Source organism: Schistocerca serialis, chromosome 2 (assembly GCF_023864345.2).
Source record: "Schistocerca serialis cubense isolate TAMUIC-IGC-003099 chromosome 2, iqSchSeri2.2, whole genome shotgun sequence".
NCBI lineage: Eukaryota > Metazoa > Arthropoda > Insecta > Orthoptera > Acrididae > Schistocerca > Schistocerca serialis.
In genome coordinates this window covers 872,200,266-872,272,354 of record NC_064639.1, presented here as the reverse complement: position 1 = coordinate 872,272,354, position 72,089 = coordinate 872,200,266, and the positions used below count along the sequence as shown (strand labels likewise).

Sequence of the window (72,089 nt, the reverse complement as noted above, 5' to 3'; positions counted from 1 at the left end):
TTGAAACGTCCCCTTTGAACAATTTATACAAGACTGTGCTTAACCTGACACACAATATTTTGTTAGCGCAACGCAATCTGACTTTCAAAATTCCCTACAAAAGAATGGCCCTGACTAACATTAAACTATACCTTTCACAAATCACTTACCTCACAAAAATCTTCGCTGCTCAAGCTACTGGAATACAGCGAGCGCCACTACTGCCAGCTAAATAAAAGATTCAAACTATGGAAGGCACTAACTACTGATAGGGATAGTTAGCAAATGAAAGATATTAATTGAGAACAAACAATGTATTTACCTTGATATCATCATATATAAATATAGCAGTTCATGACAAATTTCAAAACTCCGCCATCTCTCTCCCCACATCCACCACTGCTGGCGGCTCACCTCCAACTGCGCAACGCTACGCGCTGTTCACAGCCAGCTGCCGCTGCCCAACACTACAATGGCGAGTATTACAACAATGCAAAGCAGCCACAGACTGCACACAGCACAGCCAGTGATTTTCATACAGAGTTGGCGTTACCAATAAAAAAACCTAAACAGCCTACTTACATAGCCCCCATGCTCCCCACAAAAAATTTTACAAATTGATTTGGGCAGTGGCCAATACAGATTTGAAAAAATTTTTCATAATTACAATAACAAAGAAATCAAATGCAGACACTTATTGATACAATGTTGGTCAAAAGCTCAAATTTTCTCACAGTCCATAAAGACAGTCCTGATCGTTCATTACGGTAAAATAGTAGTGTTTTTCTCAAAGTCTGAGCAGTAAAAGAAAATGCACACGGAAGTAGTGGATTTCCATGCAGTCTTGAAGAAGTACTGTTGTCCTTCCAACTGAAAGACAGTGCTGACTCTTGACATGCTGACAGGTAATGCGCCACAACGGAGCAAACCCACAGCAGAGTCAGTCGAAGTTTTGAAGAATATTGGTGGGTAGGTCATCACAGAGCAGACCCACTGTAGTCCTGGTAGAGATTACAGTATTGGTGGGCCACCAGAGGTGCAGACCCACTGCTGTCCTTGTAGAAATAATGGTATTGATGGATCATCAAAGATGTAGACCCACTGTAGTCCTTGTAGAGATAATGGTACTGGTGGGTCATCAAAGATGCAGACCCACTGTAGTCCTTGTAGGGATAGCCAGCAGCCATCTGTTGTGACTGTGCAGGTGCACAATCACCATTGAAGAGTCTTGCGGATAATATAGCACGTCCATAAACCACCACTTGTGCACTCACAAAGTTTTTGAAATTGTCCTTAGAACCAGCAATGCTGTTATCCAGTCCCTTGCTGAATTATTAACACATGTGCAAACACTAACAGTCCCTACTTCTCACATATTGTCCATATACTATGACCAACAGAAACGTGTGCAGTGTAATGTAACTAACAAGTTAATAATATCATGAACTGGTGACAATTACAATTTTATAACATAAGAATACAATTACAAAGGTACAAAATACATCATTAAAAACATAATAATACAGATAACATTTGTAGTAATATGGGCTTTACAAAAGAATCGAAATAACATATACATCAGTGTTACAGGAATTATGACATAAGTACATACATAAAAGATCAGAGTAACTTTCGAAACATCAACTTCACACATGAGCATTAACACAAAACAGAATAAATAATGTCTAAACATCTTTACAAAGTAAATAACACATTATTAATGCCAATTGTATTTGAGGATAACAGTATTCCTCATCATAGTGAATGTAACTTAGTATTAGAAGAGAAAAAAGTTCTATGAAACAGTACACAGAGACAGGAAGAAAAAAAATACACAAGGGTACACAAACATATAGTGGGATAACACAAAAGGGAAAGGACAGGGTTTGTTTACTGCAGTATTTTGCGTGGAGATCTCCCTTTGTTCATCATTATTCCCAAAAAGTCCTATCTAAGCCTGCTTTCTGTATTCTGTTCATATTTCTTTCAAAATAATTATTTCTGATTGTACAATACTCATCTGGGCCCAAATCTTTTTTATATAACTTCGCAATGCATTCTTTACCTATTCTCCATAGTCAGTTTCTCATATAGTCTACCCCCTCTTAAGCTAACTTAAATCTACTGAGCTCAGATGCTAAACTAAGGGACGAGGCAATGCAGCAGCACATAAAACAATTAATATAAACAGCAATGAAAAAAAATGGAAAATCGCAAAGCAAGCTACAGTAAATCTAAATTACCAAGCAATTCAACATTACAACTAATATGAGGCAATGCGCAGCAAACAAAAAAATAAATCTGGCTTAGCAGAGTAACACAAATTAAAGTTCAGTAGCACTATGCCTGGCAAACAGCAGCTTATATCTAAACATGACATAGCTCAAGCAGAAAAAATAGTACACTAAAGATAACAATGCAGATAAGGGAAATGTATAATCACATCTTAATGTCTAAGTAATTAAAGTGGTGCACCACAACAACTTATTGTAAAAGAAATATTACCATGTACTTGAAAAGAATATTATGTATGCAGTTACTCTTACTAGTCCCTTCTTATTGTTCTTTCCTTTCCGAGTGCTCCTTTTTTGAAGAATGTGGATCACAAAATTATTATTTAATAGATCTGTTGACAGAAAGTGTTCACATTAGCAAATGCATTTAATTTTATTTTATGAAACCAATGCTGCAACACAGCTGGAAAACAGATGTCAAATGAAATAAGCAATTACGCAAACCAAAGCATAAAAACATCATTCAATAGCTATGTGGCATTTCGTAAGTCAGTAGCTCTCAACTCTCGTAGAAAGACACTTGTCCTAATCAGGTGTGCAGATGTAAAAATATTTCTTGTCATTTTATTAGGCATTTCAGTAAATATCATAAATTACGAGCTCCACGGTATGCTTTCAACAAGGAAATGTCAGTAGCGCTGACAATGGCCTCCCCTTTTTTTTTCTACCTGTGCCGCTGAAAGGCTAATGGCCTTTTTTTTTTTTTTTTTTCGGGCGGCTGTCGCCCAGGTGGGTGCCCGCGACGCATTACGTGCAGGTGGTCACTTAACTTTCTTATGGAAATATTTACAACAGCAGTTTCCGCTACAGTGACAGTCTCACATAAAAATATTTCACAGGTCAAGAATTAGCGTTGCAAATCTGTAGAAACAAAATCCTATAAATATAAGTGTCCAAAAAAATTTTCGCCGGCATTGTGATACATTCACGCATTTACACACATTTCATAACTCTTAAAGTACGATTCTTGGTTTCCAACATCCTGTTTCACAAGTCAAGAGTCCCTACCCACTATTCATTACTCCTTACCTTATTACACATATACGTATCCATCGACACTCGTCAATATTTCGACATTATAAATATGAAGCATAATCAAATAACTCATATAGCCTCAGCCTATTAATCATAAACATACCTCAGCAGCATAATATACATCGTCGTCGTAAAAATAGCATCATAACACCTCAGTCAAATCTCAAAATCGTCGTAGCTTCCTCCAATAATTAAAAAAATTCTCTGCTCATGTCAAAAGTGTCATCTGCCTCAAACGTACTTTAAAATCATGCTCCCTTACCAAATACATCATTCAAAGCTCTCATAGTATCACAATGGTTCCGAAAAAATATGAGCATTTCACAAAGTACAGACAAAATACAATTTCATAAGTGTGAAGTTATCCAACTGTGTAATTGCGTAAACATTTGTCACTGATGTAATAAAAAAAGTTTATCTCTCAGTTACATGATCAGATAGCTGTGTAATTTGTGTGCTAGAGAAATATGGTACCGATGTGTAAAGTTGTATAAGCAAATACCATATTAGCTAGGGTTCCTTGTGGTTGCCACACACATGGTACACAAAGTAAGCGTGTACCCCCCTGAGGATTAATGTAATTATACCCTCAGGTGTTACAGATTACAGCAATGGAATGAAATGTATCACGGAAAACTTTCTTTGTAATTCAAAAATCTTTAAAAATAAATGTTTTAAGTACAAAATTAATCACCGAAATGCGTGTCCTGTAGCGCTATATGTGCATCTTGTTGTAAGATAATCTCTGTGGAAGTGTCGTAGTTATTTTCCTCCGAAAGCTAAGTTCTGCAGAAGCCAATGTACTTACCTCATGATAAACAAAAGTGAAATGCTTTGCGTAGAGATATCTTAGTTATTATGCTTATTGTTGTGATGATGAAAGTACTGTGCTGTAACGTATTGTTGTGCTATGGAAAAGGCTGTCTCCTTGTAGCTATACCACAAAAGTTACTAATAAAACATGTTTTGATTTCCAGAAGAATTCAGAAAAACTGTGCAGATATAAAACAGATACACCGCAAAAGCAACATTGTAAATTGTCACTCATTAGTAGCGTCGTGATAACACCGTGTAGTTGTCACTTAAACTAACCACTGTGTCGTCTGTTCACTATAACAATGCATTCGTAATTTCTGTTTAAAAATGTTCCCTAGGTTCTAGACTGGATATTTAACTTCAAACATTGTTGCATGTTAACAGTTTCTTAAGTCTGACAAAGCATACTAGAAATGTGAAGTGAAAAGTTTTATGGCAAAGACAAAGTTAAAAAGCAGATTATCTTTCAATAAACGGTTTTACATGTGAAATGTGGTGTAAACCTTTACTCTTCCTAGTACGCAGAGTTTCAACTTCAACGCAATTATCATGTGGTATACGTCGGATTCTGTAAGGTCCATTGTAAACTAGAAAGAATTTGTGACTCAAGTGTTTCTTCTTATGTGACAATGAATGAGCCTTAATGAGAACTTTCTGACCAATATACAATTTCTTTGCATTTGCTTTACCGTGTAGTTTTCTCCTTTTGTCTGCTGCAGATTTTATATTTTTAAGAGCCAAATCAATTATGTCTTTGTGTCGAAGTTTACGTGTATTCGGGAAAGGTACAAGCTCTCTGATTCTGTTCGGTGGTTCTTCATTCTTCAGTACAAGAATAGGTGGTAAAGCAGTGGAATCATGAGGCATTTCATTCAGCACATTTTGGAATAAGTGTAAATATCTGTCCCAATGCTGATGCTTTCTGTGACAATAAAGTCTGCAAAGCTTATTGATTTCTTTCATAATCCTTTCAGACGGGTTGCAATGTGGTGAGTATAATGAAATAAAAACAGGTTTGATTTTATGATTCCGAAGCGTGCGTGACCAAACAGCAGATCTAAATTGCGGTCTGTTATCTGAAATGACTTTAGCAACGTGGCCAACTTCACGTAAGAAATTTTTAACAAAGGCGTTGGATACAGATCGTCCAGTGGCTTTACGTAAAGGAGTGAAAGAAACAAATTTTTAAGTAAGTTCAACAGCCACTAGAACGTACGAAAATCCATTGGATGTTCTGACATGGGGTCCCAAGAGATCAACAGCAGCAAATTCTTTTAATTTAGAAGGAATAATAGGAAACAACAGAGCACGATGTGAGACAGTAGATGGTTTCGCCTTTTGACAAAGTTTACAAATAGACAAGACTCTTCGAATTCGCTTTTCCATATTGTTAAAATAACAAGTCGTTCGAAGAATATGATAACATTTTCGTGGACCAAAATGTGCGTAGCTGAAATGAATGTACCAAATGAGCTTATTAACAAAATCGTCTGGAATGCAAAGTACCCATCGCTTGTCATCAACAGTGCAGCGTTTGAAGAGTATGTTGTTTCTAACCAGATAATAATGCCGAATCTGAGTGTGTGTCTTTTCATGCCATTTGCTCTTGATGTCTTTCCAAATCGGATCTTTATCTTGTTCATGAGCAATGTCCTTTAAAGATGTGGTGATGAAGTTTTCAAAGGCGACTTTCTGAATGTAAAGAATACTGAAATTTTTCTCGAGGTTGCCTTCTGTGGTACTTTTCTCAAGCCCAGCTGGTGCACGTGACAGTGCGTCCGCAACAATGTTCTCCTTACCGGGAATGTAGACTATTGTGAAGCGGAATTCTTGCAGAAACAACGTTTTAACCTGTCATGATTTAATTTTGAAGACATAAGAAATTGTAATGCACGATGATCACTGTATACTTTTACGTGCTTACCAGAAAGAAAGAAACGGAATTTGTTAAATGCCCAAACGATAGCTAAAGCTTCTAATTCAGTAACGGAATAATTTTTTTCAGATTTTGTTAGCACTCGGCTAGCAAAAGCAATGGTTTTCTGAATGGTAGTGTCATTTTCTATGGCTTCTTGAAATAAATGGGCACCAAGACCGACTTTAGAAGAATCCGTGCTAAGGCAGAAATCTTGTGACAGATCTGGATGAGCTAATATTGGAGCGTTAAGTAGCGATTCTTTCAAAGAATTGAATTCCAACTGTGCTTGTTCGTCCCAGTTCCAAATAGTATTTTTTCCAGTGAGAGAACAAAGTTTTGGTGTAACAAGAATTTGCATGTTCAGAAAACGACGGTAAAAATTTACGAGACCTAGAAATCTGCGGACTTGTCTTTTTGTGGATGGAACTGGAATGGCTCTGATTGCTTCTAACTTTTCAGGATCCGGCTGAATGCCTTCAGAAGAAATAATATGTCCCAAAAACTTCACCTTTGTCCTACAGAATTCAGACTTTTCCAAGTTAACTGTAATTCCAGATTCTGCAAAAATACGTAACAAACTGTTGAGAATGCGATTATGTTGTTCCCATGAAGCTTCTGCTATCAGAATATCGTCCACATATAAGGTGATGTGACGTTTTAAGAACTCAGGTAATATGGAATTTAACCCACGAATGAATGCTGCCGAAGAAATGTTCAAACCAAAAGGAAGTTTCCGAAACTGGTAACAAACGCCGAAACAAAGGAAAGCTGTGTATTTTCTACATTCTGGATGAAGTTCGATCTGATAAAAGCTGGATCTGAGATCAATGGAAGACAACACTTTTACACCATTAAAATTTTGAAGAAGTTCTTCCATCGTCTGCGGCCTGTCTGTTTCAGGAATGATGATAGTATTGATTTGTCTCGAATCTAAAACAAGCCTGATCGATCCATTTTTCTTCTCAACAACATGTACTGGATTGTTGTATGAGCTTACTGCAGGCTCAATAATGCCCTCATTAAGCATAGATTGTATTTCTGTTCTAACACGGTCCCTATAATGCGCCGGAATTACATATGGTCTAACACAAAATTTAGTATGCTCACGAACACGAAATTGGTATTGAAATCCCTTGATTGTTCCTGTTTTATGAGTAAAAACTGTGGAATGTGCTTGTAAAATCTCAAAAAGATCCTGCCTATCAGTGTCATTACAATTCTCAATTGTTTGAATTTTATTCTGAATTAACTTATTAGTGTCAAATGCGCCGTCGATATCATCCCTGTCAGTACTTGCAGAGTGATTGTTAGTGTCTAGTTCCGTAGAAAATTCCGAACTGTTGTCTAACAGAAGGTAAATCCGATTAATTTCCTCATCATGGTTTGAGAGCCAGTCTTCAAATTTCAAAGCTATTGACTTACCTTCTTTCTCTAAACTTATTTCAGCATCGTGAAAGTTTAAGATTGCTTTGAATTCATTCAAAAAGTCTACTCCCAATATAATTTCCGTCGACAATAATGGAACAATAAGAAAGTTCGTAGAGAAGCTGTGGCTTTGACAAAAGAATTCTAAGTTGGTTTGTTGGCGTACATCTACATTTTTTCCAAAGATTGCACCTTGTAATTTAATCTTACGTAACGGAAGTGTGGGGCAATCGTTCGATTTGTTGCATTTGCTAAAGGCTGTTTCACTAATTACTGAGATGGGACTGCCAGAGTCAAGTACTGCCGTAAATTTTACGTCATTTACAGTAATGTGAATCACAGGATATGCAATGTTGTTAAGTTTTACGTCGTGTTCCTGGAGTAAGATGTCCCTAATGTCTTCCATTTTTACGTAATTACTAGCTACGGCAGCTGCGTCATCAGTTTCATAAGTACGTTTTGTTGCTGCCAGCGGTGTGAGTCATTGCCTATTGTCTCTTTGTTGGCGCGCGTCGTTATTGGGATTTGGAGACCAAACTTCTACAAATTCACCGTGACGAGAGGGCCCTGCTCTGTTTGAATCCCGCCAGTTCTGATGCAATTCAGGTCTGTCGTTACGATCATATCGTCTGTCGTCATGTCGGTAGATTCCATAGTTTCTTTCTTGTCGGTCACATGGTGGAGAATTTCTCCCTGAATCGTAACTGCGCGCTGGTCCGTTGCGTCTAAAGTTATTCTGTCTCCCTCGATAGTATTTATTTTGGTTCCCATATTGTCTGTTTATCTTATAGTCTCTGTGATAGTCATTACCACGGAGAGGTGATCTTTCCCTGTAGTTATTACTACTCTGCCAACGGTTGTCATATGGGTGGTGTCTGTTTTGGTCACGATTTGTGTTGTGAGAATAGCCTTGTCGTGTCAAGTTATTACTTCTTTCATCGCAGAATTGCGACGGATGTGACCTGTGATTGTTGTGTTCCTGGTTTCGCATTCCGCGATTGTCAGTGTCAATTTCTAATTCTTGTAAGAGTCCCTGAAATGCTTCAATGTCGTCTTTACAACGTCCTGCCAAAATAATATGTCGTAAATGTTCAGGCAGTTTGATTAAGCAAATGCGGATGAGTTCTGACGGGCTGTATGGGTTTGAAAGATTCTGATTCTTATGCAACATATCTTCAAAATATTTCATAAGACTGGAAAATTCAGATTGTTCGAAATGTTTCATCATTATGATGCTATGTTTTACTCGGTCTTGTGTGGCTTGAGACCAATATGCTGAGAGGAAGGCATGGTAAAACTCTCCTTCACTGTGGCAATCGTGAATTACCGATCGCATTCTTACAGCTGGTTCATTCTCCAAGTAGCCACACACAAATTCTAATCTGTGTTCTAACGACCAGTTGGGAGGAAAACAATGCGAGAATTGATGGAGCCATGCTTGTGGATGAATGTCGTTGCCAGAATTCTTAAATGTTTTGAATTTACGTGTAGTAATGAACAGCTTATAGTCAAAATCATCATGTCGGCGAGTCGCATATCGGTCATTGTTAGGTCGTGTCGGCCGTTCCATCTCAAAATTCGGTGCACATTGCCAATTTCTTTCATAACTTCCGAAATGCCCTGTGTTATTATTTTGTGGCTGTTCCGTATTTCTGTGTCCCTCTTCCCGTATTGGGGCTCGAGTATCCTCTGAAATACGTAATTCTTGTATTACCTGTGTCAGCTGATCTTGTACTTCCCGGATTTCTCTTTTGTACTGTGTATTGATTTGATTTTGATTCTGTTTGAATTTTCTAATTTGTTCATACTCTTCTGTGTCAGTGAAGGCTACAGGTCTTGTGTCATTCAGATCATCATCTACCTTTGTAGATAAGTTAGTGACCTGATCCGAAAGTTCGGCTACTTTCTCCGATAGTGAACACATTTCCTCAGTGTGTTTCTCTGAACCAAGTTTCAGAGTGTTCATTTGTGTTGAAATCGAATCTACTGTGTCCTTTAAGTTTTCCTGAGTTTTTGCAAGTTGCGTAACCGAATCGGTAGATGCAACTGAGTCAATTTTAGCCCACAAGGTCTCATGATTTTCATGAACAATGGTTTGCAGTTCTTTTATGGCTGCTTCGTGATTCTGTAATGCATTTTCATGCCGCGAAAAAATAGGTTGAAAATGCTCACAAATTTGTGTTTTTACGTCATTAAAGACTTTTTGACATTTCGATTCAATGTTATGTAACTCAGTAGTTAAATCTTCACGTGTTTGTTCAAGTGTTTGTTCCAATGAGTCTAACTTTTTAAGATTTTGTTCCACTGTGTCTAACTTTTGAAGCTTTTGCTGTGTTTGTCTCTGATTTTGTTCCATTGTGTCTAACTTTTGAAGCTTTTGCTGTGTTTGTCTCTGATTTTGTTCCATTTGTTGCATTAATTGCAATAATAATGTATTCGTGTCTGGAATCTGTTTCTCTACGCTTTTCGGCAGTGCATTTGCACCGGCAACATTCACATTTTGACAAGCAGAAAATGTGTCTTGACTTATTTGAGAAAACGGTGATGACCCAAAACCTGAATCTACAGTATTTGCGAAATTGTGTCCTGTCATTTCGGATTCCTGAGGCGAGCTGTTGCCGACCGATTGATCGATAATGCTTCCATGTTCACTACCTGTTTCACTGCCTACGCCATTGTTTGCAGCCCGCTCCATTTCCCTATGCACAATTACCAAATTACTACTTTGAACATCAGTTAATTCATTACTCGGTGGCGCTAGCACACTGCTTTCATTTTCACTGTCATTTCTCAGTTTACTTTGGAGCCTAGTATTACGTTTTTCACACGCCATTATTGTCACAGTATTTCACACGACAACACAGAAAAACACAATTTGAAGATCAAAAATAAGAGAACACATTAACATAGCACTGAAATTAATATATAGTTAATTGCAGCTGCGAAATACTTGGTGCAAATCTACATGCATGCCACAACTGTTTTACTGTACAACAATGAAAGACTGCAACTACAAAGGAGATTTTCTCTACAATTACGCGCTAGCAATAAACAAAATCTACACTAATTACACAAACTACAACAAAAAATCAGAAGATTCCAGTGAGGTATCCTCGGCTAAGGGTCGACATATGAAACGTCCCCTTTGAACAATTTGTACAAGACTGTGCTTAACCTGACACACAATATTTTGTTAGCGCAACGCAATCTGACTTTCAAAATTCCCTACAAAAGAATGGCCCTGACTAACATTAAACTATACCTTTCACAAATCACTTACCTCACAAAAATCTTCGCTGCTCAAGCAACTGCAATACATCGAGCGCCACTACTGCCAGCTAAATAAAAGATTCAAACTACGGAAGGCACTAACTACTGATAGGGATAGTTAGCAAATGAAAGATATTAATAGAGAACAAACAGTGTATTTACCTTGACATCATCATATATAAATATAGCAGTTCATGACAAATTTCAAAACTCCACCATCTCTCTCCCCACATCCACCACTGCTGGCGGCCCACCTCCAACTGCGCAACGCTACGCGCTGTTCACAGCCAGCTGCCGCTGCCCAACACTACAATGGCGAGTATTACAACAATGCAAAGCAGCCACAGACTGCACACAGCACAGCCAGTGATTTTCGTACAGAGTTGGCGTTACCAATAAAAAAACCTAATCAGCCTACTTACAACGTGTACTTGAGGTTCGTGCAAACAGCTCTACCTGAGTTGTTGGAGAACGTAGCCTTGGCTGTTCGTGAGAGGGTGTGGATGCAACATGACGGTGCACCGCCTCACATCAGTGTGGATGTCAGCAATCGTCTCAGTGCTGTATTTCCTGGTTGCTGGATTGGAAGGGAAGGTGCTGTTTCGTGGCCTGCGAGGTCACCTGATCTGAATCCCCCTGATTATTTCCTTTGGGGATATCTAAAGTCACTTATGTACTAAACTCCAGTGGATATGGAGATGGAACTAGTGCCAGAGTTTTAGCTGCCTGGGAGGTGATGCGAAGCACACCAGGGATGTTTGTCAGGCTTCGCCAGAATCTTGTTCGCCGATGTCATACTTGCATTGAGGTTGATAGCCGTCAGTTTCAACACATTTTCTTAGATAAAGTACAAATCGTGCGTCATTGTGTCAGTAATTGTATTTGCAATTAACTGTAAGTAATGTAATAAAAAGTACGCAGTAACGTGATTTTATTCCTGTTATCTCCTTAAGCTAGCTTCTCTGGCCCCAGTTTTCCCACCTCAAATTGTTCAGCGGAGCACCCTCTATCTCCTGTTAAATTTTTGCACGCTTTTACGGAAACGAACACATATTTATGGCTAATACGCATTCTGTTCTTACATTATTCGATTTTATACATAGCTACAAATTGGTTTATTTAAACATTGCACACTACAAAACGAAACAGCAAGAGCCTAGTCAAGCTGGTGATTAGATTGGTTGTTTGACTGATTCGGGGGAGGGGACCAAACAGTGAGGTCATCGGTCCCATCGGATTAGGGAGGGATGGGGAGGGAAGTCGGCCGTGCCCTTTCACAGGAACCCTCCCGACATTTGCCTGGAGTGATTTAGGGAAACCACGGAAAACCTAAATCAGGATGGATGCGCGCGTTTTTGAACCGTCGTCCTCCCGAATCCGAGTCCAGTATGTTAACTACTGCGCCACCTCGCTCGGTGGTGACTTTATTCACCATGGCCCTGCATCGCTACGCTACTCAAATGACCATCTTACAAACATTATATTCCAGAATGAATTTTCGCTCTTCAGCGGACTGCGTGATGATGTGAAACTCCCTGGCAGATTAAAACTGTGCGACGCTAGGACTCGAACCTGCGACCTTCACCTTTTGGGTGCAAGTGTGCTAATGACTGAATTGCCCAAGCACGACTCACGACCCCTCCGCTCCTCTTTACTGCCACTAGTACCTCATCTCCTACTGTCCAAACTGCTGGAGAGTTTAACATCAGCGTACTCTCCGCTGCAGAGTAAGAATTCATTCTGGAAACAATACTCCAGGTTATCTCTAAGCCATGCCTCCGCTATGTCCTTTCTTCCAGAAGTGTTAGTCCCGCAAGTTGCGGAGGAGAACTTCTGTGAAGCTCAGAAGGTAGGAGTTGGTTGGCCGTGCTGGGGTGCCTCAGTCGGTAGACCACGTACCCGCGAAAGGCAGAGGTCCCAGCTCCTAGTCGCAGTACGGTGAACACTGTTGATCTGTCACGAAGTTTCAGACATTATATTACCATAATTCTTATTAAAAAACATTGGGATAATAGGTTAAATGACTCACGCTCATGATAAGCTTTAGTGTACACGTGGAGTAAGGTTTCTTTTGGCGCAACTGTAGGAAATGTCCAGAAAAATATTTATAAGGAAATTTGTGGTAAGTTCCTATGGGACCAAACTGCTGAGGTCATCGGTCCATAGGCTTACACACTATTTATTCTAACTTACGCTAAGGACAACACACACACCCATGCACGAGGTGGACTCGAACCTCCGATGAGGGGTGTGGGGGGTGGAGGGGGGGGGGGGGGGGGGAGCCGCGCGCCGCGCGAACCGTGAGAAGGCACCTCAAACCGCGCAGCTACCCTGCGTGGCATATTTAGAAGTATTTGTACACTCATGCTCATAAATTAAGGATAATGTTGATACATGGTGAAACAACGCTCTGGTGGGCGGTTTGCGGGTTTAAATCACCCCGGGGTATGACCATACGATGCATTTGACCTGCGGTGGTCGCACGGTGGCGCTGGCAGCAGTCCACATACGCAGAGGTGTGTTGGTGCATGTCAGAGTACGGTACAGGGAGTAAGTGTGCAGACGTTTTCAGACGTGCTAATGGTGACTGTGTGTTGAAAGTAGCTTAAAGAACACATATTGATGGTGTCATGAGGGGTAGAATACTAGGGCGACTGGAGGCTGGTCAAACACAGCAGGTCGTAGCACGGGCCATCCGTGTGCCACAAAGAGTGATCTCAAGATTATGGCAACGATTCCACCAGACAGGAAACGTATCCAGGCGACGGGACGTCCACAGTGTACAACACCACAACAAGACCTATATCTCACGATAAGTGCCCGCAGACGGCCACGGAGTACTGCAGGTAGCCTTGCTCGGGATCTAACCGGAGCCACTGGAACAGTTGTCTCCAGGCACACAGTCTAAAGACGACTGATCAGATATAGTTTATTCGCCCAGAGACCTGCAAGGTGCATTCCATTGACCGCTGGTTACAGGAGAGCCCGTAAAGCCTGGTGTCAAGCACACAGTACAATGTCATTGGAACAGTGGTCCCTGATTATGTTCACGGACGAGTCCAGGTATAGTCTGAACAGTGATCCTCGCCGTGTTTTCATCTGGCGTGAACTAGGAACCAGATACCAACCTCTTAAACTCCTTGAAAGCGACCTGTATGGAGGTCGTGGTTTGATGGTGTGGGGTGGGATTAGGATTGGTGAACGTACACCCCTGCACGTCTTTGACAGAGGAACTGTAACAGGTCAGGTGTATCGGGACGTCATTTTGCACCAGTATGACCGCCTTTTCTGGGGTGCAGTGGGTCGCACCTTCCTCCTGATGGATGATAACGCACCGCCCCACCGAGCTGCCATCGTGGAGGAGTACCTTGAAACAGAAGATTTCAGGCGAATGGAGTGGCCTGCCTGTTCTCCAGACCTAAACCCCATGGAGCACGTCTGGGATTCTCTCGGTCGACGTATCGCTGCACATTTTCACACCCCTACGACACTTCAGGAGCTCCGACAGGTAATGGTGCAAGAATGGGAGGCTATACCCCAGCAGCTGCTCGACCACCTGATCCAAAGAAGGCCAATCCGTTGTGCGGCCTGTGTACGTGTGCATGGTGATCATATCCCATACTGATGTCGGGGTACATACGCAGGAAGCAGTGGCGTTTTGTAGCACATGTGTTTCGGGACGGTTTTCTCAACTTATCACCAATATCGTGGACTTACAGATCTGTGCCGTGTGTTCCCTATGTGCCTATGCTATTAGCGCCAGTTTTGTGTAGTGCCACGTTGTGTGGCACCACATTCTGCAATTATCCTTAATTTATGAGCATGAGTGTATATTTGTTCAACAACATTATAAACACAGTCATTCTGTAGCTGGCTTCAAGACCTATCCAAACGTGTGACGCAAGCACATACAGGCGGTCAGAAACAGTCTAAAATGTTTGTCAATGTGCTGCAGGGTAGGTTGTTCTGAGAAGTAATTGTCATGAAAAAAATTCGATACGTTGCGCTGTTCCACAGTTAATTAGCGTTGGAGTTAGGCAATCAGGCCGTTGTGTGGGCTAATTCAAACGACCCATCATATACAAATAGTATCAGTTGTGCCAGTGTAGATAACAGCGCACGAAACTGTTCATCGTTTGGCTCGGATTCGATGCTTACTACTGTCCGTCGACCAATTTTTGTATCGCTCTCTTGTCCAGTTTCAGAAAACGAAATGAAACATCCATTTGGCGACACTGTTTCTGGCGGGCCGCTTGAATTTGCAAGCGCAACGGTCTGATTGGCTATCTTCAATGCTAATTAACTAGGAAATGGGGCGACGTATCCAGTTTTTGTCTTACCAATTATTTCTCAGCACAGACTACCATGCAACAACCTTGCAACCTTTTCAGACCATAATTGCCACTATTAATGAAGTTCTCCAACAGCTGTGTGGCTAAGATAGTATTTTATTTTATTTTGACGACAAGCAGTTTCGGCATTCCACTATGCCATCTTCAGGCCCCATATGCATCTCTCAAATTAAACTATAATGCCATACAGTGCCACAAGTGCTTCACACGAAGACTTGATAGCAACTGAAGTCTTCGAGTGAAGCACTTACGTAACGGTTTGAAATCACGAAACCCAGGAATACATTGTCGTTTAGTTTCAGAGATGTATATGGATCTGAAGAATGCCGAAGCTGGTTGTCGTCAAAATAAAGTAAAATAATATCTTAGCTACACGGCTTTTGGAGTATTTCATTAATACTGACAATTACTTAACCGCCGGCCGGAGTGGCCGAGCGATTCTAGGCGCTACAGTCCGGAACCGCGCTGCTGCTACGGTCGCAGGTTCGAATCCTGCCTCGGGCATGGATGTGTGTGATGTCCTTAAGTTGGTTAAGTTTAAGTAGTTCTAAGTCTAGAGGACTGATGACCTCAGATGTTAAGTCCCATAGTGCTTAGAGTCATTTGAACCATTGGAACAAATAATCGAGTACGTGGTAGTATGTTCCGTCTATGCAACTAACTGAAGGCAGTTTGTTTATTGCCATACGTGTTTCGCTTCTTTTATTTGGAAAGCATCTTCAGTGGCCTGTAATACATGTTTCTTTTTATACATAAAATAAACATATTATATGGTGGATACAATATTACTGCTATGTAAAATTTGACGTGTTTTGCTCTTGTTTCTTAGGTTAGAATCAACTTTTGTAGCGCAAATTTCGGATGTGAAATTATCGTTCGGTGCTACTTACGATTTCCAGCGCTGTTAACTCATGCGTGGGGTCCTGGAGATGTATTCCTTAGTTTCCATACTCCAGTTGGCCGATTTCTGGCGTTCTTTCACCCACATTTGTCACATTGCGTATCTCACGAAGTGATACACTGTGGAAACTAACGAATACATCAGCATGAGTTAAAAAGTGCAAGTGATGCATGCGATGGGAGAAATGTGGGTGAAAGAACTCCAGAAATCGGCCAACTGGAGTATGGAAACTAACGAATACATCTCCAGGACCACACGCACGAGTTAAAAATATGTACAAATGTGTGTGAAATCTTATGGGACTTAACTGCTAAGGTCATCAGTCCGTAAGCTTACACACTACTTAACCTAAATTATCCTAAGGACAAACACACACACCCGTGCCCGAGGGAGGACTCGAACCTCCGCCGGGACCAGCCGCACGAGTTAACAGTGTTGCAAATCGTAACACGGAACGATAATTTCATATCCGATATTTGTGCTACAAAAATTGATTCTAACTTGAAAAGCAAGAGCAAAACACGACGAAATGAAACATAACAACATTTTATACCCACCACATAACACATTTATTGTATGCATAAAAAGAATCCAGTATTACAGGCCACTGAAGATGCTTCCCAAAATGATGATGATGATGATGATGAAGTCCCATACTCCGTGATGGTGCGTAGGGGAACGATTCGGGAGACCCGTACCGCCGTACTAGGCAGGGTCCTAGTGGAGGTGGTTTGCCATTGCCTTCCTCCGACCGTAATGGGGATGAATGATGATGATGAAAAGGACACAACACCCAGTCATCTCGAGGCAGGTGAAAACCCTTGACTCCGCCGGGAATCGAATGCGGGAACCCGTGCTCGGGAAGCGAGAACGCTACCGCGAGACCACGAGCTGCGGGCCTTCTCGAAATAAAAGAAAGAAGCAAACGCGTATGGTAATAAACAAACTGCCTACAATTAGTTGCATAGACGGAACATACCTCCACGAATTTAAAGCAACTACGGAAAGATGGGAAACAGAAAAAGTGACAGTAATCGAGCAGTCTGGCACAGTAGGAGAAAGTGTGGCTGGCAGCGACTAACCAGTCAGCATACTGACGATTTTAGCTTAGTTCTGAACACTACGAAATAGGTCAGAGAGATCTGGAGAGGAGGCGTGCAGTGTACGTTGTGACGTTTGCCGCTAGGCTTCGGTATACTTGCTCTCTGAGTGCACCTGGGCGGGGTTGGTTGGCAGGTGGGCGTGCTGGCCTGTGAATTGCGCTGGGCCGCGCTATCGAGATAACTGTGTGCTGACCTTGCGGCGGTAAAAGTGCCCCGCGTCCTTGGCTGGCAATGAGGCAGCGACCTCGTCGCCCTGCCGCGAGACTTCCCGCCGTCAGTGGGTTGACGCTGGTCGCAGACTCAAAGGGAAGCATCGGAAAACAGTGCTCATGTCTCTCGGCTGAGGATGATGCTTTTTCAAATGCATGATGCAGCGGCTTTTGACACCGTGCACCCGCCGTTATAAAACTAAGACAACAGCTTATTCGTGATGAAACAGCAGTGCAAGTAGAAGGTGCCCAGGAAATAGACGAATGTTAAATTGCTATAGAACGTATAGAATATATTGAAAGCGTAATTTTTTTTACAAACACGTTAAGTAACTTCTCCCATTTATGAATGAAAAATTATATCCTCCGTATGGCTACCCAAGGCCGCGCGGCCACGAGCAATGCATTCACTGAAGTTCTCGATGACACATTCATGCTGTTAATAACCCTTTTAATTTCATCCTTTAATTGATGTATTGTTTGTGGTTTCTAATTGCGTTGGCTTCCGCGGCCAGAGTCAGTCGACATAAAAGTTTTCTGGGTATGGTACCACGTCATAATATAAAAAACTAGACCCAGAAGAAGGCCGATGCAACCGTGGCCGAAACGTTGCTTTTTCTCCAGCAGCAGTAGTTTTTTGCATTATGACGCAGTACCATACCCAGAAAACTTTTATGTCGACTGTTTGTGGTTTGTTCACGTACACTTTCCATTTCACAAAATCCCCACACAAATATTCACAGGACGTAAAATCGCATTATCTGGCAGGCCATTCCTGGTTGGCACGCATTGAGCTATTTTTTTGAGGAGACTTATCATTCAGCAGAGCAATCGTTTCACGTGATGTGTGACATGTCGCACCATCTTGTTGAAACCAAAACTCGTCATTTTCATCGATAAGAGGGAAAAGCCAATCGGAAAGCATGTTTCGGTACCGATCGCCGTTCATATTTTCGAAAAAGTACGGGCCCATAACCCACACCATACAGTCGTGCGTTGTGGATGCATCTGATTCCCCACAGTCACTCGCAGACTTCCTTTACCCCAAATTCTGCAGTACTGCTTATTGACATATCGACTGAGGAGGAAGTGCGCCTCAACGGAGAAAATTATTCTTTTTGTGAAGTTTTCTCGGTCTCCGCTTGTCGAGCCAAGATCCATTAAGCAAATCGATGTCTATTTTCACGATCTTCAAGCTTCAATTCTAGCGTAAGTTTAATCTTGTACGCATGCATTTTCAGATCCTTTGATACGATTTCATGCAGTGAACTTGATAAATTCAATTCCTCAGCTCGTCGGCGAACCGATTTTCTGGGGCTTATGGTCACATTCTCACGCACGACAGAAATGTTTTCTTGTGTTCGAACAGAACGTGGTCGTCCTGTTTTCTTAACGTTTGAAACAGAACCCGTGGTCTCAAACTTCCGGATCAACTTCCGAACTGATGATTCCGTTGTAGCAGCATTACGTCCGAGTGTCACTTGCAATTCACGAACGGTTGCCGTAGGACTTTCATTGTTTTTGTAATAACTTTTTATCACTTGGATACGTTGCTCAGTTGTGATCTGCCCCCATGACGGAAATAGACATCAAACAACAATGCTCACCACACAAAAGCTGTCAGGCTACTAATGGGAAGGATCGCAGATGACAAACATGGAAAAACCACGGCTGCCAACCGTCATATGACAAAATGGCGCAAAATTCGATTTCGTCCTTACTTCCTGGACACCCGTTACATGTTGTTACATGTTGTAATTCGGCTTACGGCAGGCTATTGTATGTCGCATCGCCTGTAGGGAGACGGAGGGCAATTTTTATCCCTATTGTGTCTGTGCCAATCTTTACCAAAAAAATCATTTTTTTACACATTAGTGATCATCCTGAGTACAAATTGCTCAAATTTTATACTTTAAGCTGTTTAGTTCAGAAAATGATGTTACCTGAAAATCATAAAATATAGTTTTGAGAAAAATCAATTTGAAGTTTAATATTGCAATTTTTTAAAGTTAATTATGGGGATTTCCTGCAATTAACAGTTTCCTGCACCTTACTGAGCATCGTGTGAACCATACTGATCACCTTCTCTGCTCTTGGTCCCTCTTCTTTCCTGTCTTGTTGCTTTTGTGCATTTTAAAATAAACAACTTCTGCTTTGCAGATTCTCTCTTTATCTATTTACAACAATGATTCTGGCGTATTTCCACTAGATTTTATGTCCAGTGCCTCCAAAATATCCTATTTCGTTTGTTATACCGTCAATGAAGCATAAAATTTCATCATAAACATCAAATTTGAGGGTTATAACCTGAACAAATGCAATTTTTGATAACAAGGTCCACTTGGCAGAATTTACACATTCATTTAAATTTTGTGTTTTCCCACGAAGACATTTCTTCAACAAAGAATCCTTATGAAAGTCTCTAAATATAGGTTTAATTTCATCCATTACTGTAGCGGGTAAAGAATGTTTGTGATTATGTGTTACACTTCTCATGTACTTGTACCAAGTGTCAGAACCATTCGGGCAAAGAAAGTGTTGAGGATTTTCATTTGTGGAAAAACATAACCCATACAGGTTTCTTCAAGTGTTCTAAATTCCAAATATTTCTTCTTATTGCCAAGCAATAATAACTCTGTAATCTATTTCAACATTTGTCAGGCGACTTCAGCCTGGACCCCATTCTCTTCTGTATATGCCCAATGCATTCAAATTTGGAAATCGTGATACTAGAACTATATGGCTCTTCTGCACACATCCGATCATAAGCCTAGCTGTCATCGTCCCCTAAACACCGTGTGCATCTAACATTTCTATTTACCACTGAACGATTAAGAATCCTGCAAGCTGCTGCTGCTTCCATTCTATCACTTGGAGTAGCCTATTTCTTCTGACACACCGAGCGAGGTGGCACCGTGGTTAGCACATCATGATTTAGGTTTCCCGTGATTTCCCTAAAGCGCTTCGGGCAAATGTCTGGATAGCTCCTTTGATAAAGGGCACGGCCGAATTCCTTCCCCATCCTTTCCTAATCCGAACTTGTGCTACGTTTCTAATGACCTCGTCGTCGACGGGAAGTTAAACGTTAATATCCTCCTCCTCAGTTCTTCTGACAGTTGTATTTATCGTCTTTCTCCGTTTCATTCCCTCAAGTTATATAGTAATTGCTTAGAATCTCTACATCAGTTACCATGCCAGTATCAAAGGACGCAACCGTCACAACAAAATTTAGTGAAGGGCTGCTGCTATCAAAACAAGCATTTAGCCTGAGTACTTCTGCTGCTTCTTTCACTGAAAGGTTACAGACTTCAGCGACAGCAGTTCCAGTAATTTCATCATAAGTCATAAATTTTGCAAGTAGATTTGGAATGTCAAGCATTCCACAGAAACGCTGGCCTGCCTCCATCCTTTACCAATGGATCTGAGACCACGAACTAATCTTATGTTATTATCATACAAGTAATTATTTGTGACGTCGTTGTAGTATCAATTGCTTCACACTGAGCACAATTCAGTGCCAGTTTTGACACAATCCTTTTGCGAAGACACTGATTCCCTCTCAAAGATATTTCACCACCACACATTCTGCACACAGTATTTTTGGAAATAAAATCACAGAGCACAATATTTTCTAATGAGTGTTCATCTCCGCAAGCTGACTGCGAGGAAAAGCCTTGAAGATACTACAGTTTCTTCCTTGAGGTACTGATTTTCTTTACATCTGACATTCTTCGTTACTTTGACCCACTAACCTCATTTACCTTTACGTATTTATTTCGTCTCAATTTTACTTTAGTCCACAATTTCCTTTTCGCCGCATTTTTATAAAAAGGTGTGAAACCAGAGAAAATGTAAATCAACGCTTACTTCACTCGCAACAAACTTCATGAAGAACAAACAATAGCGCTCGAAAACAATAACAAACACGATCGGAACGAAGGGTATCGATAGTAAACACAGTGTATGAATCCTTGACACGACATAGCAATAGAAGCAGCAAACGGCGAACAAAGAATATCGAAATCGATGTAATTTTCTCTGCACGATGCAAAAAAGAAGGCTTGGCATTTAAATGCGATATCGCACAGAGCATCAGGAAAACAATCGTAATTCACGAACAAATTGTGGTACTTATATGAAACAAAAACGGTTTTGCGCATGGAATAGTGGGCTTTTCATACAAACAAAAATCTAAAAACCGATTTTTCGAGCCCGCTTGCCTTCCGTGTCCCCTTAGACATGCGCAGATCAGTACCTCAACTGAGCAGAAAATATTGGCGCTGTATGCAAGAACACTTGACGCTGTCGCTGATACTTCCAGGTCTACTCCTAGACATGATCCAGTGCAGCTGAAGCAGTTAAGTGCTATTCCAGCAAATCTTCTCGGTGTGGCGAGTTGTGACCTCACTTGGTGGATTGGCCTCTGGTGATCTGTAAAGATGAATCTCCTGTTTTGCTAGGCAGAGCTAGCGGGTTATTAGAATCATGCTAGATTTGGCTAGCGGGATGATGAATTGATGGATGGGTAATATGATACGGCATCGTGCCGATGCCTGGGCGGGTTAGGATTGGTGTTGCAATGACGGAATTTTAGGACTGTCAGTGCTGGTCTAGTCGTCTGGCTTCGTATACTGAGCACCGTGGACGCGTACTGGCACCATTCTTCCTCTGTTGGCTAGGACGACGTGCTGGCTGGCTGCTGTGGATGGACGTTGTCTGTGAAGCGGACGATGTAACCTAGCGCTTTGAGCAACTTGATGCCGTAGAGGCAGAATTCGTCTGTCCATTGTCGCGTAGACAGGAGTTGAAGCCTGTGGCTGCGCCTGTCCCTTGGGAGGAACACTTCCAGTTGTCTGTATACTCTCAATAAGTTTCGCAATACATTTACGCAAAATATGGAACGCAAAGTTTCGCAACCACTCGTTCCCTCGAACCTCCACTACCGCGATGTAATCCAACATGGGATAGTGGAAACTCTCTAGATGGTTTAAATCAAATCTGTGTCAGTGCTCGATACGTCCAGTTAGGGAGGTTCAAATGGTTCAAATGGCTCTGAGCACTATGGGACTCAACTGCTGAGGTCATTAGTCCCCTAGAACTTAGAACTAGTTAAACCTAACTAACCTACGGACATCACAAACATCCATGCCCGAGGCAGGATTCGAACCTGCGACCGTAGCGAGTTAGGGAGGTCGCGGCCGACAAGTCACGTTACTTCCAAACTCTGTGCCTACATCATCGGCTCCTCAATTTACGTGAGCACAAGTACATTGCATCACCGATCAAGTTTCTATGACCTCACCTTAACAGCAACAAAATCCCATCCATAAAACAAAACAAAAAAAAATATTACCCAATCCTTATCCACTGCTGCAATCCGCCTCTGCAACAAGCTACCCTATACTCTAAGAATGATTCAAAGAGTCGGGGGAAGAAACTGCTAACCGTCAATTTAGTAACAGTTAGCCTGATCACGCTATCCGCTTTGGTTTCAATTGCAGTATATGCTGATAAGAAGTGTCTGTTGACTGGATACGTTGTTTTGTGTTACGATATTTATGTCCTTGTCTTTGAATGAAGAAGTGCCATACCACAGTATCAATGCGCAGGTGTCATTGAAATTTTGTAATCGAGTACATAGACAGATCTCGATTACACGCCTGGGAATATATAAGATGCTGAAGATACTGGATGTGTGGCTTAGCGGTATACTGCCACAAGTCTAACCTCAAAAATTTTAGGCACAGCATTTGACAAAATTGTGAGGAAATTTTTTAATGTCAGAAACATGTAAATGGAATGAAATGTTTATCAATAACTGTCTCGATAGTTACAGTCACTGCTTCGCTTTACATCGCAACAATCGAAAACGGCCGGCCGCAGTGGCCGAGCGGTTCTAGGCGCTACAGTCTGGAACCGCGCGACCGCTACGGTCGCAGGTTCGAATCCCGTCTCGGGCATGGATGTGTGTGGTGTCCTTAGGTTAGTTAGGTTTAAGTAGTTCTAAGTTCTAGGGAACTGATGACCTCAGCAGTTAAGTCCCATAGTGCTCAGAGCCATTTGAACCAATCGAAAACGTGTGAAAAAAAGAAACAAGGTGATGATGGCCTAGACATCAACTTCAAACAGGATATTTGCCTTAAATGGGAACATACAAATCGCGCGTCGATGAAATCAAGAAAAAAGAAGTGATATAAAATAGCTACCGTTTCTACACCATTATTGTTTTGAAAGCGCTCAAGTTGTATTAGGAAAATGAAGATTCATATTTCTTTATTAATGTTGTGTACACTTAACAAAAACTCACGTAGTTTCTCGCTTGAGTCCTTTACGAATATTGAGTTATAGTAAGTCTGGGGGAAGATTTGATTCTTTGTTTTCTAAAGCATAGGAAAATTAACATGGAAGTTACTTTCAGGTGAAAAAGTGTTGATTTGAAAGGAGAACAGTACCTGTCATTTTATTTCGTTTATGCCTTCGCAAGTAACACATCTCCGAAAAATGCCTACATCTGACGATGGTCGTGTTAATAACCACTTTCAAACTGAAGTGTGCCACTGTTGCATGCTTTCCCAAATTAATATTCCACGCAGTGACGTCTATGGTAGTGTTTATAACTGCTCAAGTAATAATAAGAACCGCCAACGGATGCTGTTGACTAAGAATGGCGATACTGATTTGTCCACTGTATTGCGAGTGTAATTTTGCACTCTCCACGAACAATAGCGTTCGGGCATTGTTGAACGGAAAAAGCCGCACAACGCCCCTGCTGGAACAGGCGCGCCCTGCTTGTAAAGTTACAGGAAGTAGCGCTACATAAGGGGTACGATATTTACTAAGTCATACCACTGTCGACAGTAGATTGTAGTACCCCTTACAGCTCCCATGGCGTCTAGCAAAGTCAACCGTGCGGCAGTAGCCAGCGCTGAGCGGTGCGAAAGACGAATTATGCTACGTACTGCTCCAGAGATCAAATCGAAAACATTGGCGAACTCGAGGTAATCATTCGCGCTGCCACACGATTTAATCAGTCTAAATAAGCATCGCCATCTTCGTTTTGACCTGTGAGACACGAATTTCTCACTACTCCAAAGTTGATAAAGCCCTGTAGCTATCTGACTACTCTCCAAAAGATTCAGATATCCGAGAACTGAACTGCAACATGTACACCACTAACAGTTCATAGGCCGCCTGCAGCTGGTGTCTAGCAGCTCCCGCCGATAATCTCCACAACAACCCCAAGCAGAAATATTGTTCAAGATCAACAGGGAAAAAGTCACACAAAAGCACCACACTTCATGTTTCTACGGAAATAATTGTAGACCTCCCTAAAGGAATGCTATATATCACATTTTTGACAATATTTAGTTTTCACTGGAATAAAGAGGTACATCGTATGAGACATATTACCATAACAACGGACCATTTTTTTACTGCTTACAAGTTGAACTATTTGTAGTTGTAAAGTTGACCATCTTGGCAGAACATTGTATACCAATGAAAACGGCGGATGTGGCTGATGTAAGTTTCACTCCAGGTGGTATTCTGTTAATAAATAAAAGCATAGAAAGGGAAATACGTGATCCCTCAAACTGGAAGCAAAACGTCAAGAAGCATAGGAGGAACAGTGAAAAATCTTATATTTCTACAGTTGGTAAGGACGTGTATGAACAAAACTACATCCGACGTGGTACGTACATGAACACTGTATGTCTTATAACCAAAAAACTGTAGACTAGAACAATTTTTATGTTTGGGTAAAACAACAAAGGGGCAACGATACTTTTGTACATCTACCTGATTTTGACAGGATATTTTACAACAGTAGAGCAAAAGTTTATTCTTTCGGAACATAGATTTCTGCTCTGGGGCCGTACTTTTGCATTGATCAGGAAAACCGAAGAATAATGGGTGCCACGATACCTGTGAATGTAAGTACAGTTTATCTGAAGCTAGTTTACGTAAACCTTTCATTATAAAGGAGACGGGCCATATCGATTTAGTTGCTGTCAATGTTCTTGAAGGACTTATAAAATGTCCCCCCAAACATGAAAATTACTAGTCACGAGATTGAGTGTCTATGAAGATGATAAAAATTCATTGTATCTGCGTCTTAGTCGTAATGATATTCATGTCATCCTCTGCTAAAAACAAAACAGAAAATCAACCTCAAATTAACATCCATATACCTGTTATGAGGTTTCCTTCGTTATACAAAGAGCTTCTTCCTCTATCGGCAGGGAAAATGAGGGACTTGTTATATATCTGTATATACATCGATATATAACAGAGAAAATTTTATGTGAACTTGCCTTCTGAGGGGACAGTTCAAGATTTTGCCCAGTCTGATTTTATTCTTTCTTCTCGTTTCTTGTCCTACGTAGAACTACTTCTTTTTTAGTTTATAGGTTAATTAAATAAATACGTTGCATTATTTCAATACGTGAGACAAGACGTTCTGTTAATATGTTCCATTACTTTTGCCATGGTAGGAGAAAAATAATATGTTTTGATGTACAACATTAATCCACAACGTACGTTTACAGAATATGCAGCGTTCTTGTACAGAAAGCTACATAAAAGTTAAGATAACTTTCCAATTATGGTAAGATATGCAAAATACATGTAGCTATTCTATATTGAAGAGTCAAACAAACTGGTACACCTGCCTGATATAATGTAGGGCCCCCGCGAGCACGCAGAAGAGCCGCAACACGACGTGGCATGGACTCGACCAATGTCTGAAGTACTGCTGCGGGGGCCTGATACAATGAATTCTGCAGGGCTGTCTATAAATCTGCAATAGTACGAGGGGTGGAGATCCCTTGTGAACAGCACGTTGCACGGAATCCCAGATATACTCAATAATGTTCATATCTGGGAAGCTTGGAGGACAGCAGTAGTGTTTAAAATCAGAAGAGTACTCCTGGAGCCGCTCTGTAGCAATCCTGGACGTGTAGGGTGTCGCGTTGTCCAGCTGGAATTGCCCAAGTCCGTCTAAATTCACAATAAACATAAATAGATGCAGGTGATCAGGCATGATGCTTACGTACGTGTCACCTGCCAGAGTCGTATTTAGACATATCAGGGGCCCCATATCACTCCAACTGCACATGCCCCACACCATTACAGAGCCTCCACCAGCTTGATCAGTGCCCTGCTGACATGTAGAGTCCATGGATTCATGAGGTTATCTCCACACCCGTACAGTTCCATCCGCTCGATACAATTTGAAAAAGAGACTCGTCCGACCAGGCAACATGTTTCCGGTCATCAACAGTCCAATGTCGATGTTGACGAGCCCAGGCGAGGTGTCAAACAATATGTTGTGCAGTCATCAATAATACACGAGAGGGCCTTCTGCTCCGAAAGCCAATATCGATGATGTTTCCTTGAATGGTTTGCATGCTGACACTTGTTGGTGGCCAGCATTGAAATCTGCACCAATTTGCGGAAGGGTTGCACTTGTGTCACGTTGAACGATTCTCTTCAGTCGTCGTTGGTCCAGTTTTTGCAGAAACTTTTTCCGGCCGCAGCGAGATTTGATGCTTTACCATATTCCAGATATTCACTGTACACTCTTGAAATGTTTGTACGGGAAAATCCCAATTTCATCGCTACCGCGGAGATGCTGTGTCCCATCGCTCGTGCGCCAACTATAGCACCACGTTCAAGCTCACTTGAATCTGATAACCTGCCATTGTAGCAGCAATAACCGATCTAGCAACTGTGGCAGACACTTGTTCTCTCATATAGGCGTTGCCGAACGCAGCGCCGTATTCTGCCTGTTTACATGTCTCTGTATTTGAATTCGCATGCCTATATCAGTTTCTTTGGCGCTTCAGTATATAATAAATATGATCATGCATAATAAAACATATTAATAAATAGTACCAAAGGAATACAACAATTATTTTTACTTCGTGAAAAATTATGAAATTGTGATATACAACCTTTCTTTACAGAGGTCTCCAATTGTAATTTACTGGCTTCTGTCACTTTTGTCCGCAATCACCTCACTCCAGCTGAGACGTCTTTCTACTGTACATATACATGCCCACAAATCCGCAACAATTGTCGAACAAAATGGAAAATTACCTGATTACAATTCGTCGCTCGCACACGGTAACGCACTGTAAGAAGCTTTGTTGGTTTTCCGTACAGGAACATCATTGATCACAGTGGACATAAACTCCCGACTTCGGAGATGATAACCGCTTCAGAACCCCAACTCTGCCCCAGAGGGCTCACAACTCGCCACCTCAACCCCACGAAGATGGCCGGCCGACTCCCTGATGTCGCCAGCTCCAGACCGATCCACGAAACTACACGGAGGTGACAAAAGCCGTGTCATACCTCCGAATATCGACGTCGTGCAGCAGTTCGACGTGGCATGGACTCTACAAGGGTTGGAAGTCCTCTGCATAAATACTGAGCCATACTTTCTCGACAGCCATCCTTAATGGCGAAAGTGTTACTAGTCCAGGAGTTTGTGCACGAACTGACCTCTCGATTATGTTCCATAAATATTCGATGAGACTCATGTCGGGCGATCTCGGTAGTCAAATCATTTGATAAAACTGTCCAGCTTGTTCTTCAAACCAGTCGCTAATAACTGTGACCTGCTGACATTGCGCATTGTCATCCATAAAAATTCCATCGGTGAATTGCTGAAAATGGTCTCCATGTAGTGGAACATAACCGTTTCCGGTCAATACTCGGTCCATTTGGACCAGAAGACCCAACCCATTCTGTGTAAACACTGCCCACATCATTATACAGCCACCCCCATCTTGCACATTGCCCTGTTGACAACCTGTGTGCGTCGTTAGAGGGGTCTATGCCACACTAAAACCCTACCATCAGCTCTTACCAACTGAAAACGGGACTCATCTGACCAGGCCATGGTTTTCCATCCGTCTAGGGTCCTACCGATATGGTCACGAGCACATGAGGGTCGCTGCAGGCGACACCATACTGTTAGCAAAAGCACTTGGCTCTGTCATCTGCTGCCATAGCCCATTAACCCATTAACGTCACATTTCACCGCACTTTCCTAATGGATACATTCGTAGTACGTCCCACATTGATTTTGGAGGTTATTTCATGCAGTGTTGCTTGTCTGTTAGCACTGACAATTCTACGCAAACGTTGCTGCTCTCGGTCGTTAAGTGAAGGTCGTAGGCCATTGCTTTGTCTGTACTGTACGAGTTCCGTCCGTTGACTTTACAACTAGTGACATCAACGAGGTGTTTTCGACCACGAATATTTTAGCTGTGGTCTTTCCAACTGCAAAAGGGGACCTCAACAGCTGGGCAGGCTCTGCCGACCGTTTTGTATCAACAGCAGCTCTTTGAGCTCTAACAAGCCTGGGAAGCGAGGATTCATGGAAGAGTTAGACCCCAGGTTATGACATCATTCATTATTTGCCAAGTGATCCACATTTATTAAACATTTTCATAATAAAGGGACAATAGAAAAACACAATGATAGTAAACTGATACCAGGCTAACAACAGTTTTGAATTAAAGACTCAACTTTTCATACAGTTCTTTAAGAGGCCCGAAAAATTTAAAGGAAAACATTTTTGAAGGTCCAATGGAGCAACAACTAGCGTAATTTTAGTAACACATAAAGTTTTAAACACTTTATATGTTCCAAGATAACAGAAACGTTTTAAATCACGACCAAAATCTTTGAAACTCAAATGTAACAACGAGTAGCACAAATTTAGTAACACATAAAACTTTTAAACAATTTTAAATGTCCAAGCTAACAGAATGATTCAAGTTACAAATCAAAATTAAGACGGTCCTTTGATAAAGCTAACAAATTTAGGCGATACAAGGGTCAGCAAATGGTCCGGCTGACTAAGGAAAACTCGACACAGAAAGGTCACGGCACCAAAAGGAATCCAGGGCAAAAGCCAAAAATATGTGAACTCTGAAAAGACTTAGGCCCGTGCGAACCAGAGGAGAAAAACTTAAGCAGCAGTCACTGTGGTGTAGAGCAGCTTCACACAAGTTAACGGCAGAGGTGAGTGCCAAATGCCGTAAACTAATATCGTGCCGTTTGTGTGCTTACACTTGTAAGACCGGGCCATTTGCATACATAGACTGCATAAACATTAGCTGGCCTATCAGGCAACAGCGGGGCACTCGTGAAATAAGTGTCATGCGACAAGAAGATGCCTAGAAATACTAATGGGTCAATTAGTACGCTAACACACTTTCTGCCAATAGCTGCCTGAACAAGCAATCCAGAATAAGTTACACCAGGCAAGCACCTATTAACAGTACAATTTAAACAGTGTCGAGAATCAAGAATAAGTATACTAACATAACCAAGCTACAAGCATAGTTTAAGTGGTTTTCAAAGGACGATGTTGAATCCCAATTATATTAATAAAATAAAGGTCAGATACCAATAAAAGATGGCTGGGAGACCCAGTCAGACTCCAATCCAAACACAGAACATTTCACACCTCTTCGGCAGTGTACCCAGTATACTAATAGCTCTGGCCAGATCAGAATCTAAAACACAGCTAAAAGAGCACATTAATCATAAATAAGAGTGACAGCACCAGTAACACCTGCGATTGCTGTCACTCTCTCACCGCTTCATACATTCACAACTCAGTGAAGGATCACTTAGGGTAGGGCATTAACAACAGAGCTCGCTAATGCCGTCAAACTAGATCAACAATACGGTCCAACAACATGAAAGAAATGCCATTTCAGCACCCCGAAATCAGTTGATCATAAAGTCGTTCCCATTGCAACGGTTCCCTCAGAACGAATCGGACAAGACACCGACTACCAGCGCGTGACAACAAGTTTTTCCAACCGACTTCATTCCTCCCCATTCCCCGGTGACTGTCTGTTCAACTCACCGCCCGCCTCGCAAACATTTCAAACCGGAAGACACTGTGCAAGAGCGGCGCCCAGCGACCAGAGAGAAAACGAACCAGAGATACAATCTACAGGTCGCAATCGATACGAGCCGACATGGCTCACCCTTCACATTGTATCCAGTCTTTGTGCTGACCATGCACGTAATACAAAGGAATGTTTAAATGTTTTCTTTACTTTTAGCGTTTTATTTTTTATTTTTTTATTCACCTTATTTTCTTTTTCAACATTACTGCAGCGTTTGATTAAACTTGTTGCCTCATTTTATGAATTTTAATTTTTCAACCAATTTTTTTTTTTTTTTTTACAAGAAAGTCAGGGATTTTAAATATCTCCCAAGTCGTTGTGTGTATTTTTACGCCGTCTTTCAATCTTTTGTGAAGAACTGTGTACCTTTTATTGAAGGGACAGGCCAATGGATTGATTTTTTTACTGGTTCTTCCTTCAGCTTGTGTGTGTGTATTGTTTATTGACCCGGGGACCTAGAAACGACGGAGAGGCTACGTCTCTGCCTTAGCCCTCAGCGGTTCACATCCCCACACCGAACCCAGGGTGATTATTGTGCAGTTCGATCCCCAGTGGACACCCCCCCTCCCGCCCCCCCCCCTCCCCCGAGAACGTCTGTACCCATACGTGGAGACAGTGTTTGCACAGCAATCGCCCGACAGTGTAACTGAGATGGAATTAGGGGAACCAGTCCTCATTCGCCGAGGCAGATCGCAAACCACCTTAGAAAACCTTCCACAGGCTGGCCGGCACACCTGACCGCGACGTTAATCCACCGCGCTGATTAATGCCAGGGACCGGCATGCCTTCCCGCTCGGGAAGTAGCGCGTTAGACCGCGCGTCTAGCCAGGCGGGCTCTTCAGCTTACTTATCAGAAAGTAAAAGTTCGAAGTATTTGATTTATTGGCGAGTTTATTTTCTTCTGCACCCTTCAGGAGAATTTGTGGTTCAGTGCTGCTAGGGTTTTCCATGCGTTGTTTGACCATGTATGTAGTCCGCGAATTTCATGACCTTTTCTCCACAGACCTTTTCCTCCATTATTAACGCCCACGTTTCATCAACATTGTTTGGCGATAGATGTACCGTTGCATAACACATGTGACAAAACAATCGCATTTCTTTTCTGTCCCTGAGTTCCTCTGTTACTGCTAGTTTTTGTATTTTCTTCCACAGACGTTGCTTGATGTGAAAATTGCAAACGATAGCGGATGTTTCAGGCAACATTGTCTTCATAGCTTTAATTGTTAGCCATATCAAAGTATAGCACTTCAGCTTTCGGTGAGCACCCTGGTATCTTATTTTTTGCCTGTGTACACGTTGAGCGCATCTATCACACACATGTGATTCGCGCTGTCATTCGCGCTGTCATTGTCCACCCCTTACTCCCCCCATCTCTCAGTCCACATCATCCCCCCCCCCCCACCTATATCTGTTCATTTCCTCCTCCCCGCTCTCTTCGCCTCTTATCTACTTCTCCCTGCATATGTCCTGCCACTCATCTCTTCCCCACTCCCCCTTCCTCCGCAGTGTCAAGCAGCACAGCGTATTCGACAGTGACTTAAAAAACAGGTTTTCGCTGTTAACTCAGCTCCTGTTGGATGCAGGAAGTTATACTGTATAGCCCACAGTGCTTTACTCTAAGTTTGCTGTGTGAGTGCCAAATTTGGCTGAAATTGACCAGTGGTTTGGGAGAAGATCCCAGATATACATAGAGTACGTACCTGCTGCTTTAAATACACAGGGTGGTCAAAAACTGCCTGAAAAGCTTGCAAAGCTGGTTTGTTGAGAAATAATTGTTAACAAAGAAATTCGATATGTTGAGCCCTTTCGGATTTAATTAGTAATGAAGTTAGCCAATCAGGCTGTTGCATGAACAATTTCAAGTGGCCCACCAGAGACGGAGTCACTGAACATTTTCTTCGTTTGGTTTTTTAAAACCGAAGGAGAGGGGAATCCGAAAAGTGGACATGGGATGGTAGTAAGGATCGAACCCGACCCAAAGACTGAACAGTCTCGTGCGCTGTCATCTACTCTATGACAGCAACTGGCAGTAACTGCATCTGGCGGGCCACTTGAAACTGCAAGGGCAACAGTCTAATTGGCTGACTTCAATGTTAATTAACTCGGAAACGGCGGAAGGTATAGATTTTTTATTAAAACTTAATTCTCAGCACAACCTACCCTGCAAGACCCTTCAATGTTGTTCAGATTTTATCTGACGCCCTGTATATGTACAAGGTCCCCAGACAAAAGATTAGTTACCCCTGAACAAATCATAACAAGCATCATTTAATACCCCGTAATTCAGCCCCTGTAATTGATAAACACCTGGATCTGGTTAGGAAGTGAGTCTGCAAGGCTGGGCACGTACGTCGCATCCATGATCATCCACTAACTCAGGATTTAATCGGACAGATCCACAAAATTGCGTGATTGCTGATATCGGCGTTTCACCCGCTGTTCCCACATGTCCCACAGACTTTCTGTGGGGTTCAAGCCAGGCGATTGTGCAGGCCACTCGAAATGTATTAGAGTGCGGGAATGTTCAGAAAACCACTCACATATTCTTCCACCCCGCTGAACATTGCTGTTGTCATCTTGAATAACAGCGGCATCAATAGGACACACTCATCACGCACGTGTTGACTGAAAAACAACACCTGACCATTCATAACGTTTAAATAAACATGCTGGTTTATTTTAGTGGTCATCTCAGTGAGGGGGACCAATTCCTGATAAGAAAAACATCCCCAATACATCACACAACCACCTATGGCTTGCACCTGCTTTCACGCATAGAGTAAAACAAATGGGCTAGATTTACGCAGACACCAGACACTCACACACATTGGGGTGGACATTCATTCACTGACTGCAGCAATTCCTGTCCGGTTCGGAAATGATTCTGATTCAAAAGCCATGAAGCGTGTCTCCACTACCTCTGAATCAGGCTCTTTTTCCAGCCACGATTCTCACGTCGTACTTCATGACGACATATGATACACCACCGCTTGTAGACAACGTTGATTAGTCCATCTCAGAACACCAACAAATCCAGCAACTTCACACGCCGTATGGCCATGGGCATGGATAAACACTATTGCCCAATTAGCCCACTCTGTCACGTCATTCACCAGACAAAAAATTATTTACCTCTGTGCACACTCTGCGCGCACAAGCCTTTAAGGCCTTTACGGACGCTGCAGCGGTCAAGTCACCTGCCCCACCAATTGTGCCTCTAAGTAAGCATAAGAGTGTAACAATCAGCGAGACGTCTATTTTTGTGTGTAAACTTGGAGAACTATAAGGACATCATAGAGTAAAACAAATGTGCTAGATTTACGCAGACACCAGACATACACACACACACACACACACACACACATATATATATATATATATATATATATATATATATATATATATATATATATCCTTTATATATATATATTGAAAGGTGGCTACACTGAGCCACTGCGCCAGAGATTGCGCCAAGGAGTACTATTAAGCCGCCTCCACAGTGCCTGTTAAGAACTCGTAGCAGACAGTGCTTAGAGAGAGCTCGTGGAAGTCAGTGCCCGTTAAGAACTCGTAGCAGGCAGTGTGTGGGCAGAGCTCGTAGTAGTCAGTTCGTGCCGAGATGTGCTAGTGGGCACTGCTTGTCGTGAAGTCGGAGTGAGATGTGATAGTGGAGAGTGTTGTTCCATGTTTTATGCAGTTATTTGATGGGAGAGATAGCAGATGTTATTCTAATGGAAATACTGTAACGATCAGAGTGCTTTTCGTCAATATATATATGAAGGTAAAATATTGCGTGTTTTTTCATTAATTCCATATTTTAAATAATGCGTCATTACAGGTTCAGTCAACAAAGCATCTGGCGTGTGTTCTTGTGTTAGAGTTTAATTCTGGTTTCCTTACGCAATTGTAGTATTTGTAATTTTCTTTTATCACGTCAGTATAATTGGTATTTAAAAATTCTCGTCTTGTTGGAAAAGAACCGTGCCAGATGTGTACGTTGAGTCACACTCCTACATACAGAACAGTTATACTTGTGCTTGGGTTTTGTAGGTTTTATAGTTGCTGGGGACTTAATTAATTAATTGTGTCAACGAAAAATTTCATTTCATTCTTGTTGTTGTTCTTTGCAGTCAGATAGCGTAACAATACTAGTCAGGGCCAACCGTTTACGAGAATAGCGTAATCGGACAGACAGCTACTAAAAAACAAAAAAAAATATTTTCAATCATATTTAATTAAGCCCCCATGCAATATATCCTTTATTGTATGATTATATGATAGCGGAACAAACACTGGTAGCAGTTACTTCTGTAAAATATCTGGGAGTATGCGTGCAGAACGATTTGAAGTGGAATGATCATATAAAATTAATTGTTGGTAAGGCGGGTACCAGGTTGAGATTCATTGGGAGAGTGCTTAGAAAATGTAGTCCATCAACAAAGGAGGTGGCTTACAAAACACTCGTTCGACCTATACTTGAGTATTGCTCATCAGTGTGGGATCCGTACCAGATCGGTCTGACGGAGGAGATAGAGAAGATCCAAAGAAGAGCGGCGCGTTTCGTCACAGGGTTATTTGGTAAGAGTGATAGCGTTACGGAGATGTTTAATAAACTCAAGTGGCAGACTCTGCAAGAGAGGCGCTCTGCATCGCGGTGTAGCTTGCTCGCCAGGTTTCGAGAGGGTGCGTTTCTGGATGAGGTATCGAATATATTGCTTCCCCCTACTTATACCTCCCGAGGAAATCACGAATGTAAAATTAGAGAGATTAGAGCGCGCACGGAGGCTTTCAGACAGTCGTTCTTCCCGTGAACCATACGCGACTGGAACAGGAAAGGGAGGTAATGACAGTGGCACGTAAAGTGCCCTCCGCCACACACCGTTGGGTGGCTTGCGGAGTATCAATGTAGATATATATATATATATATATATATATATATATATATATATATATATATATATATATATATATATATATATATATATATATATATATATTACTTTTAGGTCTGCAGAATGGCATACTGTGCTCTGTTTGGACTTTTCAGTCCATCAACACAGTTCTCATACGCTGAAGCGCCAAAGAAACTGATATAGGTATGCGTATTCAAATACAGAGATATCTGAACAGGCAGAATAGGGCACTGCGGTAGGCAACGCCTATATAAGAGAACAAGTATCTGCCACAGTTGCTAGATCGGTTACTGCTGCTACAATGACAGGTTACCAGATTCAAGTGAGTTTGAACGAGGTGTTGCAGTCGGGGCACAAGCGATGGGAGACAGCATCTCCGAGGTTGCGATGAAGTGGGGATTTCCCTGTACGACCATTCCACGAGTGTATCGCGGATATCAGGAATCTGGTAAAACATCAAATCTCCGACGCTGATGCGACCGGAAAAAGTTCCTACAAGAAAGGGACCAACGACAACTAAAGAGAATCGTTTATCGTCACAGAAGTGCAACCCTTTCGCAAATTGCCGCAGATTTCAGTGCTGGGCCACCGACAAGTAGCAGTGTGCAAACAATTCAACAAAACATGATCGATATGGGCTTTTGGAGCCGAAGGCCCACTCGTCCACCCTTGATGACTGCATGACACAAAGCCTTTCGCCTAGCCTGGGCCCGTCAATGCCGACATTTGACTGTTGATGACTGGAAGGTTCGCAGGTATTGGCAGAAGTAAAGCTGTGAGGATGGGGCGTAAGTCGTGTTTCGGTAGCTCAGATGGTAGAGCACCTCCCCACGAAAGGCAAAGGTCCCGAGTTCCAGTCTCGGCCCGGCACACAGTTTTAATCTGCCAGGAAGTTTCATATCAGCGCACACTCCGCTGCAGAGTGAAAATCTCATTCCAGATTGTGTTTTACTGGCTATCATTGGAATCCTGAGTAACATCATCTGGGGGCCGATCTGCCGTACACAGTTAAGCATGAGAAATCCTGGGACATGGCTGATATTTGTATCCAGCTGCCACATGGAGTTTCTCTGAACACGTATGTCTCACTTCAGCTGCTGGTCTCCCTGACGAGGTGCATAATGGTTGCCACTGCTGTAGGTTGCTGTTGGCTCCTATGTACTAATGGTGTTGATCCAACATTGCAAGAATCCGTTCAGCGATCCGTAATTTGTTCTCATCTAAAAGCAAAGAAACTTCGATTTGAAGAGATAACTAGTTTGTCCATGTCGTTCACAATGCGTCCTCAGGCATTAGAGTAGTGTCCACCAATTCCTGCGAAAGTTGCCAGAGCTGGGAGAACACTCTGTCATTTAGCTTTTCTGTATAAACTACCTAATGAACTTGTTGTTGCTCCAACGATTTAGACCTTTGTAGTAAGTTTGGCTTTGCTGTTCCAGACTCGCAAGTGGTCAGAGATAATTGGATGAGGTCACTGATGATAGATGCGTACTCACCAATATAGCACAACAAAGTAGAAAACTTTGACATGTCATTTAACAACATTGTGGGTAGTCAGAACAACCTCTGTGTTTGCAAACCAAGTTAGTGGATGTTCAGACTAAAGTAATGAAGTTTAGACAATGAATGCCATGGTGTAGGAACTTCACTGAAACTGTGTCTATATGGTGCTAGTTATATGATCTGGAGATATTGTATTATAGAACCCTGTTGATAATGTGCAACATGGGAGATAAACTGCAATTCGCTTCATGTGACTCAGCTACCTGGATTCCACACAGGGAAGGAAATAGGTACATCTGTTCATTTTCACGTGGAGTAGCACAATGTAATCTGTATGGATTGTAGTCTTTTTGGTGAAATTTCACACAACAGTCACGTTCAGACACGTGGAAAAAGGTGACTGAGGTAGTTTGATCCATCTCATCGATGAAGTCAATAAGACAAAAGGGTTGTGCCACAATAATTCGTTGCCAAATGTTCCATGTGTTCGTCCTCTGTTTGGAAGGAGATATGTAGTCACTCTGCTTTTCACCTCACAAATAATATGCTCCATATCGTTCGTCATACTTCATAAACCAATAAAAACATTATATGGGTGGGTGAAAGCTCCCAATCAGATTTGTCTAGTTTCACAGTCCATTATTTGGCAGGAATGTAGCATTGAGAATTACCGATTGACTAACAATTCAGTATGTGTCTCGTAGATCACCAGTGTAGGAAATTCCGTGCAGATAAATAGGTGCAATAACCCTCACAAAATTTTGCAGTGAAATCAAACCACTTTATTAGTATAAATATCAGATAGCGAAAAATATTCGTTAGGTTAAGCCAGATGTAATGTACAGACTGAACAAGCAACTTAAAACAAAGACATATAAAACGCATTTTGTTCCTTGGTCTCCCATTTCAGATGCAACGTCAACCTATGCATATCATTGGCCCCACAGTGGTGATATGCTCACATAGTACTCAGAACTGAAAATCGGCTGAGACCAGAAGCGAATATAAGCGAAATTTAAAATTTAGGTTTTGATATGTATCCCAAGGATAGGCTAAACGTAATTTTGGGATGGGGTGGGGGGCGGGGGGGGGGGGGGAGGGCCTGAGGGAGTTTGTATTTATTGGTTTAAGGAACTTAATAATATCTAATGGGGTTATTACAGATTAATGTGGGTGAAGGTAAGTGTCAAAGATGAGTCAAATGTTGTAATTGGATACTTTTACATATTCCCTGCCTTAGTAATTGTAATTACAGGTGTACTTTCATATTATGTAACTGTAATTGGGGATGATTGGAAGGGGTTAACAAGTGGAAGTGCTAACCCACGAGATATCAATTTGATGTTATTGTATGTTGTACATTGATGAAATTCAAAGATATCAAGATAAATAATATAATTCAGAACAGTTTATATAACTACTTGTTACCAGCATGTGTTAAATTTGAAAACACTATGGATTCTGTGATCAGGCCAATCCTTGCTGCATGAATGGTAGGCGATAAAATTCAGGAGTGTTTTACAATATGCTTCAGATGGATAAAAGATCAAGGCTATAAACGACAGAATGAAAATATTGCATGGAAACGAACTGCAAAATCAAGCCACCTGGAGATCAGAGAGGGCTCACAAATTGTGTCCAACCTCATCCACTAATCAGGACATTATCAGGTGGGTTCACCCACCACTGCTACAAGTACTGATCTAGGAAGAGTGTTTCACAGGCATAGTTACTGAGTTTTTGTAAATGGAAAAGATAAGAATCCAGAAACAATTACACCTATCACTTTTAGGATATTATTTCAGGTTCAGGGTCACCTATTATGAATGATATTGTTAATAGTTGTAATACTAATAGGTAGTGGATTCGAAAAGAGTTAAAATCAGACAATAGTACCAATTTATTATTGAAAGCAACTGTGCTACAGGAAAAGAAATTAGATGTCTATGTTCTTACACATGCACGGTACATAGCCAACAAGTCAGCTGAAAGACCAACAAAAAATCACCTCTACCTCTTGCTGGTGTTAAATAATTCTTGATCTTTAAATATGCATATTGTCATTCGTTCCTAAAGCATTTTCAATACATACACACATCAAAAAAAGTATTGCATCACCCTGGTTCCTAGAACTCCTGAAGATAGACGTTGATTGCGGATACTGTATCACAGACACAGTCCCTTTGACTGTTCAGAGATGTCACTAAACCCGCCCAAAGATGTAAACAACCGTGCATGAGCAGCGCCTATTAGACGGAGGGGGTTCAACAGCCGATCAGGTTCAGTCATTCCACCAAGAAGGAGGCACACGGCTCGTGTTGTCTGTAGTTCAATCATGCCTAGACAGTCAATACCCCGGTTCGATCGCGTCCGCATTGTTACTTTGTGCCAGGAAGCGCTGTCAAAAAGGGAAGTGTCCAGGCGTCTCGGAGCGAACCACAGCGATGTCGTTCGGAAATTAAGGAGATACAGAGACACAGGAACATGCCTAGCTCAGGCCATCCAAGGGCTGCTACTGCAGTGAATAACGCTACTTACGGATTATGGCTCTGAGGAACCCTGACAGCAATGCCACCATGTAGAATAATGCTTTTCATGCAACCATAGGACGTCGTGTTACGACTCAAACTGTGCGCAATAGGCTGCATGATACGCAACTTCACCCCTGACGTCCATAGCAAGGTCCATCTTTGCAACCATGACACCATGCAGCGCGATGCAGGTGGGCCCAACAACATGCCAAATGGACTGCTCAGGATTGGCATCATGTTATCTTCACCGATGAGTGTCGCATATGCCTTCAACCAGACAATTGCCAGAGATGCGTTAGGAGGCAACCTGGTCAGGCTGAACGCCTTAGACACACTGTCCAGCAAGTGCATCAAGGTGGAGTTTCCCTGCTGTTTTGGGGTGACATTATGTGGGGCCGACGTGGTCATGAGGCGCCGTAACTACTTTACGATACATGAATGCCATCCTCCGACTGACTGTTCAACCATATCAGCAGGATATTGGCTGGCATTCGTCTTCATGGACTACAACTCGTGCCCCCATTGTGCACATCTTGTGAATGAATTCCTTCAGGATAGCGATATCAGGCGGCCGGTGTGGCCGAGCGGTTCTAGGCGCTTCAGTCTGGAACCGCGCGACCGCTACAGTCGCAGGTTCGAATCCTGCTTTGGGCATGGATGTGTGTGATGTCCTTAGGTTAGTTAGGTTTAAGCAGTACTACGTTCTAGGGGACTGATGACCTCAGATGTTAAGTTCAATAGTGCTCAGACCCATTTGAATCATTTTTTTATTTTTTTTATTTATTTATTTTTTTATAGCGACATCGCTCGACTAGAGTGGCCAAAGTGTTCTCCAGACATGAACCCTATCTAACACGCCTGGGACAGATTGAAAAGAGCTGTATATGGACGCTCATCAACCACTCTGAGGGATCTATGCTGAATCGCCGTTGAGGAGTGGGACAATCTGGACCAACAGTGCCTTGATGAGCTTGTGGATAGTATTCCACAACGAATTCAGGCATGCATCAATGCAAGAGGACGTGGTACTAGGTATTAGAGGTACTGGGGTGTACAGCAATCTGAACCACCACCTCTGAAGGTCTCAGTATATAGTGGTACAACATGCAATGTGTGGTTTTCATGAGCAATAAAAAGGGTGGAAATGATCCATATCCTTTCTTCCAGGAGTGCTAGTTCTCCAGGTATGCGGGAGAGCTTCTGCGAAGCTTGGAAGGTAGGAGACGAGGTACTGGTGGAATTAGAGCTGTGAGGACAGGTCATGGGTCGTGTTTGGGTAGCTCAGTTGGTAGAGCACTTGCCCGCAAAAGGCAAAGGTCCCGAGTTCGAGTCTCGGTCCAGCACACAGTTTTAATCTGCCAGGAAGTTTCGGGGTGGAAATGAAGTTTATGTTGATCTCTATTCCAATTTTCTGTACAGGTTCCGGAACTCTCGGAACCGAGGTGATACAAACTTTTTTTGGTGTGTGTATTATCATTCACAAGATGCAGTGCCTTACATTACCATACGCTTCCATTTCATTGATTGCTTCTGTGATCAATGTAACAATCTGGCCAAGTATTTTTGTTATTACTTTTCTCAGTCAATTTAGTATTGTAATACCCATCATATTACATGTGGTGTCTGTAATTACAAGCATTTCTCCAAATGCAAGTACCACAAAAGGAGAAAGACTCAGGAAATAAGTGTTACTTATAAAATATTATTACAAGAGTTCCCCTGTGCTAAGTGTTTCGTTGTTTGAAAAGGCAGTTATAACTCATCCACATTGCTTATCTGACCTGATCATCATGCCTAGTAGTTAAATCCTAAATGCTACAAAGTAAATATAGTATCACCAACAGTTTCCAGTGACGTGGGCACTACAGACTGTATTCACACACACTACAAATGCCGAAGAAGGCAAGTCTTTGGACCCGTTGTTTGTCAAATGGCACCTGGTAACTCGACAATGTGTGTGAAATGTTACGGAACTTAACTGCTAAGGTCATCAGTCCCTAAGCTTACACACTACTTAACCTAAGTTATCCTAAGGACAAACACCCACACACACCCACGCCTGAGGGAGGACTCCAACCTTCGCCGGGACCAACCGCACAGTCCATGACTGCAGTGCCATAGACCGCTCGGCTAATCCCGCGTGGCATACCTCGACAAATCCACAAAAGCTACCACACCTATTCTCAACAATTTATTAATCGACGCAATTTGCATTGTTTTGATTATCCAAGATCAATTTTCCTGAGTCCCACAGAAGATGACACAGCTACCCATAGTGTATCAGAGAAGACTAAACCATGATGCGAGGGTTCAAAATAGCGTTCAAGATTTATATGTTGACATTCACAACCTTGTTTTACCACTAGTACATCAAGCTGTCGCAGGTTCTCTATTCATTGGAAACAAAAGACTCGGTATTTCTGACTTCACATATGAGACTTAAAATTCTCTGATGGAACATAACAATGATTTAGATGCGAAAAAGGAAGTATGCTTAACGCTATGCTTAGCAAGTATCCATTGATCTAGTCATATGTAGTCACATGGTTGAATGATGCTTTGTTCAATGCCAGAAGACAGTAAGTTATTTTTACTCTTTGATAGGCTATTGTGTGTCTTATGGATTTGCTAGATGTGGAAACGTTCAAAGTACTTTTAGTTTTTATCAGTTAGACCCCTCTTTAGTTAATACAGAGTCACCTCTTTTTCTTTCTTCTGAACATGTTTCTGTTTCAGAACCGATGACCATAAAAGTCATCGTAGAACTGTGAGTGAAGTTCTCTCAATTTTCCTGGTCTCAGACTTTATTGTGCTGCACTGGTTTAACCATGTATCTACTAACTACTCTCTCAGTGCTTCTGACAATGCTCACTTTAGAACATTAGGCCTACTTATTAAACTTGGTTTTTTTCTATATTTCCTAACTTTCAAAACTTTTGAAAGTATTTGGCCAGGGTTACTGCAATTGTGCCTTTACCGCATTTACCTACCATTCTTTTCATATCACGATATTTTTGCGTTTATATATTATTTAGTTGCTCATCAGACATAAATTTGTATTCTAATGACGACTTAGTTTTAAATTTCCTCAGTTCACATGAATAAATTATTCCTCAAATAGATGCTACCTGTTTGCTATTGTCCCTAACTATGTGGCACAGTATATAGAAAAACTGAGATCATACATTTTTTGAAGATAGTCTATGAGAGTTCACTTGACCTCTGCGCACCTTTAAATCGTGTAAACATGCATGTCTTTCAGAGAGAAAGAGAATTTTCTTACATTTACTTTCTGTTACCATTTATTTCTGGTGGTGGTGTTACAAAATACAAAAATTTTCCTCTATGCAGTATTGTGTATCTCTGTCCAGTTTCATTGGTCTAAGATAATGACACCAAGACAATGCTGAATTTTTATTTTCCCTTTTATCTTGCGTGAAATCATATAGAAGTCTCGATCTTCATGTTCTGTGCTGCGAGGGAATTGCACAGTGCAGGAGAGAGGCAATAAAACAGTTGGAAAGGCAGGAAGTAAAATAATTCGGTTCCTGACAACGTATTCGAATTAAATGAAAATAAAAAATAAAGAAGAAAAAAGTCACTTTTTTATCGATAGTCGAAAGTTTCGATTATACACGGATAGCTTTCATCATTCAAAGATAGTTGTATACGAAGAATTTGCATTTTGCAGAAGTGTCGCAAGATTTGCAGCGACATCGCATGCGAAGGTATTTGCGGTATTTGTCTTTGACACTGTCACTACGCAAGAGTGCGTAGGATCATTTGCAGTTGTTTTGTGCACGATTCTTTCGTGTTTGTAATCATTCGTCGTTAACGCTGACGTAAGTGTATCTTAAAATGAAGTAACATGTATTATTGTGAGATGTCATTTAAGTTTTACTAGTTATATATTAATGTCATTGTTGTGGAAGTTGCCTCACAGCTGCTTCATTCTTCCCGTTCCTATTTTTCAGTACTTGAAGGGACTGTCACTTGTTGTGTGTTTTGCATAAATTAAATAACGAGGTGCTAGTTTTCATCAAACATGTTTCTTAAGTCTGTCATCATTACTGTAACTGCTGGTTTCGGTTTCTGATCGTAACATCATTTTTATGTCCAGTTTTCCAGAAATTTTGTGTCTCAAATTATTTGTATTTAATTCAGTTTTCTTGATATCCTCTGAACTGATAGCTGATGGAGAACAGATAGATAAATTCTGATGGTGCGTAAGAGTCGAATTTGAGAGCTAGTCTGCCATTTTCATGGTACGTTTGGTCATGATAATAATTTTTGTTTACACAAATAAAAATTTCTCACTAGAGTATAATATTACACGGTCACCGTGCGGGGCTTTGCATTTAGACAATTTAAAATAATTAATTGAAATGCACATCTTAATTTATCTGTAAATCTCCATTACTATCTTCACTTTAACCTTCCTGGCTGCGTAGTTTTTGGCTTTCTCTATCAGAGTCTGCTGCATGTAGAGGAGGACTCTCATATATTTTATGGTTAGATTTGTGAATACTATTGCTCTCACATTCTAGGTTTGCTTGTGACAATTTATGAAAGGGAGTTAGTGTGTGCTGAAGCTTTCAGGTGATGTCTAGCTGTGTAAACAATGTGTACTAGTGTGTTGAGTATATGGACCACGTGTAATAGTTTTGCGCATTTTTGTGCAATAGATCACTTACTTCTAATTGGAGAATTGTTCCAGGACGTTATTCCATTTGACATTTATAAATAGGAGTGTACTACGTAAACCAACTTACTAGTGTTTTGATAATCAGAAACATTCGTCTCCTTCAGAGTAAAAACCTCTTTACTTAGTGTCAAATTTATAATATCTGATTTTCCAGTTAAAGCCCTTGTCAGTATACACACTCCAAATTTTCTCATTTACAAGCTCCCTTTACTGCTGATTCTACTGTCAACCATATATTCTCGTGTAGAATTGCGCAAGCTTCACACAAAGTTACGGTGGGTTCCTTTTAGAAGATAGTGGTAGGTTATATCACTGAAATTTCTCTTCTTCATGCTAGTGCCTATGTGGTGAAAAAGATTCTAATATTTGGAAATATTAGAAAGTTAATTCTATCTCAATCAGCAGTATATTATGGTAGATCCTTCTTCTTCTTTCTTCTTTATCGTCACCTTGTCCCACGTCATGTAGGGTCGGCGTTGCTTTTCTGGATCCTTCTCCTCCATAATACTCTATCCATTGCCTCTTTCTTCTTCCATCCTTTCTCCCTTAGGTCCCCGGATATCTTATCCTTCCACCTCATCTTCAGTCTTCCTCTCCTTCTCACTCCTTCAATCTTTATATCTTCAACTCTGTTTCCGATATACTCTTCCCCCACACCACCTTAGTCTGCTCTCTTGTATCTTTTTCCCCGTAGGTCCCACTTTCACAGCTCCTCTAACAAATTCATTTCTAATCCTGTCCTTCCTTGTTACCCCACACATCCACCTCAGCATCCTCATTTCTGCCACTTACATCTTCTTTTCCTGAGCTATTGTGATTGGCCATGTCTCTGCTGCGTATATCATAGCAGGCCTTACTACCGACTTGTACATTTTCCCTTTCAACCCAATGCTCACCTTCTTGTCACACAACACTCCACTCATTTTCCTCCAGTTGTTCCAACCGCAATTTATTCGGTGTTGTATCTCGCTTTCCAGTCCTCCGTTCCTCTGTATGTACGACCCCAGGTATTTAAATTTGCAAACCGATTTCAGCTCATCACCTTGGATCTTGCAAGACCTCATCCGCACATCCTTCAGTGCTAAATATTCTGACTTTGTCCTGCTAATTTAATCCCTCTTTCTTCTAGTGCCTTCCTCCATTCCTCCAGCTTTTCCTCAAGTCTGTCGATGCTCTGCTCACAAAGAACCACATCATCTGCAAACATCATATTCCACGACGCTTCCTTCTTCACATCTTTCACCAGCACATCCATAATCAGGTCAAAGAGGTAGGGACTAAGCGCAGACCCTTGATGTAACCCTACTTTTACTGGAAACTCCTTTGTCATGCCCACACTACTTCTCACCTGTGTAATTGCTCCTCTGTACATTTCCTTTACTAACCTCTCATACTTCTCTGGCACACACTGCTCACTCATGCTTCTCCATATTTCGTCCCTTGGGACTCTGTCATATGCTTTCTCCAAATCAATGAAAGCCATATGTAGATCGGCTTGTAGCTCCCCGTGTCTCTCAACTATCCACCTTAAAGCATGTATTGCATCAGTCGTTCCTCTGCCAGGCATGAACCAAACTGTTCTTCACACACCACAGTCTCCATGCATAATCTTGCTTCTATAACTCTTTCCCAAATTTTCATTGTGTGTGCCATCAGTTTAATACCTCTATAGTTACTGCGGTCCTGCACATCACCTATCCCCTTAAATATTGGAATCAGTACACTAGTTCTCGGCGCGTCTGACATCTTCTCCTGTCGCCAGATTTTCTTCATTAAATCCCAAAGAAGCTCAATTCCGTTTTTACCGAGACACTTCCATACCTCAACGGGGATCTGGTCTGGGCCAACTGCCTTCCCATTTTTCATCTTTTCAACTGCCCGTTCGACTTCATCTCTACTTATATCCATCGTTAATCCTTCATTTGCCCCTCCTTCCTCAGTTTTCACACTTACATTTTCTTCATTCAGCAATTTCTCAAAATAATTCAACCCCCTTTGGATTATTTTTCCATGGTCATGCAGAATTATTCCTGTTTCATCTTTCATTTGTTTTATTGCTGTTAGATCCTTAGAAGCTTTATCTCTTGATTTGCCTATCTGTATCAGTTGTCTCATATCCTGATTTTTCTAGTTGTTCGTATGCCTCGGTTACTGATTTAGCTTTAGCCACTGCTCATTTTGCCTCCTTCTTTGCACTTTTGTATGCTTGCCCATCCTCAGCACTTCCAGACATATCCCACTTGCTCTTAGCGTCTTTTTCCTTCACAACCTTCTGCACCTCTTCATTCCACCACCATGCTTCCTTATCTTTTGGCACCTCTCTCCCAGATGTTAACCCAAACACTTCCTCCCCGGTCTTTGTTATAACAGCACTATTTATTTTCCACTGCTCCTGCACACTCTCTGCCAATTTTACCTTTTCCAGTACTTTTTGACTAAACTCCTCTCTCAAATCTTTATCCTTTAATCTCCACCACGTAATTTTCCTTTCACGTTGATTTGTCTGTCTCTGTCTTTTACATACTTTCATCTCACAATCCGCTACAATCAACTTATATTGTGTTGCTATTCCTTCACCATATATGACCTTAGCATTTTGCACCTCCCCACTATTTTTCCTTCTACATAATATGTAATCAATTTGGCTTTTATTTTCTCCACTCCTGTATGTTATTAGTTTTTCTCTTTTTCTTTGGAAGTAGGTATTCGTAATCACTAGATCAAAAGCCACTGCGAACCCCACTATCTTTTTTCCTTCCTCATTTCTCTCGCCATACCCCCATCCTCCATGCCACCTCTCTTCCCCACCTTTCCTTCCGCCACCATGACCATTTAGATCCCCTCCGACTATCACTCTTTCATTCACCGACCATTACTCCATCTAAATTTCTCCACTTCTCGTCCTCTGTACATCTTGCTTGGGGTGCATAGGCTGTCAGCACTGTTACCATTTCTCCGCCAAACATCATCTTAACATACATGATCCTATCATTTACTCTGCTGACTTCACATACCTCTTCTTGAAGCTCTCTGTGCAAAATAACTCCAACTCCTCCATTTCTTGATTTCCAGTGTATTATGGTAGATCAGGTAGAGATAATGGCAGCAGAGTGGATTGTGTGCCTCAGTAATACAAATAGTCAAACCAAAGGTACAACATAGAAAAATACCTGTGGAATTGGCAAACGAACACATGGTTCCTGAAGAGGGGCAGCAGTGTGGATAATTGTGTGATCTTGTCTTATATCAGTAGTGCGAATGGCTGAAAGCTAAGGAAAACTACTGTTGTTATATTATGTGGTGATGTACAGCTCTGCTATGTGGCTTAAAGATATATTGTTGGGTAAAACATTCTGGAGGTAAAATGGTCCTCCCTTCAAATATGCAGGTGGGGCGTACTGAGAAGGTTCTGAATGTGGAACATTAGATTTGTAGATTGATTAGAGAATTTAAAAAGGAGAAGTTCTAGTGATAGTAAGAATTGAAGTTATAGGGACGAGATTTATGACCTGAAGATGACAGAGTTATCACAAAATCAAGTAGGTATAATGCCAGATGTAGGACCAATAATGATTAAGAAAACTGGAATGCAGGTGAATTACTTGTGTGCAGAATAATGAATGTGTTATGGTTACAGAAGCCAGGACCTATGAAAGTAGTGCTTATTATCTCTACAGAGGTTGAAAAATTGTATGATATAAAGTAAATGGGTCAGTTTGTTAAGAGAGAAGGAGCATTTAATTGTGACAAGGGAGTAAAATTCAGTAGATGGAAAGGGAGAATTTCAGAAAGTGCCCTGGGAGAAAGAAATCAAAAGAGAAGGTGATTGGTAGAATTTTGCATGTAGCATGATTTAGTCTTTGCCAGTACTTGATTCAGGAACCATAAAATATTATATAAGTGGAAGAGATAACAAAAGGTTTTAAATAGATTATATGATAGGACATAGATTTCGAAACCAATTTTAGACTGCTAAAGATTTACAGGGGCAGATGTGGACTCTGACCATAATTTATTGCGGTCTGAAACTGAAGAATTTACAGAAAAATGCAATGTGGCTAGGGTTAAAGAACCAGAAGTGATTCAAAGTTTTAAAGGGAGCATTGAACATAAATTACCTGAAATGTGGAGGGCGTAAAGGAGGGGGGGGGGGGGGGGGAGTGGTTAGCTTTTTAAGGGATTAGATAGTGAAAGCAGAAGAGGTTCAAATAGACAGAAAGACAAGGGGTTTTTGAATTTAATTAAGAGATGACTGAAAGTTTGGCTAGTTTTCTCAGATAGTACTTCATAGTAGATAACTGCATCATCTGTGAAAAGTCAGAGTATTATTAATATCAGCTGCAAGGGTGTTAGTGCACAATGTGAACAGCAAGGGCCCAACACATTACTCTTGGGGACACTTGAAGTAGCTTCATCTGTTATCAACTCTTAGTCCAAAATAACGTACTTCACCCACCCTACCAAGAACTACTCAATCCAGTAACAAATTTCACTTGTTGCTCCATTGTGGATGTATCATGAGCTATGAAGGAATAGTAAATTTAGTTTTGAAGAAAGTTTGGAGGGGGGGGGGGGTGTTGAAAAGTATAGAGAGACCAGAGTTTTGTGTGTAGAAAGCATCAAACCAGTCAAAAGACTGATACTGATGACAAGAAAAGGGCAGGTTCAGGTGAATGTAGGTAGCAGAGATGAAGAGGCTTGCCTAGGATAACCTAGCATGGGGAGTAGCATCAAACAAATGAAACAAAATTAGTATAGCTAAAGCACTATCCCACAGGGGGTGATAATGGCATGTTAATATGCAGTGAATGCTGAACAATGACTTATGAGCTGGACAGAGGAGATACTTGAATGATAGGTTACTATAAAAATAATTTATGCAGTATGAACAATGGTAACTGGAAAATGAGAAGTAATGAGAAGCTTTACCAAGATAGGCAGAAAATATCACAATGGCAAAGTGAATTTTAATCTTTGGACATCCCTATTGAATGAGTGGAACAGATACACAACACAAAGATTCTTGTATTTCTGGAAAAATAAGTCAACGATACTATTGGTTACAGAAATTAGGAAAGAACTAGAAAGAAAAGTATCAAAGAATTGGAAATAACATTAACTATTGTAAGAATAAAATGTAAAATTTAGAAAGCTTTCAAGGCAAAAAGATAAGAAATCTGGGGAAGAAAGGGAAAGGCAACAAATGAAGATAAGAGTAATGGAAAAAACAGGAAACAACAAAGGAAAGTTTTTGTCACATGATCTGATTTGGCCAGTGTATAGAAAGAATGGGACAGTACATTATATGTTTCCAGGATTTCTAATGAAAGCACTACAGAATTATAGAAATCCCTTATACAGTACAGGTTCTGTGAAAGGAAGATTTCTTTGGTCCAGTGAAAACTTTTGTATGTCCTTATAACATATTTTAATACGCTAGACTTTTGCTAATCCGCTGATTCCTTGTACATATATGTGCCAGTTTAGTGGAAGTGCCAGGTTATTAAGTGTCTTACATTCACTGTAAACGCATCGGATTACACTGTATTAAATCCTAAGATGCATTGATTTTCATAGAAGATTTATCTTTGAGTGTGTACACATACAGTAGTATCGCTCACTATGAAAAATGTCCGAAATTTTTAGTTTTTGCAGTAATGATATGCAATGGCAGTGATATGCAGTGGCTTTACCAGTGTTACATCGGTACTGCATTTTTCTGATTGTTGCATAACGTATTCCAGGAAGATGTGTGCGGCTTCAGCACCAGCAGTGTGAGATATCGTAAAGTTCTCTCCTCGTGTAGCTTCATCGTCATCATCACTTTAATCGTAATGTTCCTGTACACTTTTGATTAAAAGTTTGGCTATAAATAGTTGCTCACCCAACATTATACTCGGCAGCATTGGCTTTCTGTAAAGAACTCAAGTTAAACTTGTACCTGTTTAGATTTTCTGCTTGAGGTCTAGCATAAAGTGTTTCCTTTTAGAAACTGTGATACTGAACTGTAAAGAAAGCCACAATTTCAAACATGTAAAGCATTGTCTAACATTGTGATTAACTGACAGCATTGTTGCACTTGAGAATTCATTTTGGTATTTGCCTTTCTGATTGAGTGTCTAGAGGCTGGATGTGGGCCATACTACTGATGGTCAGATTAGCGAGAGTATTAATTTACATAACCAAATGTTGTATGAGGAATCTTAGGGCTTACATGATATGGAGTACATATTTCGTCAGTTAACATAATTTTTTGATTTTGAGTCAGAAATACAAAATTTCCACTCCCCCCTCCTCGCTCAGGAGTATAATACTAGTTTCTCTTGCAGGCAGTGGAAAAGACTCTCCCGAACTCTGATTAATATCTGCTTGAACCTGGAAGCATAGGTGTCAATAAGACAGAATAAGTAACTTTAATTTTCCTGTTACTTTTTGCACGGTAAGTTAAACTTATATAAAGTTTAGCAGGACATATTTGGATTTGAGTAAAGATTCACATATTTTTTAAAAGACTAAATTCAGATGGAATCTGCTTATCACCACAGAAACAAAAAAATGAGTCAAACTCAATATTTTAGTGTAAAATGTGTGTCTCGATGCTCCACTTTAAAACATACCTCACATGCATTAGTACACAGATAGAATATTATTGATATTGATAACTTTGAAATTTAACTTTGTCCTCCATTCTGTGTGCCAGAATTTGATCTAAGATTCATACAATTGTATATTAAAATTTTTTTAAGATGTTCTAATATTTTACACAGATGTTGCTTGCTGTAGTGTTGATTGTTTTAATTTAAAAGTTGCTATACATCTGAGTTTAAATAAAAAACTACATGAAATGAAACTATTAATGAATGAAATTCATTTTAAATTAAGATAGTCATCCTGTCCTGATGTACCTGTGGTAGTATTGTGTAAAATAAATTTTATAGCTTGTCAGTTTTGTCTAATACATTACATACTGAGAATGGAAAGAGTGAAGATGATAATTCACCATATAGTGGACATGTCGAGCAGAGCATAGGCAAATAAAAAGGACTTTTTAAGTTAATTGTTCATCTTATGAATGTCGAAGTTCTTGTTTATTTGCACATTAACCATTCCCCATTGTCCACTATAGAGTGGTTGTTTACTCATTCCATTGTTTGTATTCCACACTTGAAAATGGTGTATGTAAAACACTTAAAATTTCAGTACAACTTTTATGTGAAACTGACCCTGTATTTAAATGTTTCGTGAACAAAACAGACAAAAAGTTACATCACTAAAGCACATTAAATTGGCACTTTGTGTGGCAAATTGCTCTTTCAACTAATTACATAAAGTGACAGTTATAGCTGTACTATTTCTCAGTTAGCAATCAACATTTGTTCTTTCTTCACTTGTTAAAGTGTGATGGCTCAGAATTTTCTGATGGTGCTATCCACATGAACTTGAACAGTGTTTCAAGGTAGGTTCATTGTAGGTCGGTGATGCTGAGGCCAGCAGTTACCTTCTAGACGACAGCAATGGCTCGGACTTCATCCATCGTCACCAGTGTTGGAATCGGTTAGTGCCTCTGATGTGTTGGTGTACCTTGGTTAAAATGTCAGAATAATGCCATTGAAGAAATGGTAGAAACAAATTTTCAGCTTCCAGCATCTCCAGAGGGTTGGCTGTTTGCTTCCATCTTCAGCTCAAAGTTGGTGTTAATTGTAATTAAAATTAATTATTAAAATTCCATTTAGAATTCTACCTCACTTCCTATGTTTCTTACTGTTAACATTTTTTTATCAATTTATATTTTTGTCATTCATATGTGGAAGACAAAGATAAATATTCACTCACAAAATACGATAAGTTTTAAACAGTGCAGAGATAGACAATACCCCTGCAACATTCCCTGAGAAGGAAAAAAAGAAATACAGAAGAAACTATTTGGCTATCAAGTTCCACTTTACAATATTGAGGAATTTTATACTGCATAACCTGTAGCTTTCCCAGCAAAGTGAGCAGATGTACCATGCTTACTATAAGTTATGCTAGTACTGTAATAAGTTAGCGAACTGATTTTCTTACTCTCACTTCGAAATAAATTTCTCTTGTAACATATGTTTCTTTACTGTGTGTTTCTCGAGTTATCGGACACTTTTTTTCCTGTGTTTTAGCTAGTTCTTGCTATATGGTAATGGAGTTACCCCAAACAAAAACTGCTAATCATGTGTTTCATGGGAAACCCAATGTCAGCAGAAAATTTGCCTTTTTTTCTTACCACAGGCTATTCTTTCTTCTCTTTCCTTTAAAAAAAGATGAGCCATGATGTGTACATCTGATAGTGAGCGAGGTTTAATCTGGTGTAACATGGGTTAAAAGGTATGTCTTAAAAGACGGAGTGAAAGCCGAAGAATAGCCAGTACTGTTAACATGGAAAGGCAATAACAATTGGACAGTGTGGTGCCATCCAGCATGTGAGATGGAGCAAATTCAGCATGGCAGATGTGATGAGCAGATGTATATCACTAGTACAAGTGCTTAAGGACTCGCTAGCTGGTTGGCTTTATTTTTAAATCACAAAGCGTAGTAAAGGGACATGGAAATTGGAACTCACTGATCTGCAAAATGTGTTGAACTGTATTCGACATCCAGAATGAGATGTAGGTAGAGCACTTGCCTGCGAAAGGCGGAGGTCCTGAGTTCGAGTCTTGGTCCAGCACACAGTTTCAATCTGCCAGGAAGTTTTGTGTTCGACATGTTATTAATATGGCTTGTTCTCAATTAGTTTGTAATACAGTTAGTAACAACAAGCATTTAAAGATTAATGAATGTGTGTTTGCCACAGCTTCCTTCCCATACTTGCACCCCACTCCCTTGTGTGCCAATAGGTGCTGCTCTGTCTGTACCGTCATATGGTAACAGTCCCTCTTGGAGTACTGGTTTGGTTATTTTTTTGTGTTTTATTGTCTTGGTGTCATTATCCACACACTTGTTACTAGTCTTTTGTGTGTCCTTGTGGAAGGCAATGATTTTGATTTTTTGCGGGGGGGGGGGGGGGGGGGGCGCTAAAACATTATCCACAAGTTTCATTGTGTTAATTCTTTTCATTGGGATGACAAGTGTCTTACAGTTTTACATCATCTGTTGAGAAATGCATCATTAAGCTGGAATGTTTTGCCCATTGATTATACTGTTGGGGCAGCTGTCATGGCTATTTTGGTGTGGTGCATATTTAGCAACAAGGTGGTAAAGTTTTCAGTAAGCATAGTTTGGTGGTCATTCTAGTGGGTAAACAGCTGGTACGTTGTCATCCACATACAGGATGTGATGCACAGTAATTGCAGTACTTCCTGTATGTAACACGGCTGCTTTTTCTTTCGGTAGGACAATACATAGGCACACTCTAAAATATTATTAAAAGCTTGTACCCACACAGCCAGGGGTTAGTTCCATTCCTGCACACAGTTCTAATCTAGTGAGAAGTTTAGTGATAGTGCACATTCCATTGCAGAGTGAGATATTAATTCTAGTATCATATTGTGCAATATTTTGCTTTTCTTATTAATGTTAAAATCTCAGAAGTATAAAAAGTTTCTAACTGAAGAGAAGGTGAATATGACTGTTGACCGTACACTAAAGCTTGCAACAGGCAGCATGCAAAAGACACAAAGAAACAAATATTGTTATTAATGGATACTAAAAACTGTACCAATATAGTAAAAGAAAATTAGATAGGACTAATTATGATGGTAAAACTCATGACTCTATTTGAAGTGTATTGTCTGCAAATGACAGCAATAATAAAAATTTGAAATTAGTTAAGAAGTATGCTAATGTGCACACTGTATTTAAAAGGCCATTTTTAGTAGGGCTACCAATATTGCGAAAAATGAGCAGGATTGTAACAACTCAAAAGCTTGTAACTGTTTTTTCCTTCTGGGCGAAAAGTAGAAATGGAGCCTTTGAAGATAACACAAATGATTATTTTGGACGGTATAAAAGAAAATATTCAGGCAGTGAAATGAGGAATTGATTACATGCAAGTGTCATATGAAATTTATGAGAGTTAGTAAAGCACAAGTGCGGAGGATGCAGTCATCTCGAGGCCAGATCTGTCGTGACAGAAAAAAGTGTTGTTATGTAGAAACTAGTAAGTAAGCATTTAGATATTTAAGATGATGTTGTTATTGTAGTCTTCAGTCTTGAGACTGGTGTGATGCAGCTCTCCATGCTACTCTATCCTGTGCAAGCTTCATCTCCCAGTACCTACTGCAGCCTACATCCTTCTGAATCTGCTTAGTGTATTCATCTTTTGGTCTGCCTCTACGATTTTTACCCTCCATGCTGCCCTCCAGTACTAAATGGGTGAACCATTGATGTCTCAGAATGTGTGCTACCGTCCGATCTTTTCTTCTAGTCAGGTTGTGCCACATATTCCTCTTCTCTCCAGTTGTATACAGCACCTCCTCATTAGTTACGTGATTTACCCATCGAATCTTCAACATTCTTCCGTAGCACCACATTTCGAAAGCTTCTATTCTCTTTCTGTCTAAATTATTTATCGTCCACGTTTCACTTCCATACATGGCTACACTCCATACAAGTACTTTCAGAAATGACTTCCTGACATTTAAATCTATACTCAATGTTAACAAATTTTTCTTCCTCAGAAACGCTTTCCTTGCCATTGCCAGTCTACATTTTATATCCTCTCTACTTCGACCATCATCAGTTATTTTGCTCCCCAAATAGCAAAACTCCTTTACTACTTTAAATGTCTCATTTCCTAATCTAATACCCTCAGCATCACCTGATTTGAATACATTCCATTATCTTCGTTTTGCTTTTGTTGATGTTCATCTTATACCCTCCTTTCAAGACACTGTCCATTCCATTCAACTGCTCTTCCAAGTCCTTTGCTGTCTCTGACAGAATTACAATGTCATCGGCGAACCTCAAAGTTTTTTTTTTTTCTTCTCCATAGATTTTAATACCTACTCCGAATTTTTCTTTTGTTTCCTTTACTGCTTGCTCAATATACAGATTGAATAACATCGGGGAGAGGCTACAGCCGTGTCTTACTCCCTTCCCAACCACTGCTTCCCTTTCATGTCCCTCGAGTCTTATAACTGCCATCTGCTTTCTGTACAAATTGTAAATAGCCTTTTGCTCCCTGTATTTTACCCCTGCCACCTTCAGAATTTGAAAGAGAGTGTTCCAGTCAACATTATCAAAAGCTTTCTCCAAGTCTACAAATGCTAGAAACGTAGTTTTGCCTTTCCTTAATCTTTCTTCTAAGATAAGTCATAGGGTCAGTATTGCCTCACATGTTCCAACATTTCTGCGGAATCCAAACTGATCTTCCCCGCGGTCGGCTTCTATCAGTTTTTCCATTCATCTGTAAAGAATGTGTGTTAGTATTTTGCAGCTGTGACTTATTAAACTGATAGTTCGGTAATTTTCACATCTGTCAACACCTGCTTTCTTTGGGATTTGAATTATTCTATTCTTCTTGAAGTCTGAGGACATTTTGCTTGTCTCATATATCTTGCTCACCAGATGGTAGAGTTTTGTCAGGACTGGCTCTCCCAAGGTTGTCAGTTGTTCTAATGGAATGTTGTCTACTCCAGGATGCAGATAAGAAAAGCAAAAGAAATGAAAAGTGAGAGGTGATATGAAAGGAGAATATTGTGTCTACATCATTGTACTGAAATTAACACTCGAGTGTTTATTCTGATTGCAAATAGCATGGACACCTAAATCTTTCTGTGCAACTCTGATTTCTGTTTGTTGGTATGTGTTAACAAAATATTTTGACATTAGACCACAACAGAAAATGCCTTTATTTTAATAATTACTTCACTCTCCATGACTCCCTGTCCCCTCCCCCCCCTTCCTCCCCCCCCTTCCTCCCCCCCTTCCTCCCCCCCCCTTCCTCCCCCCCAATTTTGTGACAAGACAAAATAAACTGCCCATATTTGAACTTCTTCAGTACTTTCTGTCAATCTTATCGGGTAATGATCTAATATTGGGAAGCAGTGCAGCAGAAGAGGATGGACAGTTGTGGTCTAAGTGGTCTCTTTAGTAGATTTGTTGCACCTTCCAGATACCCTGCCAACAAAACAGTCTTTGGTTCACCTTCCCAAAATATTTTCTATGTGACGGTTCCAATTTAAATTGTTCATAACTGTAATCCCTAGGTAGTTAGTTGAAACAACAACCTTTAAATCTTTAAATGTAGACAAACATGGTATTCCATTATGATCTATTGTTAGCACTATTGATTATCCGACCTGTAGGATAAACAAACAATTGGCCACTCTCCTACAGGCAGTTATAGGAAAAGCTGACATTGGTATTAAAGCTTCTGGTTATTTTCTCAAACAATTAGAAGCTTTCAGGGTGAATCCAATGGTGAGGTCAGTTTTGATTCTGTATCACTATTTACTATGATTCCTCTTCTACATCTACATCTACATCTACATCCATACTCCGCAAGCTACCTGACGCTGTGTGGCGGAGGGTACCTTGAGTACCTCTATCGGTTCTCCCTTCTATTCCAGTCTCGTATTGTTCGTGGAAAGAAGGATTGTCAGTATGCCTCTGTGTGGGCTCTAATCTCTCTGATTTTATCCTCATGGTCTCTTCGCGAGATATACGTAGGAGGGAGCAATATACTGCTTGACTCTTCGGTGAAGGTATGTTCTCGAAACTTTGACAAAAGCCTGTACCGAGCTACTGAGCGTCTCTCCTGCAGAGTCTTCCACTGGAGTTTATCTATCATCTCCGTAACGCTTTTGCGATTACTAAATGATCCTGTAACAAAGCGTGCTGCTCTCCGTTGGATCTTCTCTATATCTTCTATCGACCCTATCTGGTACGGATCCCACACTGCTGAGCAGTATTCAAGCAGTGGACGAACAAGCGTACTGTAACCTACTTCCTTCTCCTCTTAATGAGGTAATGTCACAGTTGGAAAGTATTTTCACAAACAATATTGCAAATCTCTTTAGATATTATCACACTTTCAGTGGGACTACAGATTCTATGAGCAAACTCAGTGTGGCTATGGGGAACCCATCAGTACAGTTTAGAGATTTTTTATATGGAAAAATTAAGAGAAGCAGCTTTTCAAATGATAGAGAAGAAATCCCCACATTGGTTTCAGCATGTTGTTGACACTTTCATTATGACCTCTTGGAAAAAAAGGAAGGAAAAAAAGAAAACATTGGAACTTTAGGGAACAAAGTCTAGAGAAAGTCCACTCATACATGTAAGTACCTTCTCAGAAATTCCAGTCACCATCCCAAACAGGAAAAAGTGATCGAAACATTGGTGCACCAGGCAAAAAGAATATTTGAAGCAGAAACTCGATCATTTCAAACCTGCCTTGAAAAGAAATGGTGACTCTGATGAAAAGATACATAGGGTATGCTACCCTAAAATATCTGGCACTTCTAGTTAAAAAGAACCAACTAAAGAGACTTTCCCCTCTCATTTACGCAAAACAGTCATATGTCACCTGAGCAGAGTACTGAGAAGAGAAGTGAGTAAACCAATAAGGAAGGTGCACATATATTGGAACATTGCAAAGGACCTGCGCCCACTGCTTGCCACAGCAGGAATATGTAAAATCCCTTGCACATGCAGCCAAGTGTGCATAGTAACTGCAAAAAGAAGCATTAACACCCACCTCAAGGAAAGCAAGAGCAACCAAATAAAAATTATGATCAAAGTCATTTTGATAAAGATTTAAAATTAAAAAATTTCAAAGCACCAGACAAGATTTAAACCCACAACTGTTGGTGTAGGGTTATGCTACACAACCAGTTTCTGTTTTTAAAGGTATGTAGGATCACATGAAATTCCGAATTGCGCCCCCCCCCCCCCCCCCCTCCAATTACTTGCACATGAAGGCCACCAGGATCAATGGCTGCAGGGTGTGAGACCACTGACCTTAACCTACATCACCATATAGATGGTTTCTCCACCACCAGGAACCTCTTCTTGTTAGTTTTCAATAGATATTAATGATTGAGGAAAAGAGAAACTGACAAATAAGCAGAAGTGGAAACCAGTGTGGTAAGCTTTCAAGAAAGTATAAAAGAGCAGTTAGCATAAACTAGGGCTAGATCTTAGTCTGTGCTCCCAACCACACCCCATCCTTTTCTCCCAACAATACCTGTCGGTCCTAATCATTGGGAAGATGTATGTCATGAAATAGAGGATTGTTCAACCAATTGAGTGCCTTTACCACACACAAATATTAAATGAGAATGAATTTGTATACATCGTATGTTTACTACATAGTAATTTGAGGCAGAATAGTGGCTCAGTAGCAATGTGGAAAGTCATAACCAAACCATGCAAAAACAGCAGCAGGAGCTAATAGTGGGCTCTGATTCTAAGACTATAAGTGTTGCTGCCAGGCAGAAGATTAAAACTGAAGGTGAGGTGTCAAAAAGTTTTGTTAAATTACAGGTTCTGAGAATACAGACTTCTATCTGCAATTGGCTCGTACACTTCCATAAGATTGGTGTTGTGCACTATGATAGCACAGCCACCTGGAAGGTGAGTACTAGTTCAGTCCGAGAAGAAAGGATTAAAAAAATTCTTTGCATGGTTGCTAAAAAAATTCTTTAGATAGTTAATTTAAATTAACTGATTGCAGTGCTGATGTGGCTGCAGGAACTGCTCCCAAACATTTTACAGGAAGTGTAACAACAGTTTTGAAAAATATAGTTCTGCCTTTGAAATAAGACATAGTCAATTGCATTGTCTGAAAGAATTGAAGAAGGAGGGAAAGAAATTGTCTTGCTTGTTAACTGATTAAAACATTTTGAGAGGTATATTGTACAGTATCCCATCTTGGAGAAGTTTGAAGAGACTTAATGTTACAACAAAAGGAAAAAGAAAGTTAGTCTCTAATGTGAAACATTACCTGTAATATACTAGCACAGATCCATTACAGTGATCAACAAAATATCCTGTGATTGCTAAGTAAATGTTTCACAGTTAATACTAGCAGTCTTGGTATATGTAGTAATTTCACTAGCATATTGTGAAGTATTTAGAGTGGAGTACTAGTTAAGTCTAGTTATGTAAAGTAAATTAGTTAACTTATATCAATTTTGAATGTCCCTTCATTTGTAACTGATGTTATTTATTTCCTTTTCAGTTTGTTTCGGAGATGTTCCTCGAAAGCGAAGTCATTCTGTGCCTTGCTTTGATGTCACTCGTCTCTGGAAGCGACACTCTGCCTCCGACATGCGATAGCAACATATACTGCTATGGAGAATTGCTCCACACAGTGCAGATGGCCTCAATTTTCTCCGATTCGAAAACATTCGTGGATATGAAATTAAAATATTCTCCAAATGAGACGCTGCAACGTTTTGATGAAATGATGAATCGAACAAAGAAAAATCCTACACGTTTTGATATTGAAGTTTTTCTAAATGATACATTTGAACCAGCTGGCTCTGAATTTGAGGAGTGGGATCCAGAAGATTGGGTTGAGCATCCTGCATTTCTTGACAGAATCCATGATCCAGATTTGCGTGACTGGGCTAGAAAATTGAATTTGTTGTGGAAGTTCTTGGGCAGAAAGATAAGAACTGATGTGAAAAATAATCCTGATCATTATTCAATTATATATGTGCCAAATCCTGTAATTGTCCCTGGAGGGCGATTCAGAGAGTTCTACTATTGGGATTCTTACTGGATTGTAAGGGGCCTTTTGGTGTCACAGATGTATAATACTGTTAAGGGCATGTTACATAATTTATTATCAATTGTTGACCTTTATGGATTTATTCCAAATGGTGGTAGAAAATATTATGCTATGCGCTCACAGCCTCCACTACTTATTCCTATGATAAAAAGTTATGTTGATGAGACAAAGGATATAGACTTTGTCAAGGAACATATTGTCACCATGGAGAAAGAGTTTCAACATTGGATGGTCAATCACACCATCAAAATAGAAAAAGATGGTGTTCAGTATAAATTGGCGAGATACTTTGATCTGTCCTCAGGACCTCGGCCTGAGTCATACAGAGAGGATTACACAAGTGCCCAAATATTCAGAACAGCAGAAGAAAAGGAAGCATTCTATTCAGAGCTAAAAACTGCTGCTGAATCAGGTTGGGATTTTTCAACTAGATGGTTTATTTTGAATGCAACAAATAAGGGAAATCTTACAAATCTTAAAGTGAGGTACATTATTCCTGTAGACTTAAATTCAATAATATTTTGGAATGCAAAGATACTTTCTGATTTTTTTATGAATGTTGTTAATGACGCAGAAAAGTCTAGTATGTATGAAGAAATTGCTGAACAATGGAAGGAAGCAGTGACCAAAGTTTTATGGCATGAGGAAGTTGGTGCTTGGTTGGATTACGACACAATCAATGAGATCAAGAGAGATTATTTCTACCCTTCAAATCTGGCACCATTGTGGACAGGCTGCTACTATCAAAGTGATATGACTAGTGATCGTGTGGCAAAAATTATGAAATACTTGGAGAAATCGCAAATTATGACAAATCAAGGTGGTATACCTACGACAATGGAGCACAGTGGTGAACAGTGGGACTATCCAAATGCTTGGCCCCCTCTTCAGTATATAATGATCATGGGCCTTAACGCTACTGGGGATGACTGGGCGAAAGCACTGGCACTAGAGTTGACAGAGAGGTGGGTACATTCCAACTACAAAGCTTTTAATTCATCAGAAGCAATGTTCGAAAAGTATGACGCAACTGTCCCTGGAGGTTATGGAGGTGGTGGAGAGTATGAGGTACAGCTTGGGTTTGGTTGGACAAATGGCATTATACTGGAATTTCTTGATAAATATGGTGACATACTGCAGCCCGAAGACCAGTTCAACATACAGGCTGCTAGACTGGCAGGTGTAGGCATCATGTCAGCAGCAACAAATCTTGTTTTAGTCTGTCTTTCAGTGGCATTTCTGTTAAGTATATGATTGTTCTTTTAGATTATTGAAATTAATATGGCCAAATGTGACAGTAATGAATTTTTTCTCCAAATTCTGTACAAAGGAATGTTAGAAGCATCCATAAAAAACCTTGTAGGTTTTAAAAATGTTGCTACTCTTCCTCCTCAAATGAGAATGTTTATGTGTCACTTGCGTATAAGTGTTAATTTATTATTTCTGAAGATCGTGTGTTCATCTGTGTTAAATTATGTGGAGACTTGTTAATATTGTTGGTTTATGTTTTCCTTTGTCTGTTGTCAGCAGCTAAGAAATGAGCTATTTTGCCCTTCAACAAAGTATTTGTTACATGTCAAAGGTGGTGTTCACAATTGCTATTTGTTGATTCGATAAATCATAGGTGATATGAGTTTAATTCCTCATATGTCCTATGTCAAACTATGTTATTTATGCCATTGTTTAACTGGCTCAAAATTTGTCACCTCTGCTGTTAATACTGTGATGTAGTCATAATTTTAATGTATCTTGGAAACTGCAGGTCTAATATGGCCTACATACAAATTCAGGGAAGTTAAATTTTTGCTGAAAAATTGATGCTAATAATAAATCTGAACAGCATTTGTGGACTAAGTTAGTGTATTTATTGTGATGCCTGTTGGTTTAATGCATTCTGATAAATATCTGAGTTATGTTCAGTTTGGAGGAAATGAGGAGGTGGCAAATTGTGATCAGTATTATATCCCAGTCATAAGATGCCCAATTTTGCCCCAGACTTCTGGTAAATAGTATTTCCCATACCAAACTTGGTTATTCAAGTGAAAAGGCACAAAATCGCAATCTAAAAGCTTCTGTATCAACCCAAATAACGGCATCCTTTTTCCATGCACACCCACATGAAATGAAGCTAGACAAGGCCATCTGTGAAGATAAATGATAAAGACAGCCTCGCAGAGTTAGAAGTTGACAGAATAATACTTGCGGCTGCAGTGTTCTCAGAATATGGGATGCTTGCTGCATGTGGGAGTAATAGTGGGAGGGGAGGCAAGGTTATTAATAGCACCAGCATAATGTCACTTGCTTTAGATTCATTGGTTAGTACTGTAGCGTGTGCTTTGTAAAGAAACGGTTTTTTTTTTTTTCCATCCTCTCCTGACGAAATGAAATAATAATTACTTGCCAGTATTTCAATAGATATTTTTGTGTTAATGATTGTTTATGTACTGTTGCCCTGACATGAGAAATGTACCCTTATGTTCTGACTGTCTACAGTTTTATTTATTTTATTGCCAGCTGGCAGATATTATCTACTCTCAAAAGACAAGATGCCTGTATTTAGCCTCCCAGAGGTATGTTTTACCCCTCAGCAATCGTTGCCTTTGAATAGCAGAGTTTTTAAGTATTAATACAGAAGTCGACTGTTTATGCTGCCGTCATTATGCAAGATTTCTTTTATGATGTGTTGTCCTTTCTTTGTATTTATTTTCCATGTAAATATTTCACAGATACATTTCGAGATGATGCTCAAATTATATAATTATTTAAGAAGAAAAATTGGGGGTCAAGCTTGCTTGGTATAGGTATCAGTTTATACTTACCTCTATTCTTCACTCCACTTTTTATACCATTAGTTTTGCCTTGAACAAAATTAATACCTTAAAATATTAATTATCACGGAGTTGTTCCATATTAGTATAGGTCTGAAACTGAAAACAGTTGTATGTAACATTATTTTTATTAAAAATTTGTGTCATTAATTCCTTGTATGCATCTGAATTTCATGTATGTGAAATTCATATGGATACTTCCTTTATTTATTTATTTTTAATTAAAAATATGGATGTTGAACACCACATACAGTCAGTTTTATAATTTCTTTGTTTGTGTAACTGAAGTTTGATACAGCGGTATAGAACACTTTTAGTTCTAAACATTTGCAGTCCATATATAAATGATCAAAAACATTACACAAGTGTATTGCAAGTGAGAAATAATGTGAGATACAAATTTTACATTCAATAAATGTGTATTTTTGTGCAGTATTAAAGTGAAAGTTATCAAAATTATACATGTTGAATAATCATTATGTAATTTAAGTTGATAATGATGCTGGGTAGAATGACAGTCATTCAAAGTATCCTGTCTATTGAAACTTACTGTTGAATGTGCTACCATGAGGAGCAGAAATGAACTCTACAAACTGCTGTAATCATCTAAAGATCATGTTCCAAAATGTTAGCTTTTTTTATTTTTTTATTAGTCACTTGAGTCCCCATCAGAGTTTCTCGTAGGGAGAGTCAGCGCTCATATGTACTGCAGTTTGTAGTGTTAAAACCTGAATATTCAGTTGTACTGTGTGCCTTAATCTCAACTTCAAATGGAATGTACGTAATAAGCAATTTGTGGTAGTAACAAGCTAGTGTATGGATGATGGTTATTGCTCTAATGTGGTGTTGTAACGCCGCACCTATGGCGGCCTGGCTGGCGTCTACGACTACAGCTAAGTCCACGTCATGTACTGGATGCGCAAGCAGTGTCGCTTCTGCAAGATTCCATTTTTCTGACTGAACTTCTATCTTCTAAAAATGACAGGAGAAATTCTGGTTCCTACTTAAAGCTAATTTGTACATACTTAAACTTTAAAAGTATTGAAATATGTTCTTACCAGATTAATTTTGCCTGTTGAACTAAGTACACAGGTGTCAAGTTTATTTCTTGTTTCATCAAAAACCATGTTAACTGCCTGTTGTGCTGCGTGAATTCTTTTTTAGAGTAGTAACCAGTCCCCCATTTTAGTGCTTTGCCCCCATGAATATCAAGCTTATAAGCGAGGGAAAAAAATTGTGCCTGCTTGAAACACTGAATAGATGAACACCAATAATGTGACTCCATGACCCAGTGTTGTAGGTAACATCCTCTCTAATTTTTTTTTTTTTTTTAGTATCTTCCTCTTGCTCTCGGGCCAAAAGAATACTTGGTTCTAAAAACTTGAAAATTTCTCAACTTTCAGTATTTGATTTTCAATCTGATATTACCCTTCAAACAAGTAAGTTGAAGTTTCAGTTTATTACCTACGGTTGGATGCTGTTATGGAAAGTTCAACTAAAAACAAAATGTTTACTGAGCTATTTCCTCATAAGCTCAGTGGCTACTACCAATAGAATCCTGAGTGCACATAAAAGCTCAAAATGTGGTAATATCACCAGTTTATGAACAGCATGCAAGGTTTTAAATTTCAAAAAAGACTTCTCTGTAGTAATATGTAGACATGATATTTTGTTTGTGAAGAATTATTTACAGAATTTATTCCAATGAAATATAGTCATTCTGAATGAAATTCTACAGTTGACAATGAAATGTGTTGTTGGATTGTCCAAGGATAGTAGAGAGAAGCAGACTTGGAATATTAAATATTGGTCTCTTACTTTCACTGCAATTTGCTGCTTCTTGAATTCACAGGGTTTTACTTGGAGCTGTAGAGTCCAACTATCTCTCTGCTATTGTGAGTAATCTGTTCCATCACATTATTTTCCTAGAGACTGCTAGTTCTAAACTGCTAGAACAACAACATCTGTTGAGTTAGTAATGGGAGATGGGAGATTTTGGGCTGACTACAAAGTTCAGTTCTGCAGTGTGGTGGATTGTATGAAAATTCCACTGTGCTTGAGACAATGCTCAGAATTAAGTGCTGCTCTCTGTTGTCATCCCAACAACCAGTAGCTCATACACCATTTCATTGGAGATTGCCTTGTCTTCTCTTTGGCATTAGTGTATCTCAGTTTCATTGTAGTCTTGATCTTACAAGGAAGTACGTAAATCCCTATAGATTTGAGGTAGCTCTTTTCACTACTTAGGCACTCTTTATGTGGAGTGAATATGAATTCTTCCACAGAGAGTAAATTGCTGCTTTTTAGAGGCCATACTCCTAAACCTTTCTTGCAGCACCTGTGATTTTTCCAAGTAAAGTCTGTTTTATTATCAAATCATTTCTGAAAATCACTGTGTTCTTCTGTGTATAGTCTCTGTGTACCATTCTGAGTTGTCCTGCACAAATGTGTCAAGCAGAAAATATGGCATTGCTTCAAAATAGCTCCAGAATGTCACTTACATTCATGGTCCCCTTAAAATTATTTTGTAGCAACAAAAGTTTCTGCTGGTGTTGGTGGTCATTCTGTATCTTCATCTAATGAGTCAATATTTGACTGTATATAAACCAGTTGTAAGTCTGTGTATGATTTCAAGTGTAATTACCAACTATTTGCTTCAACATTTTAAGTATCTTTGTTACAAGTCTGTGAAGCCTGGAACTTAATCAGACCTGCTGTCCTCTCACAGTAGGCATCACACATTTTTTGTGCAAAAAACACAGATTTGAAAATATATCTAAAAATTATGATCACATAAGCTAAAAAGTTAATTAAATCATTCCTCATGGGCTGTGTTAAGTGTTTGTCAGTGGCTACTTGTTGTGCAGGCTTGTGTGTATAATGCAGATGTCAAGGCTTTATGGATGGTGCCTTATGAGTTAAGTGTGCAGTTGTTTCACATGATGTGGTGCAACTGGATATGGTTACAGATCAGGTGCAATCTGCCTTTAACATAATTTGTTCCAAGTACTTCATTCAGACTTATAAGTTCTTGCCTGTAGCATATTGGATAGGTTGCCGATAGCCACATATATTTGGCTATCTTAATTTTTGCTCCCAAATGGTAAAATTTAATAACACTGTTAATTTGCATATTGGCTGGACAGGGTACTGATTCCATGTTTTACCTTCTTATGGGCTGGACTCTGTTGTATGACTGATTACTGTGGCTAAAGAGAAGATGCATTCAAGGAACAGCTTGCCACCCCTTGTAACTTCGTATGCAGAATTCTAGGTTTAATGTAGGCATGAAAGAATTAATGCAGAGCTAAGTAGCCCAAATTGACATACTTGCTGCCATTAAAAATTCACAATTCCTTGAAGAAAAACAATTTTTTGTTTATACTACAGATTGTTACAGTTGATTAAATGTAAGGAGTTTCTCTGTGTGTGTTTGTATTATGAAAATTTTGATAGTTGAACAGTATGAGCAATCAGTGATAAAGAAAATAAGAAATATCTGTGATATTTTTATTGATGTACACAAAGAAGGCATTTCTTAAATGTAACATTCCATTAGCACATAGAGCAGTATTCTGCCATATAACCGAGCGAGGTGGCGCAGTGGTTAGCATACTTGACTCGCATTCGGGAGGACGATGGTTCAATCCCGCGTCCGGCCATCCTGATTTAGGTTTTCCATGATTTCCCTAAATCGCTTCAGGCAAATGCTGGGATGGTTCCTTAGAAAGGGCATGGCCGATTTCCTTGCCCATCCTTCCCTAATCAGAGCTTGTGCTCCATCTCTAATGACCTCGTTGTCAACGGGACGTTAAACAGTAATCTCCTCCTCCTCCTCCTCTGCCAAATAAAACTTGACTGCATGCTGTGCTTTGGAGATTCGTTCTTGATTCTCACCCCCACCCCCCCCTTTTCCCACCAACACAGATACAAAAGAATTCATGCAGCAGAAGAATTGATAGTAATTTTGGCTGTGAACTTGATTTAGATAGTTCCTTTCCTACTATTTCAGTAGTAGTATTATTATAAATTATGTTCACTGACAGATATTTTTTCTGTTTTCACTGACTATTTTAAACTTGCATTTGTTTATATGTGTATTTTCTTTTATCTTTTGACTGTATAGTGTGCAATAAACACTCTAAAATGTTTCAATATATTTTGATTATTATTTTTTATCTTATATTTCTAAATACCCCACAAAATTTGTTGCAGCAGTCTTTGTGCTGATGTGTTAGTGCTACTTTTTTTCATCTCGGGAGAAAAATATTCACAGAAGTGTTCTTGGGTAAAAGTAAGGGCACAACGAAATTAAAGCAAAAGAAGTACCCGAGTATGAAATGCAGGATAACATAACGTATAGCCATTTGAAAAATGCTACCTTTGGAACATTCACACAAAGAAGTGCACAAACACAGTTTTACCAGTGTAATCATTTCCTGGGTTCTGATTGAAGACTGAGGGTGCTGACTGCTTCACCAGTCTCAAATTTGAATGATTGTGTAGAGAACAACACTGTGACAAGACAGATGGGAAGTAATGATTTGTTTCCAGGTTTTAAAGATGTACATTAGTTCCTTGGGAACTGGTGAGAGCAAAGAAAGCAACATCTAGAGGTTAAAAGTACACAACCCCTGGCTACAGTTGCAAAGAGTTTTTTTCATGTATCTTTATGAGTTGGATATTATTATGGTGTAATGTTTGATTTTTCCCAGAGCTAACTAATATAACTAGATGTTGGACTGGTCATTTAAAAGGCAGCTAAGAAAGAAATGTAGTTGACTTAAAATTTAAGTTGCATGTTGTGTGTATGGCTGAGTCACACTGTAGAAGCAATGGCATTTAAGTATACTTTCTAAAGCTGTTCAAATTTTGTTGGATTATGTGTTGACATAATTTGCTTTTACAATAATGTAGGTTTTGCTACTGATACCCAGTGTCTGTTGGACATTGTTTATTCCTCACATGCCAACATAATGAATATTTTCTTACTTTGGATGAAGTTACAATTTCGACAACATTTCTCTTCAGCAATTTGAATGATGAATTTGTTGTTGTTTTTTCTTTTTTTTATCCTGAATACAGTAAGAGTACAAATGCCCTCTGAAGGTAAGAAGAGGCCAGCCTTAGTGGTCATTTTTAATTTTGAAAGTTTCCTAACAGAATTTTCCATTTTATGTAGAACTTGCCAATTACATTGTCTTAAACGTTTGTTGTTTATGCCTGTGTTTTATAAAGCCATAATGTTTCCTTACTGTTTAAGAGCCTTCTCATGGCAAAATGTAAACATATGGTTGACTTGTATGCTGTAAGTCTATCTGTTCTTCATACAGTATGAATCCCTGAACCAACTATAAGTTACACTTTTTCTAAACAAGTGCATCTGGAGGTGCATATGTTTGTAACCTGTGTACAAAATCTGATGAAACATTTCTTAATCAGTGTAATGATACTTTATTCCCTGTCAGTAAGTATTTCATTATCTTTCCAGAATTTAATCATAACTCAGTATACCTACCGTATAAATACTGGATTAATTTGATCTACAAACATACTTATAATTTCATTTCTGCTGTTAACACTTTAAATTAGCTCAGATTACTTTAGCTGAAAAACTTTACTATAGTCTTCTTTCTGTACAATGCAATGTAAAATAGGAAAACATTTAATTTTTCCTTATTATTTCTCAATTTGAAAATTTTTCCGTGTTATTTCTCCATTTGGAGGAGTTTGATGTGATGAATTCATTCTCACTCATGTTGTTTGTGAAACTGTTGCATTTATTTCTATTTAGCTACATTATTTTTATAATCTTTGAATTTCTGTTAAATATGTAACATTGTTTTCCTAACTTTGTCTTTCCTGTCTGTAGGCTGAAAGCCTTTCTTCTGTTTGTGTTGTGTTTTCCTAATCATCATCATTTCATCCCCATCGACGCGCAAGTCGCCGAAGTGGCGTCAAATCGAAAGACTTGCACCAGGCGAACGGTCTAACCGACGGGAGACCCTAGCCACACGACATTTACATTTACTTATATTTCCTCTAATTTTTTCTTGTTTAGGATTGTTCTGGTTTAGACTCCTAACAATTTTTACACAATTAGACCATGCCATTATCTTTGGTTCTTATTTCATTACCACACACACAATTTCTCTGCTATTCCCACTACAATTTCTCTTACCACTTTTAATGTTTTTCAGCAGCAAGTTACTTTGGTGCTTCTTCTACAATAGTTTTGGAAGTGTTTCCTGATTTTTATTGTTGACTAAGATGTTTAACTGCCATAGTTGTAACAATCTATTTTAGCGTTCACTTTTCACCCATACCATAGACAATATACAATTAATAACTGACATCCAATCTACGGTGGCTGAATTTGCATTAGTCATTTTCAGTTCTACATCTACATACATACTCCGCAATCCACCATACGGTGCGTGGCGGAGGGTACCTCGTACCACAACTAGCATCTTCTCTCCCTGTTCCACTCCCAAACAGAACGAGGGGAAAATGACTGCCTATATGTCTCTGTGCGAGCCCTAATCTCTATTATCATATCTATGTGGTCTTTCCACAAAATGTAAGTTGGCGGCAGTAAAATTGTACTGCAGTCAGCCTCAAATGCTGGTTCTCTAAACTTCCTCAGTAGCGATTCACGAAAAGAACGCCTCCTTTCCTCTAGAGACTTCCACCCGAGTTCCTGAAGCATTTCCGTAACACTCACGTGATGATCAAACCTACCAGTAACAAATCTAGCAGCCCACCTCCGAATTTCTTCTATGTCCTCCCTCGATCCGACCTGATAGGGATCCCAAACACTCGAGCAGTACTCAAGAATAGGTCGTATTAGTGTTTTATTAGCAGTCTCCTTTACAGATGAACCACATCTTCCCAAAATTCTATCAATGAACCGAAGACGACTATCCGCCTTCCCCACAACTGCCATTACATGCTTGTCCCATTTCATATCGCTCTGCAATGTTACGCCCAAATATTTAATCGATGTGACTGTGTCAAGCGCTACACTACTAATGGAGTATTCAAACATTACAGGATTCTTTTTCCTATTCATCTGCATTAATTTGCATTTATCTATATTTAGAGTTAGCTGCCATTCTTTACACCAATCACAAATCCTGTCCAAGTCATCTTGTATCCTCCTACAGTCACTCAACGACGACACCTTCCCGTACACCATAGGATCATAAGCAAACAGCCACACGTTGCTATCCACCGTATCCAAAAGATCACTTATGTAGATAGAAAACAGCGGACCTACCACACTTCCCTGGGGCACTCCAGATGATACCCTCACCTCCGATGAACACTCACCATCGAGGACAACGTACTGGGTTCTATTACTTAAGAAGTCTTTGAGCCACTCACATACTTGGGAACCATTCCCATATGCTCATAGCTTAGTTAGGAGTCTGCAGTGGGGCACCGAGTCAAACGCTTTCTGGAAGTCAAGGAATATGGCATCCGTCTGATACCCTTCATCCATGGTTCTCAAGATATCATGTGAAAAAAGGGTGAGTTGCATTTCGCAGGAGCGATGCTTTCTAAAGCTGTGCTGATGGATGGACAGCAACTTCTCTGTCTCAAGGAAATTCATTATATTCAAACTGAGAATATGTTCGAGAATCCTGCAACGAACCGATGTTAAGGATATTGGTCTGTAATTTTGAGGATCCGTCCTTCTACCCTTCTTATATACAGGCATCACCTGCGCTTTTTTCAAGTCGCTCGGGACTTTACGTTGGGCAAGAGATTCGCAATAAATGCAAGCTAAGTAAGGAGTCAATGCAGTCGAGTACTCCCTGTAAAACCGAATTGGAATCCCATCAGGACCTGGTGATTTTATTTATTTTCAAACTATTCAGCTGCTTCACAACCCCAGGGATGTCTATCACTATGTCCTCCATATGGGAATCTGTACGAGACTCAAACGGTGGTATGTTTGTATGATCCTCCTGCGTGAAAGATTTCTCAAATGCTAAATTTAAAATTTCAGCTTTCGTTTTGCTGTCTTCCATTGCCAGGCCAGACTGATCAGTGAGTGACTGGATGGAAGCCTTCGACCCGCTTACCGATTTTACGTAAGACCAAAATTTCCTTGGGTTTTCAGCAAGAAGTTTTGCTAAGGTATGACGGTGGTAGTGGTTGAATGCTTCGCGCATCGCTCTTTTTACAGCAGCATGAGTCTCTACTAACTTTTGCCTGTCCTCATTCTCCCGATCTTTCTTGTACCGCGAGTGCAACTGCCTTTGCTTCCTGAGCATTCTCCGAATTGCGCTGTTAAACCACGGTGGGTCTTTTCCATCCGTAACCCACTTTTTCGGCACATACTTGTCCAACGCGTAATTTACAATGTGTTTAAAATTTGCCCATAATTCTTCCACGTCCATCGTACCGGAAGTAAATGAAGTCGATTCATTTACTAAGTGGGATGCTAAGAACTGCTTATCTGCTCTTTCTAGTAAGAATACTCTCCTGGCCTTCTTGACCGACTTTTTAACTTTCATAACCATAGTCGTAATGACAATATCATTATCACTAATCCCTGTCTCAACACTGACACCGTCAATGAGGTCTGGTCTGTTCGTGGCTACCAGATCTAAAATATTTCCATTATGCGTTGGCCGTCGATTTAGCTGTTCAAGACAGTTTTCGGATAATGTGTTCAAAAGTAATTCACACGACGGCTTGTTTGTACCACCTGTAATGAATCCATAGACATCCCAGTCTATACTAGGTAGGTTGAAGTCGCCTCCAACTAATATAGCATGATTCGGGTACTTCTGCGATACAGAATATAGAGTCCCTTTGAATGATTCTAGGACTGTCATGGTGGAACCTGGTGGCCGGTAATAACACCCCACAATTAACTTTATTTCCCCTAGCCCTGTTATACGTGTCCAGATAACTTCACAATCACACTCTACTTCGACCTCAGTAGACACAATATTTTTGTCAACTGCAATGAAGACACCACCTCCTACGGTGTGTAATCTGTCTTTCCGATACACATTCCAACCCTCACTAAATACTTCAGAACTTGCTGTCTCAGGGTTCAGCCAGGTCTCAGTCCCGAGAATAATTTGGGTGCCACACGCTTCCTGGAGGGCAGTAAATTCAGGAACTTTATTCCAAACACTCTGAAAATTTACTGCTAATATTTTGATAGCTTAAGTGTCTTTACGCTGAGCGCGTCCTGATTTCCCTGCCTGCACGTCGACTGGTCAGTGTTCATCAGGACACCCCGCACTACTGCCTAGCCTAAAAAACCCCCATGTGCACACCACAAGCACTCTGCTATCTGAGTAGCCACTTCCTTTGTGTATTGCACCCCTGACCTATCTAGGGGTGTCCAATTCCCCACCCAATAGCGAAAGTCTAGAAATCTGCAGCCAAGACCATCACAGAGCCTACGAAGCCTCTGGTTGAGACCCTCCACTCAGCTCCAAACTGAAGGACCCCAATCCACTCAAGGGACCGATGCTGCAAATAGAGAGCTCTGCTTGTACCCCACTTGTGAGGCAAGCGGTCTTCACCAAATCCACCAGCCACCTGTACGAACTGAGGATCACCTCAGAACCCAAGCGACAGGCATCATTGGTGCCTATGTGAGCACTACTTGCAGACGACTGCACCCCG

The 72,089-nt window shown here is 40.3% G+C and overlaps 2 protein-coding genes and 1 non-coding gene across 8 annotated transcripts; 2 read left to right on the top strand and 1 right to left on the bottom strand.

Annotated features, from left to right (window-relative positions):
- Positions 1-40,457: 40,457 nt before the first annotated feature.
- Positions 40,458-40,532, top strand: Trnal-caa (transfer RNA leucine (anticodon CAA)). Its single transcript has one exon. It is a non-coding gene; the product is annotated as a tRNA-Leu (tRNA).
- A 2,344-nt stretch (positions 40,533-42,876) lies between these two features.
- LOC126458194 (trehalase-like) lies at positions 42,877-66,557 on the top strand. 6 transcript variants are annotated; one of them, XM_050095078.1, is made up of 5 exons: positions 42,877-43,029; positions 50,222-50,331; positions 51,364-51,446; positions 58,353-58,442; positions 59,050-66,557. In XM_050095078.1, exon 5 carries the CDS (start codon positions 59,062-59,064, stop codon positions 60,856-60,858), a length of 1,797 nt encoding a protein of 598 aa, XP_049951035.1. In that variant the 5' UTR covers positions 42,877-43,029; positions 50,222-50,331; positions 51,364-51,446; positions 58,353-58,442; positions 59,050-59,061; the 3' UTR covers positions 60,859-66,557. The 6 variants fall into 6 exon arrangements, with proteins under 6 accessions (XP_049951035.1, XP_049951037.1, XP_049951034.1 ...); XM_050095080.1 differs by lacking the exon at positions 51,364-51,446; XM_050095077.1 differs by lacking the exon at positions 58,353-58,442.
- LOC126456484 (uncharacterized) lies at positions 46,066-46,422 on the bottom strand. The gene has a single exon (XM_050092234.1). The coding sequence runs from the start codon at positions 46,420-46,422 to the stop codon at positions 46,066-46,068; it is 357 nt and encodes a 118-aa protein (XP_049948191.1).
- Positions 66,558-72,089: the final 5,532 nt, after the last annotated feature.

Excerpts from the sequence above, each read along its gene's own strand:
- LOC126456484 (XM_050092234.1), bottom strand. The coding sequence starts at position 46,422 with ATGAAAGTATGTAAAAGACAGAGACAGACAAATCAACGTGAAAGGAAA.
- LOC126458194 (XM_050095081.1), top strand. The coding sequence starts at position 59,062 with ATGTTCCTCGAAAGCGAAGTCATTCTGTGCCTTGCTTTGATGTCACTC.